We start from the raw sequence: 67,651 nt of genomic DNA on the forward strand, positions 1-67,651 counted from the left end.
CCTGCCAGCCCAGCCCTGCCGGTGCCCCTCACTCCCGACCCGCAGCCCCTGCCAGCCCAGCTCTGCCGGTGCCCCTCACTCCCGACCCGCAGCCCCTGCCCCCCCAGCCCTGCCGGTGCCCCTCACTCCCGACCCGCAGCCCCTGCCAGCCCAGCCCTGCCGGTGCCCCTCACTCCCGACCCGCAGCCCCTGCCAGCCCAGCTCTGCCGGTGCCCCTCACTCCCGACCCGCAGCCCCTGCCAGCCCAGCCCTGCCGGTGCCCCTCACTCCCGACCCGCAGCCCCTGCCCCCCACAGATCTTCCAGTGCCCCTCACTCCCGACCCGCAGCCCCTGCCAGCCCAGCCCTGCCGGTGCCCCTCACTCCCGACCCGCAGCCCCTGCCAGCCCAGCCCTGACTGAGCCCCCCCCCCGTCGCCCACCCCTGACTGAGCCCCCCCCCCATCACCCACCCCCGTCGCCCAGCCCTGACTGAGCCCCCCCACGCCTCAGGCCCCAGGTTTAACAGCCCATCCACCAATACACAATGAGCCGCTCCCAGGTCAGCTGGGCCCAGGGCTGGGCCATTGATACCTGAATAGCTGAGTGTGTCACTGGCCATCGCAGCCACAATAGCCCCGGGCCGGGGCATTCAGCCCCCAACGGCCTGCTAAGTGCTGGGGGCCAAACCCTGCCCCTCCCAGAGCCAGAGGGAACCCAGGCCTCCTGGCTCCCAGCCCCCCCTGCTGTAACCACTAGACCCCGCTCCCCTCCCAGAGCCGGGGAGGGAACCCAGGAGTCCTGGCTCCCAGCCCCCCCTGCTCTAACCACTAGCCCCCGCTCCCCTCCCAGAGCCGGGGAGAACCCAGGCGTCCTGGCTCCCAGCCCCCCCTGCTGTAACCACTAGCCCCCGCTCCCCTCCCAGAGCCGGGGAGAACCCAGGCATCCTGGCTCCCAGCCCTCCCTGCTCTAACCACTAGCCCCCGCTCCCCTCCCAGAGTCAGAGGGAACCCAGGCGTCCTGGCTCCCAGCCCCCCCTGCTGTAAGCACTAGACCCCGCTCCCCTCCCAGAGCCGGGGAGAACCCAGGCGTCCTGGCTCCCAGGTTCCCCCCCCCCCCCACGCCCATCACAGGCTGCAGAGTGATCAAAACCCGACCGAAACCAAGGGGAGATAAACCCAGCCCCTCCCCCGCCCTCCTGGTGCCCCTATCCGCCCCACACAATGTATCAAAGCCATTCTCCTGCTAAGCGTCCGGCTCTCACATCAATGGGGCAGGCCGGGCCTTGATGGCTCCCCCGGGGGGCTGGCTTCCTGGCTGCCCCCCCCCCGGGCCTGCCCCCCTCAGCCCTTGGCCGTGAACCACCCGCCCCCAAAGCCCAGTGATGGGCCGGGGAGTGGGGCCGATGGGTTCTGCCATTGACTTTCTGAGCTGTCTTTGAAGGTCGAGTCAGTGATTTCACCCTTTTGCGCCTCACTTCACTCATCCTACCTGTTACACCCCCCCCCCCCGACATCGGCCAGAGCCAGGGAGGGAACCCAGGAGTCCTGGCTCCCAGCCCCCCCTGCTCTAACCACTAGCCCCCGCTCCCCTCCCAGAGCCGGGGAGGGAACCCAGGAGTCCTGGCTCCCAGCTCCCCCTGCTCTAACCACTAGCCCCCGCTCCCCTCCCAGAGCCAGGGAGGGAACCCAGGAGTCCTGGCTCCCAGCTCCCCCTGCTCTAACCACTAGCCCCCGCTCCCCTCCCAGAGCCGGGGAGGGAACCCAGGAGTCCTGGCTCCCAGCCCCCCCCTGCTCTAACCACTAGCCCCCGCTCCCCTCCCAGAGCTGGGGAGGGAACCCAGGAGTCCTGGCTCCCAGCCCCCCTGCTCTAACCACTAGCCCCCGCTCCCCTCCCAGAGCCGGGGAGGGAACCCAGGAGTCCTGGCTCCCAGCCCCCCCCTGCTCTAACCACTAGCCCCCGCTCCCCTCCCAGAGCTGGGGAGGGAACCCAGGAGTCCTGGCTCCCAGCCCCCTCCCCTCCCGGAGACCCCAGGAGTCCTGCTCCCCCACTCTCAGCGCCCCCCGGCAGGCCCCGAGGCCATTGTCTGGAGCTAAGTGGGACCCATTGAGCGGCGATGGGGCACTTAGCGGCGGGGGGGCGGCCTTGGCAGAGCCCCTGGCTTTGATCCGGGTGGGAGGGGCCGGCTCCTTGGAGCTGAAGCGGGGGAGGGAGGGATGGGGGCGGCCAATGCCTGGGGTGTGGCCCGGCCAGGGAGGGGTTAACGGGGCAGCGGGGGGGGGGGGGGGGCCGCCCTGGCGCAGAGGCAGGAGCTCCTGCTCGTTGGGGTCCAGCTTCTGCCGGACGCCTGGGTTCCCTCCAGCCCCCCTTGGGCCCACCGGACAACTAGGAGGTCAGAGGAGTGGGGGCTACGTCCTCCCGGACGCCTGGGTTCCCTCCACCCCTCCTTGGGTTTCACTGCTTGCCCGGGGGTCCGAGGAGAGGCAGCCCCGTTGTCCCGGACGCCTGGGCCCTCTGAGCTTCCACCCCCGAACTTTCCCCGGACGCCTGGGTTCCTCTTGGACTTCGCCTTGGCAGGGATTTAGGGGCCAGAAGCTCCCGGTCGCCTGGGTTCTTACCAGCTCCTCCGACTTAACCTTGGCCAGGACAGCACAGGAGGTACCGGTAGGTGCCCAATTCTCCCGGACATCTGGGTCCCTCACCAGCTGAGATTCACCTCGGACGCCTGGGTCCCTCACCAGCTGAGCTTCACCCCCGGACACCTGGGTCCCACTGCTGGTTTAGCTGCACCTCCCGGACGCCTGGGTCCCACCACCGGCTTAGCTGCACCCCAGATGCCTGGGTCCCTCACTGGCTGAGCTTTACCCCGGACGCCTGGGTCCCACTGCTGGCTTAGCTGCATCCCCCAGACACCTGGGTCCCTCACTGGCTGAGCTTTACCCCGGACGCCTGGGTCCCACTGCTGGCTTAGCTGCATCCCCCGGACACCTGGGTCCATCGCTGGCTTAGCTGCACCCACCGGACACCTGGGTCCCACTGCTGGCTTAGCTGCACCCCCTAGACGCCTGGGTCCCACCACCGGCTTAGCTGCACCCCTGGACGCCTGGGTCCCACCGCTGGCTTAGCTGCACCCCCGGACGCCTGGGTCCCACCGCTGGCTTAGCTGCACCCCCGGACACCTGGGTCCCACCGCTGGCTTAGCTGCACCCCTGGATGCCTGGGTCCCACCGCTGGCTTAGCGGCATCCCCCGGACGCCTGGGTCCCACCGCCGGCTTAGCTGCATCCCCCGGACGCCTGGGTCCATCGCTGGCTTAGCTGCATCCCCCGGACGCCTGGGTCCATCGCTGGCTTAGCTGCACCCACCGGACACCTGGGTCCCACCGCCGGCTTAGCTGCACCCCCGGACGCCTGGGTCCCACCGCCGGCTTAGCTGCACCCCCGGACGCCTGGGTCCCTTGCTGGCTGAGATTCATCCCGGACGCCTGGGTCCCACCACTGGCAGATCTTCACCCCAGACACCTGGGTTCCACTGCCCCCTCGGCCCGGTGCCCGTGCCCTCGAGGTGGCCGTCTCCCGGCGTCCCCTGGCCCGTCGCCATGGCTGGCCACGTGGGGCAGGAACTGGGGCGCCCGTACCCCTTGGCGGGGCAGGGCCTGCATCTGGACGCCGTCCCGCCGGGCCCGGCCAACGGGGCGTCCCACGAGGGGCCCGGCAGCTTCCTGCCTGAGGCCTACAATGGGGCGGCCCCCGGGCAGGGCTACGGCTACCGGCTGGACTACGGGCCGCAGGGGGGGCTCCTGGAGACGCAGCCGGGGGACCCCGCCGGGCACCAGGCCCTGCTCCGCGCCTGGTGCCCCTTCCCCATGGGCGGGGAGGGCTGGGCGCCCCCCTACGGCCCTGCCCAGCCCGCTGCGGCCTACGAAGGCCTGAAGCCTGATGTCAAGCCGGAGCGGGAGTGCGGCCAACAGGGCCCCATGTATGGGCACCCGGCCCAGGCCTGGGGGGGCTGCTTCCTGCCCCAGGCCGCTGCTCGCCCCCCGGCCGCCCTGCCCCCACCGCCCCCCGGCCCCACGGGCGAGGGGGGCGAGGGCAGCGGGGCCAGCAGCCCCCAGAGTGACGGCAGCGGGGGCAGCCCCGGTGCGCCGGCGGCCCCCGGCGAGGTCAAGGCGGAGGAGGCCGAGAGCGGGGACGAGGTACGGACGGACTCGGGGGCTGGGTGAGATCCCAGCAGATCCCCCAAGCTACGGACCGGGTCCCTCAGGATCTCTGCTGGATCCACCCTGTGGTGCTAGAGAGATCCCAGCAGATCCCACCACATCTCAGCTGGGCAGAGTTTGGGACAGGAAGTGGAGTAGAGTCCTGGCTCCCAGGCCCCCCCTCCTCTAACCACTAGCCCCACTCCCCTTCCAGAGCTGGGAAGAGAACCCAGGAGTCCTGTCTCCCAGCCCCCTCCCCCTTCAGGCTGGGCCCTGTGTCCAGCTGCCCCAAAGGAAGATATGTTCCTGTGCTCTAATTGGGACTCCTCCCTGATTTACGATCAGCTGTGAATTCCCCCTTGAGCACACTGGCCTGGCCCCACTCCCCAGCCCAAGGGGGCTGGGAGCCAGGATTCCAGGGTTCTCTCCCGGCTCTGGGAGGGGAGTGGGGGCTGGTGGTTAGAGCTGGGGGGGACTGGGAGCCAGGACTCCTGGGTTCTCTCCCGGCTCTGGGAGGGGAGTGGGGGCTGGTGGTTAGAGCTGGGGGGGACTGGGAGCCAGGACTCCTGGGTTCTCTCCCGGCTCTGGGAGGGGAGTGGGGGCTGGTGGTTAGAGCTGGGGGGGACTGGGAGCCAGGACTCCTGGGTTCTCTCCCCGGCTCTGGGAGGGAAGTGGGGGCTGGTGATTAGAGCAGGAGGAGCTGGGAGCCAGGACTCCTGGGTTCTCTCCCGGCTCTGGGAGGGGAGTGGGGGCTGGTGGTTAGAGCAGGAGGAGCTGGGAGCCAGGACTCCTGGGGTCTCTCCCCAGCTCTGGGAGGGGAGTGGGGGCTGGTGGTTAGAGCGGGGGGTTGGGAGCCAGGACACAACTTCCCTTCTTGTCGCAAAGGCGGGCGGGTGTCACCCAGCCGCTGTTCCCCAGAGGTGGCTGCAGCGCAGGCGGAGCTGGTCAGACAGGTGCGGGGTCGTTGTCATTCCTGAGCGATGGGAACAGATCCTCCATGCAGCGCCCCAGGTCTCCAAACACAGGGGCAGGAGCCAGGACTCCTGGGTTCACTTCCCAGCTTTGGGAGCAGAGTGAGGGCTAGTGGTTAGAGCTGGGGGGGGTGGCTGGGAGCCAGGACTCCTGGGTTCTCTCCCCGGCTCTGGGAGGGGAGTGGGGTCTGGTGGGTTAGAGAGGGGGGGCTGGGAGCCAGGACGCCTGGGTTCTCTCCCCGGCTAGGTGGGGAGGGGCTCTGGGTGTGTCAGGAATGGACAATCTCCTCACAAAGATTCAATCCGCTCAGCCGGGGCGGTTGTTACCTGGGCTCCATCTGTGTCCTCAGCCCCGGGACTGGGGCGGCCAGATTCCTGCCAGACGATGGGCCAGGCCAGAGCCCTGGCTCCAGGCTGGAAACCCCCCCACCCCAGCTCTGCTGGTGCCCCTCAGTCCAGACCTGCAGCCCCCTGCTAGCCCAGCCCTGCGGTCTGCCCCTAGCTCTGGGAGGGGAGTGGGGCCTAGTGGTTAGAGCAGGGGTAGGGCTGGGAGCCAGGACTCCTGGGTTCTCTCCCTGCCCCTCCCCACTGACAGGCCCTGTCCCCTCCTCCAGGAGACCCCGAGCACGGAGGAGATGGAGCAGTTTGCCAAGGAGCTGAAGCACAAGCGGATCACGCTGGGGTTCACGCAGGCCGACGTGGGGCTGGCCCTGGGCGTGCTGTACGGTGGGTGTCATTGAGGGGGCACCCGGACACCGGGGTCCATTCCTGGACGGGCTGGGGGGATGCCAGGGTGCTGTGCCTCCCGAGGTGGGGGTGGGGAGGGCTCACCGGGACTCCAGGGTTCCTTCTGAGACCTGAGGGGGTCCCAGGACACCTGGGTTCATTTCCAAAGGGGTGTGGGGGAGGGGTCCGGACGCCGGGGTCCCTTCACAGGGTGGGGAACGTCCCTGGACACCTGGGCCCATTTTCAAAGGGGGCCCGGATGCCGGGGTCCGTTCTGAGGGCAGGGGCTCCCCCTCGCAGTGAGACGGCTAGGGGGGGCTGCCCCCTGGGTCCGGGCAGGGCTGCCCCCCACCCTGGGCCCTGACCCCCCCCTCGCGCCCTGCAGGGAAGATGTTCAGCCAGACGACCATCTGCCGCTTCGAGGCTCTGCAGCTCAGCTTCAAGAACATGTGCAAACTGAAACCGCTGCTGCAGCGCTGGCTGGACGAGGCCGACGGCAACGCCAACCTGCAGGAGGTGGGTGGGAGAGATCGGGGGGGCTGGGCCCAAAGGGTGGTTGGGATGTTGGGGAGCGGGGCAGGCGACAGTGTGCTGTGTGCTGGGGGCGGTTGGGGGGGCTGTGGGGCGCTGATGGCCTGCTCTGGGGTGAGTGAGTGATTTGGTGTGGCGGGGCTGCTGGTGTGACTTGGGAGGGAAATGGGGGGCACTGGGTTCACTCTGGGAGGGACTAGGGCCGGGTGGGATGCTGAGGTGACTGGGGGGGAATGGGGGAACCGGGGGCAGGGGCAGGCGGGGGGCTGGGGTGAGTGTGGGGGTTGACATGTCAAGGGGGCAATGGCCTTCTGGGGTGACTCTGTGGGGGGATAGGGTGAGTCGGGACACTGGGGTGACTGCGGGGGGACGGGGTGAGTCAGGGTGCTGCAGTGACTGCGGGGGGAAAGGGCGATTTGGGGGCACTGCAGGGGGATGGGGTGAGTCGGGGCAGTGCAGTGACTGTGCGAGGGGACAGGGTGATTTGGGGGCACTGGGGGGAGAGGGTGAGTTGAGGTGCTGTGATGACTGCGGGGGGACGGGGTGAGTCAGGGTGCTGCAGTGACTCTGTGGGGGGACAGGGTGATTTGGGGGCACTGCGGGGCGACAGGGTGAGTTGGGGTGGTGCAGTGACTCTGCAGGGGGACGGGGTGAGATGGGGCGGAGCAGTGACTCTGTGGGGGGACAGGGTGATTTGGGGGTACTGCGGGGGGACGGGGTGAGTTGGGGTGGTGCAGTGACTCTGCAGGGGGACGGGGTGAGCTGGGGGCACTGCGGGGGGACGGGGTGAGTTGGGGCGGTGCAGTGACTCTGCAGGGGGACGGGGTGAGCTGGGGGCACTGCGGGGGGATGGGGTGAGTCAGGGCGGTGCAGTGACTCTGTGGGGGGACAGGGTGATTTGGGGGCACTGCAGGGGGACGGGGTGAGTTGGGGCGGTGCAGTGACTCTGCAGGGGGACGGGGTGAGCTGGGGGCACTGCGGGGGGATGGGGTGAGTAGGGGCGGTGCAGTGACTCTGCGGGGGGACGGGGTGAGCTGGGGGCACTGCGGGGGGACGGGGTGAGTCAGGGCGGTGCAGTGACTCTGCAGGGGGACGGGGTGAGTTGGGGGCACTGCGGGGGGATGGGGTGAGTCAGGGCGGTGCAGTAACTCTGCGGGGGGACGGGGTCAGTTGGGGCGGTGCAGTGACTCTGCGGGGCGGCCCCCGCCTGTCCCCCAGATGTGCAGCATGGAGAGCGCCCTGCTCCAGGCCCGCAAGCGGAAGCGAACCAGCATCGAGACGGCGGCGCGGGGCTCCCTGGAGAGCTACTTCCTGCGCTGCCCGAAGCCCAGCCTGCAGGAGATCGCCCACATCGCCCACGACCTGCGCCTCGACAAGGACGTGAGTCCGGGGCCCGTGGGTGGGAGGGGCGCAGGGGGCGTGTGTGCGTGGAGGGGGGCTATGTGGGGGAGGGGCGTGGGGGGCTGTGTGCATGGAGGGCTGTGGGTTAGGGGGCTGGGGAGGGGAGGGTGTGGAACATGGGGGGGCTATGGGGGGGCGGGGGGTGGGGGGCTGTGTGCATGGAGGGCTGGGGGTTAGGGGGCTGGGGAGGGGAGGGTGCGGAACATGGGGGAGCTGTGGGGGGAGGGGTGTGGGGGGCTATGTGCATGGAGGGCTGCGGGTTAGGGGGCTGGGGAGGGGAGGGTGCAGAACATGGGGGAGCTGTGGGGGGCTGCGGGTTAGGGGGCTGGGGAGGGGAGGGTGCAGAACATGGGGGAGCTGTGGGGGCACAGGAGGTCTGGGGGGGAGGGGCACAGGGGCAGTCCGTCCCATGGCGCTGACCTCCGTCCGTCTGCCCCCCCCCCCCCCAGGTGGTCCGTGTCTGGTTCTGCAACCGCCGGCAGAAGGGGAAGCGCAGTGGGGGCTGCTCCGTCCGCGACGACTGCGAGGGGGGGGCCCTGCCCTTCGCTCCCCCTGCTCAGCTGCCAGGGCCCCCCATGGGGCACCACCCCCCACCCCCCCAGGGCTACAACGCCGCCACCTTCGCCACCCTCTACGTGCCCCAGTTCCACCACGGGGGGGAGGCCTTCGACCCCACTCCCCCAGGCCCCCCCCTCATGGGCCACCCCATGCACTCCACCTGAATGACTGGGGGGGTGAGGGTGGGGGTGGGGCAGACACTGACAGGCCTGTGGGAGGGTGGAGAATTGTAACTGGAAACACTCCCCCTTAACTTTATGGCAAAGGATTATGGGTAAATTTCCCAGGAGGGGGATGATTTGCACCACCCCTCCCCCTATTTTTAATTTTAAGGCAAGGGATTGTGGGTACATTTTTATTTACAGGCAAATCTCCCCCCTTCCCCCCAGTCTGAAAGGCCTCTGCATGAAATGACCCAATGCAGGGGGAAGGAATGGTTCTAGATCAGCCTTGTCTAGACAGCAAGTGTCCTGGAGCCTGCGCCCCATCTTGGCTCTAGAGGCTCTGGACCACAAGCACCCTGGCTCTAGAAGTGGGATGTTCTTGATGTGATCTAGAACCCACCCTGTCCCAGCCACCGGAGGTCTAGAACAGCTACCACCTCTCAGTGGACAACCTGGGGCTGATGGTGTTCTAGGTATCTCAACAGTCCCGTAATATCTTTATAGGTCTAGAAATAGCTACGGAATCGAGCCACTAGAGCTTTCTGTCAGCTCCCTTCAGGTATCTTGGGGTGCAGGTCAGGGATCTAGAACCTTGTGGGATCCAGAACATCAGCCCTTCAATGTGGGAGGGTTCCAGTACAACCATGAATGCTTTAGAATCAGGCCACCCATGTTGTGGGTGTTGATCTAGAACCTCCAGTGTAGCCCTTCAGCGTGGTGGGGCTCTAGAACATCCTGGTGAAACTAGGACTCCATCACGGTGATCTTCTGGGAGCCTGTGTGTACGTGAGCTAGACCAGGGCTTCTCAAACTTCATTGCACCGTGACCCCCTTCTGACAGTAAAAATTACTACATGACCCCAAGAGGGGGGAACCGAAGCCTGAGTCCACCTGGTTCCCAGTGCCCCGGGTGGGGGAGCCAAAGCCTGAGCCCAATACTCAGTTTGAGAACCGCTGATCTAGACGAAGCACTCTGGCTCCAGAGCCCAGCCACCCACTTCGGAGGCCTCCACCCATGGAGGGTCTAGAGCAGGGGTGTCCAAACCTTATCTCCCCTTCAGGAACCTCGGGTTGCAGAGGGGATGGTCCAGAGCCACAGCAGCTCTTTGACTCTAGAACAAGTATGGTAAGTCTAGAACCTTGCTCCCTTTGCCAAAGACATCACGATACCGAACCATGGTGACTCCAGAACCAACACGTGCCACATCTAGACCCACAGTGACTCCAGACCCAGGACAGGAGGAGTTTAGAACCACTGTGACTCCAGAACCACACAACCCCCTCCAGGATCCTCAGGGTCCAGCTGCTCCACAACCCCCCGGGACCCCACAGCCCCCCATCTCCCACCCCAGGAACCTCGGGGGTGGATTCTAGATCAGCCACGTTCCTCTAGACTTTGTAGCTCTTTTTTAGGGAATGGTGTAAATAGTGTAAGACTCTTTCTCCAGCAGGAGGCGAGAGGGTCCTGACCCCTCTGGCTGCATCCTTGCCCCCTGCTTCCCCTCCAAGCTTTTCTCTCTCTCTTTTTGCTGCTGAATCCGATGTGGGGAAAGTGATTCGGGTTTCACCGGGCGGGAGCGAGAATCCCGGGCCGTGTCTTGCCGGGAAGCTGCTGCGCGCTCGCGCCTGCCTCTTTGTGCCTTATTAAACGACTTGTTACCCAAACGACTTGTGGTGTCCATGCCTGGCTTTGTAACATGGGGAAGAGCACCCCCTCCCGCCCTTCCTGCAGCACAGCACCCCCTACTGGGCCCCCACCCCACTCCCTGCAGCCCAGCACCCCCTGCTGGGCCTTCACCCCACTCCCTGCAGCCCACTGCCCCCTGCTGAGCCCACCACCCCACAGCCCAGCACCCCCTCCTGCCCCATTCCCTGCAGCCCAGCACCCCCTCCTGGGCCCCCACCCTGCTCCCTGCAGCCCAGATGCACACAGGTCCAGCACGCAGAGCCAGGGACAGCGCCCCCTCTAGTTTCAGAGGCAGAGCTCACAGTGTGACTGCACCACACCCTGCTGCATGAAGTGAGAGGCGGCGTGCGGCTCCAAGCTCCGGCAGGGAAGCTAAGACGTGACCCAGGACCCCGGCTGCTGGCTCAGGGAGGGGCCTGGCTGGGGCAGGATTTAACCCCCCCCCCCCCAGGCCATGGCTACCTCCCCATCCCTTCCCTGCCAGGAAACCCCCCGCCCTGGCCTAGCGCTGCAGCCCTGACACTGCCTCTTCTCACTGGGGCAGGTGTAACAGGAAAAGACTGAAACTCAGGTCATGGGGGCAGCAAGAGAGAGAACCCAGGAGTCCTGGCTCCCAGGCCCCCCCATCTCTAACCACTAGACCCCACTCCCCTCCCACAGCTGGGGACAGAACCCAGAAGTCCTGGCTCCCAGCCCCCCTGCTCTAGACCCCACCTCCCTGAGCTAGGGAGAGAACCCAGGAGTCCTGGCTCCCAGCCCCCCTGCTCTAACCACTAGGCCCCACTCCCCTCCCTGAGCTGGGGAGAGAACCTAGGAGTCCTGGCTCCTCCCCCCTCAACCACTAGGCCCCACTCCCCTCCCAGAGCCAGGGAGAGAACCCAGGAGTCTTGGCTCCCAGCCCCCCTGCTCTAACCACTAGGCCCCACACCGCTCCCCACCTGAACCCAGGCCGGGCTGTGTAGAACCCGATCTGGGGAAGTGAGCGCTGTGGCCAGCAGGGAATGGGACCGAACTACAGATGACAGAATAAATCCTGTGAGGGGGTCTTGGTCTCCCAGCTCCCTGCCCCCTGAGCCACAGTTCCCCCCTGGGGGTGCCCCTCGGCTTCTCCTGCCCCCGGGGAGTCAATTCCCAGGCTTGCAATACCAGCCTCCCGCCAGCAGGTGCGCAGTAGCTGAGGGGGGAGCTAGGCACACCCTGTGCTGCAGCGATTTCAGAGTGGGTGGGAGTTACACACAAACCATTCGCCGGGGGTTGGTCCAGCGGTGCAGGTTAGACTGCAATGGGCGCAAGTGGAGTGGAAGGGTGGAGAAAAACGAACAGGTGATTGGTTAGAAACCCCCTTTTTTTTTTTTTTTGGTGCCAGAGCGAAAGAAGGAAAAAAGAACCCGGGGAGAGGTGGATCCGTGTCTCCGCACGGGGCGGGGCGGGGGGGCATTCACCAGCGTCGTGGGCAGGAAAGGTCCGGTTTAGGTGTAGGAAGAAGAACCCCGTTTTAGGAACAGGCTGAAAACTCCAGTGCTTCTGGCCTTTCTGGTGCATTTTCACTCCCTTCTTTTCCGTCTCCCCTCCCCTGGAAGGAAGAAGGGAGCGGGGAAGCGGCTCCACGGGAGGCCATGATGATTGGGATTATTCGCACGGGGAAATCCAGGTGCACGGAGAAGCGGCTGCTACGGAAAGAAGGAAGGGAATGGGGTGTAAAGGCTGGCGGACGATACAATCGCACGGGGGGTGTGTGTGTGTGTGTGTGTCCTGGATGCCCTCCTGGAGTCCCCGTGGGTGTGAAAACGGCCAGGTCATATCCTCGTGCGAGGCTGCACAGCTGTCTTGTTTTGTGTAATCTCTGCGAGTCGTCTGCTTCAATGCTCGTGCTGCGCACGACTGCCGAATGCTCTGATGAGGCACCGGGCAAACGCCCAGCCCGATTGGGAGTGATAGCCCGGCACGGTCAGCGTGAGGCGCTGCTCATGCATTGGTGCTCCACTGGCTCCCGCCCGCCGGGCACATTTTCACAAGCCACGGCTCACGTGCGGGGCTGGATTGTGGAGCCAGTGCCCCATAGAGGGGAAAAGGCCCCGTGTTCCATTCCCTGCTCGGGGACAAAAATCCCAGCCCAGGGGGACGTGCTCGGCTCCCAGGTTTGCACAATCGTCTTTGCACAAGTCACAAGCCGGCCATCTCTTGTTTTCATTGCCAGCCACGTGTCCGGCTTACGTTTCTTGCTTCCCGCTCCTCGGTTGTTTTCACCCAGTCTCCACTTGGCTGGCATGGTGTCACTAGTCACTGTGAGGGTGTGCATGTTTTCACCCGCCACTGCCTGTGCATGCACAATCGCCTGGCACAATGTCACCAGTCACTGCTTGTCTCCCATGATTTCACCAGTCCCTTCTAAGGTGTCATGTTTCACCTGTCGCTGCTTGTCTCCCACGATTTCACCAGTCCCTTCTAAGGTGTCATGTTTCACCTGTCACTGCCTGTGTGCGCACAATCGCCTGGCATGGTTTCACCAGTCACTGCCTGTGTGCGCACAATCGCCTGGCATGGTTTCACCAGTCACTGCCTGTGTGTGCACAATCGGCAGGCCCAGTTTCACCTGTCACTGTCTGTGTGCTCACAATCGCCTGGCACGGTTTCACCAGTCACTGTCTGCACGCACAATCGCCTGGCATGGTTTCACCAGTCGCTGCCTGTGTGCGCACAATCGCCTGGCACAGTTTCACCAGTCACTGTCTGCACCCACAATTGCCTGGCACGGTTTCACCACTCCCTGCCCATCTTGCACAGTCTCCGGTCTCCTGGCCGCCCCGTGCTCCGTCCCCCACTGCCCCGTGGCTACGTGCGACAGCCCCCGCAGCGGAAGTCGGCCTCCTGGACGGCGCTGTAGCTGCAGCCCACGCAGGCCACGTGGAACCAGGCGTCGCAGCCGTCGCACTGCACCCACTGCACCGTCTCGTCCTGGGGCAGGCGGCAGCGCGGGGCCGCGCAAGGCTCCGCCGCCAGCAGCGTCTGCGAGAACACCTGGCAGGTGTCACGCAGCGGGTGCTTCCGCGGCCGCCCCCGCCGCTTCCTGCAACGGGACGGGAGAGGTGAGCGATGCCGGGCCTCCTGCTTTAGGGGCATCGGCTCCCATCTGGCCCCAGGGCGGGGATTGGCTGGCTCAGGGGGGCGGGGAATGGGGCAGGGGCCTGTCCCCTCTAGGGGGCGCTGGCTCCCATCTGGCCCCAGGGCAGGGACTGGCTGGCTCAGGGGGGCGGGGAATGGGGCCCGGGGCCTGTCCCCCCTCTAGGGGGCGCTGGCTCCCATCTGGCCGCAGGGCGGGGACTGGCTGGCTCAGGGTGGCAGGGAATGGGGCCCGGGGCCTGTCCCCTCTAGGGGGCGCTGGCTGGCTTCACTAGCCCCTAATGTCATCACAGGATCCTACAAGCCAACTGCTGCCTCAATGTAAACCCGACGGCTCCCCCTTCACCCATGCTGGCCTCTGAGAGGTCCCGATGCCAGGCTGGAGCCCCCACACCGTACTATAAGTTTGGGGCCTCTCGTGCGCCCAGCTCTGGGGCAGAGCGCTGCAGGCAGTGCCAACTATAACACTGGCCGGACGATGATGGCTGAGGGCAGCAGGGCGATCTCCGGCCCTTTCGGGGGAGATGTAGGTGCTATGATCCTGCCCCCTCCGCAGAGCATGCTGGGAAACCGGCTCTACTCACCCGCTTGGCGTGACTTGGACCTTCAGTCGCGCGTCCGGCTGCGCCCTGCCGCTCCCCGCCCCCTCCGGCGCCCTCCGCAGCGGGCTTTGGCAGCTGTATCCGTCCGGCTCGCAAGGCCACTGCTCCTCCTCCAGCCGGGTCACCTCGTCCTCCAGCTCGGGGAGCAGCGTGTGGGCCGACTTCCGACGGTTCCTGGAGGCCCCGGGCCGGGCGGGCGGCTCCGACCTCGGGCCCCGGCTCAGGGTGAACGTCAGCGGCTGCGGCTTGAGCTTGCTGATGCTGCCGATGGAGCTGAGGATCAGGGTGGCCTTGGGGCGGGAGGGGCGGGAGGGCCCCACGGGCCGGGCTAGCGGCCGGATGCGATGGTTGCCGCCGGGCAGCACGGGTTTGAAGCCGCAGGGGAGCGGCCAGGGGGCCTTGGGGGCCGTGATGGCGGCGAAATCCTGGGGCTGCACCCGCACCTTCTGGAAGAGGAAGCAGAACTCCGAGTCGCCAGGCGGGGGCGCCAGGGCACAGCCCTCGGGCACAGGGTCCGGGTGGCCGAAGGTGACCAGGTCTCCGTCGCTCAGCTCCAGGCGCTGGCCCCGGGGCACCCGCACAGCGTTGACGTAGGTGCCTGGCAGAGATGGGAAGGAGAGAGCGGGGTGAAGGGGGAGGCCAGGGGCACACGTGGGGGTGGGCTAATGGCCACAGGGGAGCGAGTCCTGCTCATGGGAACCACCGAGTTCGGGGGGGGGGGGGGACACACGGAGCTTTGGGTCAGGGAATTCCCAGGGGGGGTTATTTTAACTAAATAAATAGAGGTAGAAATGGATGGAGAGATGATAGATATTGGGGGAGAGAGATTAGAGAGATGGGGGTATATGGGGATGGATAGACAGACAGACAGACGTGTATGGGGCCAGACGGACAGATAGGTGTGTGTGGGGATAGACAGACGGACGGACGTGTACGGGGACAGACGGACGGACAGCTGTGTGTGGGGATGGACAGACAGACGGACGTGTATGGGGCCAGACAGACGGATAGGTGTGTGTGGGGATAGACAGACGGACGGACGTGTATGGGGACAGACGGACGGACAGGTGTGTGTGGGGATGGACAGACAGACAGACGTGTATGGGGCCAAACGGACAGATAGCTGTGTTTGGGGATGGACAGACAGACAGACGGACGTGTATGGGGCCAGACGGACGGATAGGTGTGTGTGGGGATGGAGACAGACAGACAGACGGACGTGTACGGGGACAGACGGACGGACAGGTGTGTGTGGGGATAGACAGACGGACGGATGTGTACGGGGACAGACGCACGGATACGTGTGTATGGGGATGGATAGACAGACGGACGTGTATGGGGACAGACGGACGGACAGGTGTGTGTGGGGATGGACAGACAGACAGATGGACGTGTACGGGGACAGACGGACGGACAGGTGTGTGTGGGGATGGACAGACAGATGGACGTGTACGGGGACAGACGGACGGACAGGTGTGTGTGGGGATGGACAGACAGACAGACGGACGTGTATAGGGATGGCGAGAGACAGGCAGATGTGTATGGGATGGACGTACTGATAGACAGACAGACAGAGGAGTCTGGGGGGTGAGGGATAGACAGACGGTTACCTCACACCAGTGGTTCTCAACCTATTCATCATTGTGGTCCACATATGCAGCCCACAATGTTACCTGGGCCACAGGCTGAGAACCACAACACCCCCCCCCCACCCCCGACCCTATGCCCAGTGCCTCCCGCCCAGAGACTGCTCCACAGCGTGGGGCCAGGAGTGGAGCCCGGGGCGGGGGGCCGGGTGGCAGGGACCCCAGATGCTGCTGTGTGGGGCTGGGCGGCAGCCCCAACACTGACCCCAGACTCTGTAGGGCCCCACGGAGCCAGCTGGTGACCCCAATGCACCGCGCCGGACAGCCAGGACCCAGCACGGCCCGGCAGCCATTAGCACACAGCTGTATTGCAGCCCGCGAGCCCAGAACCGCTGCCTTGGACAGCGGGGTGTGTACAGGAGAACGCAGAGAGGGAGGGCGGATTGGTTGTGTGTGTGGTAACTTATCCTCTGGGATCTTGTCAGTCGCCACTGACATGCAGCCACCTCTGGGGTGGGGCGTGTTTAGTGGCCACCCAGGGACCCTGCACTGGGATGACTGGCCTGGGGCTGAAATGCAGCTGCCTCTGGGGTGAGGACCCGGGAGAGTCTTTAAACAGGAAGTGAAAAGGGAATCGTCTCCGATGCGAAGTGCAAAGGAAGGAATTAACTGAGCGGGGATCCAGAACCATGGTGTTGAGACATTGGAGCCAGCGCTGACTGCCAGGGCAGAGCACCCCCTGCTGAGCTCCCGCCCCGCCCCCCCCAGCACAGCGCCCCCCAGCCCTCACCGTGGGTGCTGCAGTCCACCAGGCAGACCCGCCACTCCCCGGCGGTGCTGTGTGGGTCCCTCTCGGCGTGGATCTCGGCGTGGATGCGGGACACCAGCCCCGGGTTGCGCTCCGACAACAGGGGGACGTCGCAGACCTCGGCCCGGCGCCCCAGCCGGTAGGTGCAGTGCGGCCCGGCTGGCCGGAAGGTGTGCAGGTCCCGGTTCGGGTCATCCCCCGGGCAGGCTGGGCCCATGCGCAGCAGCTGGAAGCAGGGCAGGGCCTCAGACGGCATGGCCGGCTCCCCCTCCCCAGCATTGGGGAGGGGGTGCTGGGAGTCAGGACTCCTGGGTTCTATCCCAGCGCTGGGAGGGGAGTGGAGTCTAGTGGGTTAGAGCGGGGGGGCTGAGAGCCAGGACGCCTGGGTTCTATTCTTCTCTGAACAGTTTACTGGCTGAGACCGGAGCAACTCATGGTAGCAGTGGCTGGAAATTTATCCAGCTCCTGCCCCAGCCTCTCCTGCCCTGTGCGTGTGTTGGGGGGGGGGGAATTAATTCCCTCCCATTCCCTCCCTCGTTAAGTAGCTGACGACACAGCAGCTCACGGCATCGTCTCCTCCCCCTGGCTGCTGCTAAAGTGCACTGGCTCCCTGCAGGGGGTGGGGGGACCCTGCTACCGCCCCCCCGGGGGCTCAGGGGAACCAAAGCATGGGGGCCATGGAGGCTGAGATAGAGGGAGAGGGACGGGTTGGACCCCTCCCCCTTCCCCAGCTCTGGATCCCCTTTGCCTTCCTGTGCAAAGCAGTTCTGGAGCCTGGCAGGGCCCTTTCCCAGCTCTAGACCCCCTGCTCTATGGCTCTAGAACCCCCCTTCCTGACAGAGCTCCAGAAACACCCCCGTCCCGCGCTTGTCTCTAGCTGTTCCCTCTGCCCTCAGGACCGAGAACCTCTCACGAACGCCAGTCTAGAAAACCTGCCCCCCCACCCACAGGAAAGTGGCTCCCGAACATCGTGTCTCTTGGCAACGCTGCTCTAGAACTCACACCCGGTCAGCATGGCAACCAGGCTCCTGCGCAGCCGGAGCCCTTGCCTGACCCCTCCTCTCGGTGCTGGCACTCTAGAACCCTGGTCTCCTAGCAACGCAGCGCTAGAGCCCCCCGGCCTCCAGGGCAGCCAGGCTGGTGGGCATGATCCCGGGTTGCCTTGGCAACAAGGATCTAGAACTTCAGCCTCCTTGGCAACACAGCTCTAGAACCCAGGCCTTGCTGGTAACCGGGTCCCCCGGTGACGTAGCTCCGGGACCCCGGTCTCCTTGGTAACGGGGTCCCTCTGGTGACGTAGCTGCGGGACCCCGGTCTCCTTGGTAACGGGGTACCACCAGTGACGTAGCTCCGGGACCCCGAGCTCCTTAGTAACGGGGTCCCTCTGGTGACGTAGCAGTGGCACCCAGGTCTCCTTGGTAACGGGGTCCCCGCGGTGACGTTGCTCCAGGACCCCGGTCTCCTTGGCAACGGAGTACCACCAGTGACGTAGCTCCGGGACCCCGGTTTCCCCCTCCCCTTGTCTCGGCCCGGCGCTGAGCGTCCGCCGGCCACAGCCGCTGCCCGGGCTCCCGTGCGGCGCGCGCTGCCTGGGGAGTCGCCCGCTGATTGGCCGAGCCGGGACGGGTGGGCGCGGTCGCTGCTCCCCATTGGCTCTGGCCTGGGCGTCCGCTCCCTGATTGGCCGGGACCGCGGAGTCACGTGAGGAGCGGGCCGGCGGGCGACTGCTGATTGGCCGAAGTTGACAGGAGAGGGGCGGGGCCGGAGCGCGAGCGCCATAAACTGTAGCCAGAAGGGAGGTGCGCGCGCGCATGCGCAACGGGGCAGGAGCCAGGTGGGGAAGGAGCCGCGAGAGAAGGGGCGGGGCTCAGGGAAGGGAGGGGTCCAGGGTAGGGGCGGGGCTCAGGTGAGGGGCGGGGCTCAGGGAAGGGTGGGGTCTCAGGCCCTTTTTTTTTTTTTAGCGGGGGGGAGGGTGTTACAGGAACCTGCCCCTCAGCAAAGGAAACGGGGGGGGGGTCATTGGGGAGCAGCTGGGCTGGGGGAGCAGCGGGGGCCCCACAGCACCGATCCAGCGCCCAGGCCCGGCCTGCAGGGAGCCCTTAGCTCAGGCGTCTCCCCCACCCCCAGCGGCCCCAGTGGCTAACTTGGGGGGTGGGGCAGCCCCACCTTCCTTCATGGCGAGACCAGCCGGGGGACGCTCAGCCCGTGACATGGGGGGGCCTGGCCTAACATGGGCCCTGCCCCTGCTGGGCAGCATGGGTGGGGGCGGGAGATGGGGTGTGGCCCAACCGCTGGGGGGCACAAGGGGTCAAGGCAACAGCAGGGGGCCAATCATTAAGAAACGGGAGTAATTAACAGCACCTGCTAATGGGGGTGGGGGTGCGTGTGTGTGTGTGTGTGTGTGTGTGTGTGTGTGTGCCCGCGCGCAAAATCCACAAGATTTCCCCCCCACACACAAACAAGGTATGTGGGAGCCAGGACTCCTGGGTTCTCTCCCTGGATCTAGGAGGGAAGTGGGGTCTGGTGGTTAGAGCGGGGGAGGGCAGGAGCCAGGACTCCCCTGGGTTCTCTCCCCAGCTCTGGCTGGTGGTTAGAGCAGGGGGCCTAGGAGGCAGGACACCTGGGTTCTCTCTCTGGCTCTGGCAGGGGAGTGGGGTCTAGTGGTTAGAGCTGGGGAGGGAAGGAACCAGCTAGAGGAACGTGTTCGTGTTTAATTCAAATGATCTTTATTCCACATCCATGAAAAGCAGCTGCCAGACGGGGAGCAGCTCCCCCAGCCCCCCATCAGGGCGGCTCCTCCTCATCCTCGGCGCTGCCTTCCTCCCCTGGCGGCGTCTCCTCCTCCTCCTCCTCCCGCAGCAGGGCCGTGCTGAGGCTCTGCAGGTCGTCCAGCACCGCAGCCAGGGTCTCTGGGGGGAGATCGTAGCAGGTGAGGGGGTGGGGGGCGTAGCCCCGCCTGGGTGGGGATCCTGGCAGGGGGGAGGGGAAGGCAGGGGGGCCACAGCCCAGGTGGGGCAGGGGGATCCTAGCAGGGAAACTCTAGGGGGGCCACAGCCCAGGCTGGAGGGACTCGGGTGGAGGCCCCTGGGTGGGCCATGGCCCAGGTGGTTGGGGGGGGGGAGCGCTCTGGGTGGGCCACAGCCCAGGCTGGAGGGACTCGGGTGGGGGCCTCTGGGTGGGCCATGGCCCGGGTGGGGGTGGGGGGAGGGAGCGCTCTGGGGGGGATCCCGGTGGGGGGCTGGAGGCAGGTCGGTACCTTTGGAGGGAGGCCGGGCTCCCCCTTTCCCCGGCGGTGGCTGCTGGCCGGGCCCTACCGGCTCCCCTGGGTCCCGCCGGGCCGCCAGCCGGTTCCGCTTGTACTGGGCCAGGAGCCCCTCCTGCCGCAGCGTGGCCTGGGGGAGAGGCGGGGTCAGGAAGGGGGGCGCACGCGGCTCCCAGGGGAGCCCAGGCCTGGGACACAGGGGCTGCAGACAGGCACTGGGGGGCTCCGGCAGCGGCACCCCCCAAGCCAGCACCTACCAGCAGCAGGTTCTTGTCTCTCTCCAGCGCCTGGAGCCGCGCGCCCAGCCGGCCCGTCTCCTCCCGCTTGGCTTCCTCCTGCAGCCGCGCCAGCTCCTGGCTCCTGGCTCTGTCCCGGGCCGCCTGGCGCTCGGCCTGGCGCAGGGCCACCACTGCGGGGAGAGGGCGGGTGAGGGGGCTGCGGGGGAGCCGGGGGCTCGGCTAGCTGGGGGTGATGGGGGCCGGGGGGGCGTCTCTCACCAGCCTTCGTGTGCTCCCTTCGGGCCTCGCCGAGCCGCTGCTCCAGCTCCGAGAGATCCCGCCGCAGCCGCGTCTCCACCTCCGTCACCTTCTCCTGGAGGGCTGGGGGGCAATGGGGGGGGAGGGCTGACTGCCAGGGGAGAGCGCCCCCTGCTGCTCCCCGCCAGGTCCCCCCCACTGACCCTCACCGCCCCCCTGCTGCTGCCCGCTCGGTCCCTGGTGCCCCCCTCTGACTCTCGCCGCCCCCAGCCCTGCTCCCCACAGCCCAGCACCCACCCCTGCTCCCCAATACCCCCTGCCACTCACCCCCCCAGCCGGCTCCCCACAGCCCAGTGCCCCCCGCCGAGCCCCCACCCCGCTCTGCATGGCATTCCCTGCTGCTCCCTGCAGCCTGGCACCCCTGCCAAGCCCCCATCCCGCTCCCTGGCCCCCCCCGCAGAGCCCCCACTCCAATCTCCAAAGCCCCCACTGAGCCCTCGCATTGCAGTCCCCCACCGAGCCCCTGCTCTGCTCCCTGCAGCCTGGTGCCCTCCCCCCGCAGCATGGCCCCCCACGCTGACCCCTGCCCCACTCTCCGCAGCATGGTGCCCCCACCCTGCAGTATGGCACCCCCCGACCTCTGCCCCGCTTCCCGCAGCATGGCAGCCCCCGCTGATCCTCTCCCCTCAGCATGGCACCTCGAGCTGACCCCCGTCCCGCTGCCTGAAGCACCCCCCCAGCCCTCCCCACCCTGTACCTCTCTCATATTCATGCTGCAGCCCGGCCAGTTCCCGTCTCAGCCCCTCGGCCTCCTCCAGGCTCTCCCGCAGCTCCCGCTGCGCCCCCTCCAGCTGCCCCTGCTGCTGCCGCCGCTCCCGCTCCGCCTCCTCCTTCTGCTCCAGCGCCCCCTGCAGGCTCCGCGTCGCCTCCCGCAGCTCCCGCTCCGCTGCGACAGGACGGGTTTGTTACTGACCTGCCGGGACCTTGGGCCTCCTCCCTGCACTTCCAGCTGTGGCCAGTAGGGGCCGCACCCCAGCCAGCAGTGGGGAAAGACTGTCAGGTGCGGTTCCACCTGTGCCACCGGGGGCACCGTCGAGCTCGACCCGGCCCACGTACCTTTCTCCCGGGCTTCGGCCACCTGCTGCTCGAGGATCTGGGCCCCCTTCTTCAGCTCGGCCACCAGACGGTCCCGCTCCTGGTGCAGCAGGGCCAGCTCGGCCCGGAGAGCCTCGTGGGACAGGCTGGGAGGGAAGGGGGGAGCGAGGGAGTCAGATGGCCCCCGCAGGAGTCCTGGCTCCAGCCCCCCCTGCTCTAACCACTGGACCCCACTCCCCTCCCAGAGCAGGGGATGGAACCCAGAACTTCTGGCTCCCAGCCCCCTGCTGCTCTAACCACTAGACCCCACTCCCTCATGGTGCCCCTACAAGCGCTGTGCCATCGGCTGGTTCCCGTCCCCAGGGTGGGGTGGGGCTGGACAGGACTCACCCGTCGTTCTCTGACCCAGCGGCCTTGGGCTGCTCCTCTCTCTGCAGTCGAGCCAGGGCCACTTTACGAGACACCAGCCCTGCAATGGCACAGATGTAGAGCTATGGCCCAGAGATGCAGCCACCTCTGGGGTGGGGCAGCTGGGAACAGCCCCACAGGGATGCTGCAGGGGATGGCCCATCTGGCGCTGAAATGCAGCCAGCTCTGGGGCAGGGTGGCTGGCAACAGCCGCACAGTAACTCCGCTCAAAAGTTTGGGACAGGAAGTGAAGGGGGATCATGTACTCCATTGAGACCCACAGAAGATATGATCCGGGACACTGGGCTGGATGGGCCCGCAGGTCTGCCCTGGGGCAGGCAGGACACCAGGGTAGATGGGACCTGTCGGTCGGATTCAGTGCTGCGGTTCGTCCCTCTCACCTTGGATGGTGTCGACTCTCTTGGCGGCGAAGGTGACTCGGTTTCCCAGCCCTGCCAGGTTCAGTGCAGCTGCCTTCAACTCCGCCTCCTGCCCCCCAACCTGCTGGTGGAGCCTGTGGTCAGGATGAGACTGAGGGTCAGAGGGCATGACCTCCACATCCCAACCAATCACACACCTCACGTCCCCACCCTCCGGGCCTGTGACCCCAGAACTGGAGGATGAGGGGACAGACAGGGCCGTGACCTCAATCACGCCAGCCCCAGGGGCTGATGGTCCACAGATGCCAAAACACTGCAGCAAAGGATTCTGGGTAGCGGGGGTGTGGCGGGAGCAGCTGATTATAAGTTCATGCTAATGGAGGGACAAGATCAGAGCCAGAGATCCTGGGTGGGGCCAGATCGGAGCCGGCGCCCCCTAGAGAGGAAAGGGCTCTAGTCCCCAGGGCCCCCCTGTTTGTCTGTAGAGCGCCCCCGAGAGGTACCTGCTCACGCTCTCCACAAGACCCCGCAAGACGCCCTCGGCTGCTTCCGCCCGGCGCTGGAGACGCTGCCCTGAGTCCTCCTGGTGAGACAGCTCGGCCCGGAGCCTCTGTAAGGGAGCAGAGTGCCCGTGCCAGCCAGTGCCTGCCCCGGGTGCCATCCCCTGCCCCCCTGAGCCAGTCAGTGCCCCACCCCCCAGGTGCCATCCCCTGTCCCCCTGAGCCAGCCAGTGCCTGCCCCGGGTGCCATCCCCTGGCCCCCTGAGCCAGCCAGTGCCCGCCCCGGGTGCCATCCCCTGCCCCCCTGAGCCAGTCAGTGCCCCACCCCCCAGGTGCCATCCCCTGCCCCCCTGAGCCAGTCAGTGCCCCACCCCCCAGGTGCCATCCCCTGCCCCCCTGAGCCAGTCAGTGCCCCACCCCCCAGGTGCCATCCCCTGCCCCCCTGAGCCAGTCAGTGCCCCACCCCCCAGGTGCCATCCCCTGCCCCCCTGAGCCAGTCAGTGCCTGCCCCGGGGCTGGATGGGAGGTGGTGCCCCCTAGATGGGACAAGCCCCATTCCCCGCCCTCCTGAGCCAGTCAGTGCCTGCCCTGGGGCTGGATGGGAGCCGGCGCCCCCTAGAGGGGAAAGGCCCCTGCCCCATTCCCGCCCCCTTGAGCCAGGATCAAACCTTGCTGTTCACTCGTTCCATATCGGCCTCAGCTGTCTTGTCCTGAAGACTGTGAAGCAGCAGCGCCATCTTCTGGTCCCTTGACTCCACTTCGCCCTGCAGCTCTGAGACCTAGACAGAGAGTGGGGGATAGAGCTACACCGGGGCGGATTCTGCGCATCCGCGGACGTGCCCAATCCCTCGGTCTCGCACAATTTCGTAGTTTCCCGCATAACAAACGTTTTGCCTAAGAAGTGCTGCGGTTCCGTCTGTTGCCCACCAGAGGGCGCTGTGCACTGGAACAGCCGGCGGCTTTCCTGGGACTTTGGAAGTGGAAGGCAGCTGGGCGAAAGTACCCATGAAATGGAAGAGTTCATGATTGTAAAAGGAACGGTAGGAGGGAGAACAGCACAATACAGACAATGGATTTCAAGAAGGCGACTTCAGCAAATTCAGGGAGCTTGTAGGTAAGATCCCACGGGAAGCAAGTCTAAGGGGAAAAACAATTGAAATCAGTTGGCAGTTTTTCAAAGACGGGAGGTCCGGCAAGAGACCCCCCTGGCTTACCCAGGAGACCTTCAATGATCTCAAACTCTGAAAAGAGTCCTACAAAAAGTGGAAACTCGGTCAAATTACAAAGTCTGAATATAAACAAATAACACAAGTCTGTGGGGACAAAATTAGAAAGGCCGAGGCACGAAACGAGATCAAACTAGCTGGAGACATCAAGGGTAACAAGAAAACATTCTACAAATACATTAGAAGCAAGAGGAGACCAAGGACAGGGCAGGCCCGTTACTCAAGGGGGAAAGACGACAACAGAAAATGTGGAAATGGCCGAGGTGCCCTATGATGTCTTTGTTTTGGTTTTCACCGAGAAGGTTGGTGGTGATTGGACACTAACATAGTGAATATCAGTGAAAACAGGGTAGGATCAGGGGCTAAAATAGGGAAAGAACAAGTTAAAAATTACTTAGAGATATTAGATGCCTTCAAGTCACCAGGGCCTGATGAAATGCCTCCTACTCCAGGAGCCGACTGAGGAGGTATCTGAGCCATTAGCGATTATCATCGACAAGTCATGGAAGACAAGAGAGATTCCAGAAGACTGGAAAAGGGCAAATCTAGTGCCCATCTATGAAAAGAGAAGTAAGGACAACCCGGGAATTACAGCTTAACTCTGTACCCGGAAAGATAATGGAGCAACTAACTAAGCAACCAATTTGCAAACACCTAGAAGATAGTAAGGTGATAAGTAACAGTCAGCCTGGGTTTGTCAAGAACAAATCGTGTCAAACCAACCTGATGGCTTGTTACCCTCTCAAAGAAAGTTTGTGGCTGGGGGGAAGTGGTAGACAGGGAATATCATTAGTAAGGCTTTTGATAGTGTCTCACAGGACCTTCTCATACACAAACTACAGAAATGCAACCTAGATGGAGCTACTAATAATGTGGGTGCAGAACTGGTTGGAAAACTGCTCCCAGAGAGGAGTTCGCAGTGGTCCAGTCAGGCTGGAAGGGCATCACGAGTGGAGTCCTGCAGGGATCAGCTCTGGGTCCAGTTCTGTTCAATGTCTTCATCAATGATTTAGATCATGGCACACAGAGCACACTTATCAAGTTTGCAGTTGATACCAAGCTGGGAGGGGTTGCAAGTACTTTGGAGGACAGGATAAGAATTCAAAATGGTCTGGACAAACTGGAAAAATAGTCTGAGGAAAATAGGATGAAGTTTAATAAGGACAAATGCAAAGTGCTCCACATAGGAAGGAACAACCAGTTGCACACATACACAATGGGCAATGACTGCCTAGGAAGGGGCACTGCGGAAAGGGATCTGGGGTCAGAGTGGATCACATGCTAAATATGAGTCAACAGTGTAACACTGCTGCAAAAAAAGCAAACATCCTTCTGGGATGTATTAGCAGGAGTGTTGTGAGCAAGACACAAGAAGTAATTCTCCCGCTCTGCTCCGCAGTGATTAGGCCTCAGCTGGAGGATTGTGCCCAATTCCGGGCGCCACACTTCAGGAAGGACGTGGACAAATTGCAGAACGTCCAGAGAAGAGCAACAAAAATGATGAAAGGTCTAGAAAACATGAGCTACGAGGGAAGATTGAAAACACTGGGTGTGTTTAGTCTGGAGAAGAGAAGCCTGAGAAGGGACATGAGAACAGTTTACAAGTATGTAAAGGGTTACAAGGAGGAGGGAGAAGAATTGTTCTTCTTAACCTCTGATGACAGGACAAGAAGCAATGGGCTCAAATTGCAGCAAGGGAGGTTTAGGTTGGACGTTAGGAAAAACTGTCAGGGTGGTTAAGCACTGGACTAAATTGCCAAGGGAGGTTGTGGAATCTCCATCACTGGGGATTGTTAAGAGCAGGTTGGACAAACACCTGTCAGGGATGGTCTATAATACTTGGTCCTGCCCTGAGGGCAGGGACGGGACTAGGTGAGACCTCGAGGTCCCTTCCAGCCCTATGATTCTATGTTGCGTCCTAGCGCCACTGCGCCCTCTGGTGGGCAAAGGCGGAACTGCATCGCTTCTTAGGCAAAATGTATTTTATGTGGGAAAATACAAAATTCGATGCCCAGTTCTGCAGAACCCCCCGGGGAGAGTTCACCACAGCACCCTGCCCGCAGAGCCAGGTCAGGACAGAACGGGGCACACGGGGCTACTGGGGGGGTGTCACACACTGGGGTTCAGAATGGCTAGTGGGGGGAACAGACTGGGGCATGGGGTGACAGTGTTGAGCCTGGGGGCTGCAGAGACCCATGGGGCTGCGGGGTGCAGGGACATAAGGCAGATGATCATGTGCCTGATTGAACGGGGGAGGCTTGGGGTCAGCCAGGGTCTGCATGGGGGAGGCTTCCCAACTCCCTAACAATCCTGCCCCCCGCCCAAAGATAAACCTTCCACCCACACCCAACACCCTCCAGGCTCCTTCCCTCTCCCTCAGCTCCTCCGTTACCCCTGACTCCCCCAGGCCCTTGCCCTGCTTCCAACGGGTGCAGGACATACAGCTCTGTAGCGTCATTTAGATGAATTACACAAAGTTGCGTATTAATACGCCTCGTAAGGAATCCATTTGTCAAAAAAAATGACCAGCATCGTTTTTTGTTGGGTCTGTATTGTTACCGACATACTCGCTGACAGTTTGAAATAAATCACCAAAATAACTGTAACTGGCATGAGTCTATTGTGTTATTTTGACAAATCAAATATGCAGAACTTTGGCGAGTTTTCAAATATTGTGTGCAGAATTTTCATTTTTTTGGCACAGAATTCCCCCAGCATAGAACCCAGGAGTCCGGGCTCCCAGCACTAGACCCCGCTCCCCTCCAGCGGGCCCTCACCTTCCTCTGGAGCAGGTTGGTGGCGTCCGCGTGGCCGAGCTCCTGGGATCTGAGCTGCACCATGAGGGCAAAGACCTTCTCCCGCCAGCGGCTCAGCAGGGACTGGCTCTTCTGGGCCAGCTCGGGCTGCAGGGGGTCACAGGGCTGGAGGGAGACACTGGGTCAACACCAGGCTACAGCGCAGCCCCCTGCAGCGCAGCGCCCCCTAGAGCCGCCCTGGGGAACTGGGCCAGCCCTGGGTGCCAGGGGAGAGCGACCCCTGCTGGGCTCCCTGCAGCACAGCGCCCCCTAGAGCCGCCCTGGGGAACTGGGCCAGCCCTGGGTGCCAGGGGAGAGCGACCCAGTGGTGCCAGGGGGCCGTTACCTTCCTGGTCAGCTCCAGCTCCTGCAGGGCCAGGATGTCGCTGAGCGAGGCCAGTCTGAGCTGCAGCAGCTCCGCCGTCGTCCTCAGGGCGTCGCGCTCCCCTTCTAGGCACTGGGGGAAGGGGAGGGTGTGAGCGCCCCCGGCTGGGGATCCGTCTTGTCCCTGTGTGTGCCAGCACCCCCTGCTGGGGGGGGGGTCAGTCCTGTCCCCACCATGTGTGCCAGCACCCCCTGCTGAGAGGGGATCAGTCCTGTCTCCCCCCCATGAGTGTCAGCGTCCCCTGCTGGGGGGATCAGTCCTGTCCCCCCCATGTGTGTCAGCACCCCCTGCTGAGAGGGGATCAGTCCTGCCTCCTGCAGGATGCAACAGGAACTGCCCGTGTGTAGCTCATCCCTCCAGAGCCCCCCCTCCTCACCTGCACCTGGCCGAGCAGCTGCTGCCTCTCGGGGCCCAGCCCGCTCCCCTGCTCCCCCACGTAGGTCCGCAGCTGCTGCAGCAGGGCCTGCTGGGAGGCCAGCTCCGCCTGGGACGTGCTGCGGGGGGAGAAAGCAGGGGGTTGACGCATGAGGATGGGGGCTTCCTGCCTCCAGGGGGCGCCATCCCGCGGCCGTTCCTACCTGAGCTGCTCCAGCAGGCTCTGGTGCTCCCGTCCCCTCGCCTCCAGCTCCTGCTCCAGCTGCAGGGCCCGCTGCTGCAGGGAGCCGACTTCAGCCCCATGGGCCTGGCAGAGACGGGAGAGCTGGGGGGAGAGAGGGGACCTGGGTGGGAAGAGAACCCAGGAGTCCTGGCTCCTTGCCCCGCCTGCTCTAACCCACCAAACCCCACTCCCCGCCCAGAGCCAGGGATAGAATCCAGGAGTCCTGGCTCCCAGCCCCCCCTGCTCTAACCCACCAGACCCCACTCCCCTCCCAGAGCTGGGATAGAACCCAGGAGTCCTGGCTCCCAGCCCCCCACTCACCTCAGCCTGGTGCTCCGCCAGCGCCCCCTGCAGATGCTCTGTCGCCCTCTGGGTCTGCGCCTTCCCTTCCTCCAGCGCCGCCTGCAGCTCCCCCCGTGCCACCACCAGCTCCTGCTGGTGCTGCTCAGCGGCCACCTCCAGCTCCGCCCTCAGGGCGTCGGCTTCTGCTTGGCCACGCCTCCTCTGCTCCTCTAGCTCCGCCCTCAGGGCATTAGTTTCTGCTTGGCCACACCTCCTCAGCTCTTCCAACTCCGCCTTCAGGGTAGTAACTTCTGCCTGGCCACGCCTCTTCTGCTCCTCTAGCTCCGCCCTCAGGGCCTCACCCTCAGCCTGGCTCCTCCCCCTCAGCTGCTCCAGCTCCCCCTGCAGGCAGGCCACGGTGCTCTCCCTGGCGGCCACCGTGGGCTCCTGCTGGAGGGCGGCAGCTCGGAGCCCAGCTAGCTCCGCCTCCAGCCGCTGGATCTCGTGGAGCTGGTGGGAAATGAGCTCGGCCTGCTGGGCTATGACCAGGGCGTGACGGGCAGCTGGGGGCTCCGCCTCCCTGTCCAGGGACCTGCAGGGGAGGGAGAGATGGACGTGGGGCCTTTCACCTCTAGGGGACTGGCTCTGATCCTGCTGCCGGAGGGCAGGGGAGAGACTGGCTGGCTCGGGAGGCAGGGAATGGGACATGGCCTTTTACCTGGTCCTGGCTCCAGGCTCCTCCATCTCTGCTCCTGCCCTCCCCCTGGGTGCCCTGGCGCCCCCTGCTGCCCATCTGTGCAGCTCATCTCTGAGGCGCTGGTTCTCCTGCCTCAGCTCCTTGAGCTCCTGGGGCTGCCAACAGGGCGGCCCGGCCCTCCAGGACACCGCTCCAGAAGCAGCCAGGGGCGGCGCCGACCGGCTCTGGAAATGGGAGGGAGGGATCAGCCCCCTAGGACCTATGGGAGAAATGACATGGAATGGGACCCAGGCATCTGGGATAGCAATGCATGGGACTCATCCTCAGGGTGCTGGAGATGGGGAATGGTACCCAGGCGTCCGGGATGGCAATGCATGGGACTCATCCTCAGGGTGCTGGAGATGGGGAATGGGACCCAGGCGTCCGGGATGGCAATGCATGGGACTCATCCTCAGGGTGCTGGAGATGGGGAATGGGACCCAGGCGTCCGGGATGGCAATGCATGGGGCTCGCCCCTATGGGGAGGAAGACCAGGATGGGGAATGGGACCCAGGTGTCCGGGATGGCAATGCATGGGGCTTGTCCCTAAGGTGTTGGAGATGGGGAATGGGACCCAGGCGTCCGGGACGGCAGCGCGTGGTGCTGAGCTGAGGGGACTCTCAGAGCTGTGGATGTTACCGGGGGGTCTGGGGGCTCTGAAGGCGGCCGGTGGGTCCAGGTGACCTCTGGACTCTTCCCTCTTGTCCATTGTCCCGGGGGCGGCCGGACGACTCCCCGTCCCTAGAGGGGAACAGACCGGCTCGTCTCTCTACCCCGGCCACGTGCCCACCGGGCGGCTGCCGCAGCCTGGGAATTTATGATCAACCCGCCGATAACATCCCGAGCTGCTCCTTCCCCCATTCCCGTCCCACACTCGGCCCCCACAGCCCCCCCCGCGCGGGGCACGCCGGGAGTCCGGTTCCCCCCACACGCGCGGGGCACGCCGGGAGTCTGGTCCCCACGCGGGGCACGCCGGGAGCCTGGTCCCCCCCCCGCGCGGGGCACGCCGGGAGTCTGGTTCCCCCCTCCGCGCGGGGCACGCCGGGAGTCTGGTTCCCCCCTCCGCGCGGGGCACGCCGGGAGTCTGGTTCCCCCCCCCCCCACGCGCGCGGGGCACGCCGGGAGTCTGGTCCCGGGTCCCCACCTGTCCGCACCCGGCTCACTCCAGCTCCCCACTCCGGGCTGCGGGGAAACCTCGCGAGACCAACAGCCTCCCCTCGCGCCACGGGCCCGCGGGAACCCGAACGAGCCAATCAGCGGGCAGAGGGGCGGGGTTATAGCGAGGCAGTCCCGTTCCCCTAACTAACCAATCCGCGTCGAGGGGAGGAGTCATCGGGGGGACATACGCCCTCAGGCAGCAGTGACCAATCAGCGGGGAGAACGGGAGCCAGCGTCTCCGCCCCCAGGCAGTGCTGACCAATCACAGCTGTAGGAGCCCAGGGCGGGGAGGATTGAGGGGCGCTGGAGGCCGGGCTGCCCGCGGTGCTGGGCTCAGGGATCTTTCCCGCGAGCCTGGGACTGGGGGCGCCTGTGTGTGCTGATAGTGCTTAGCTGCATTGACCCATTGGGTTTGTCTACATGGAGACCCGCTCCGGATTCATTAAACCAGATTAACCCTCTGCGTGGCTGCCCTTAATGCAGAGGGAATGGTTTATTCCAGTTTAGTTTAATTCTATGTTCATTTCCGCTCAGAGTTAAACTAAAATGGAATCGGGTAAGGATGTCCACATGGGTGGCTGGGTGGAGGTTTAATCTGGTTTAACTAATCCAGTTTCAGCGGAGAATCCGACATGCAACGCAGTCCCTGGCTCCCTGGAGGTGCTGAGCTGTATCCAAAGCAGATGAACACCACATGGAGGAGCCCTTCGACCAGTACAAGGACGAGTGGATTTCTAGCTGCGCTGCATTTCTGCTGCGATTCTTCCCTGCTGTTCTCTCTGTGGGGCCGACTCAGTAAAGCTCTGCTTGCAGTGAACCCAGGCGTCCGGTGATTCTTCCCCCCGCACCTCAGCTGGGTCAAAACTGTCACAGCCCCTCTGCAGCCCCACCAGCCGGCCGGGCTCGGGGCGAGGCCAGTAGCCAGCGCCTGGATTCACTCCTGTTAGCTTGTGACGCCCTCTGGTGTCTAAACCATCCCCTCTGGTTGCTCCTCCCTTAAACCTCATCCCCCAGGGGGCTCATGGCCCACGGAGACCCAGCTTCAAACCCTCCCCTGGCCCAGATCCAGACCCCTGAGGGGTTCGTCCTTGTAGGCGGGAGGCCTGTGTGTCTCCCCGCCAGAGCAGAGGCAGCCTGGATGGGGCACAGTGTCCCCCTCCTGTTGCACACCCAGCCCCCTTGTCCCGGGGGGGGCTCACTTTCCACAGCCCACTCAATCCTTGGCTGCTCTGGGGGGGGCTGCTGGCCAAGGGGCCCGGTTCTGGTCAGTGCCCTCGGCTGGTAGAGTTTGAGTCGTACGGGTGCTGCCTTCCATGGAGCCAGCCCAGCACCACTTCACATGGGAGACAACCAGTGACCACACCCAGCAGCACCAACCTGGGCTGGATGGGAGCCGGCGCCCCGAGGGGACAGGCCCCATTCCCCGCCCCCCTGAGCCAGCCAGTCTCTGCCCTGGGGCCGGGTGGGAGCCGGCGCCTCGAGGGGACAGGCCCCTGCCCCATTCTCTAAAACCAGTAAAAGCCCAGACGCACAACAGAACTCTCTACCCACGTAACACAAAGCCAGACGGTCTAGATGGTGCTTGGTCCTGTCATGATTCTGTGCTTCTGATTTGTTTTCTCCTGCCTGTTACCCCGGCCTCTGGCCCTGCAGCCGGCAGGAAGCTCAGACACGCCTGAGCATCTTGCCTAGCTGCAGCCGACCTCTCTTCTGGGCAGATCCCGCTCTGCGGGGCCACCTCTGCCTCGGGCTCCTAGCTCATCGTGGCAGGAGAGATCCCAGCTCCCGCTCACGGGAATAAGAGAAATTAAAGTTCCCACTGTATAGACAGAACTGCCCGAAGGTCAGGGGGCTCCGTTATTGTCATTAAAGCAGCTTTTATTTTGCAGTAAAAAGAGTTTAACTCATTAACAGCCGTGCACTGGTGCATGGGACACAAACCTGTACCACACCAGGAAAATGGGGGAGGGGGCGGCAGGAGAGGAGCAGGATGTTTATTATCAAGGGAAGGAAACAGCCTTAGGAAAAGCCCCCCCCCCCCCCGAACTTGAACATTCCAACTTCCTCGCATAGCAGGCCCGAGTTCCCAGGCTTAGCACTGTGCTGAGTGCCAGTTCCTTTGGGCATTAGCAGGACACCCCCCCAGGTGCAGCTCTACACAGGGACGGGGCTCGTTCATCCAGCCGGGCTACAGAGATGGAGGGCGCCAGAGTGTGGCTGGGCTCCGGACAGCTGCTGTCAAACTGCCCCCTGGGGCTCTGGCCCCACAACAACGCCAGGGCAAGAGTGCCCGGCCTACGAGTTAAATCTGGCAGGCAATGGGTGTAAACTGCTGCCCCCACCAACTGCCCCGGGATCAGAGAGCCAAGCTTGGTTGTTTCCGTCTTGGGCATCATGACTAATAAGAACGGTTCTGCAGAGCAAATCCTGTCCTCACTGATCCCCATGCAGCACCCCCACCCCATGCAGCCCACATCCCCTCCCTATCCCACCTCCAGTAACCTCTGCCCCACCCCCCGACGGCCCCCCATGTAGCCCCCATCCTGGAAACTCTTGCCCCTGCTCCCAGTGACCCTCTCACTCTAACCCACTGGACCCCACTCCTACAGCTGGGGATGGAACCCAGGGGTCCTGGCTCCCAGTCTCCCCTGCTCTAACCCACTAGACTCCACTCTCCTCCCAGAGCCGAGGAGAGAACCCAGGAGTCCTGGCTCCCAGCTCCCTTCTTCTAACCACTAGATCAGAAAAATAAAACACCCAAGACTGAATCAAGGGCTATGTCAAAATACTTCTCAGCAAATTGCTAAAACAATATTTCAGATATTAGACTCAGATATTTCTTCACAGCTTTGAGGCAAGAAAATTAATGAAGTCTTGCTTTTTCCAGACTGAAATACCAAGGGTAAGTAAGGGACAAATGTTCCGAAAAAGAGACCGTAAATCTGCAGGGAAAATCATACAATTTGCATTCATAATTTCTGCAATTGTGAGTAGTTTGCCATTTGATTGGCCATAAATACACATCATTTGCCAATTTTAGGGCTGCCTGAACTCAAACAAATTCTGGAGGTTTAATTCTGTTGGGTTTGAAAACAAACCGACCTTAAAAAAAATGTATTTTCTACTGAATTTGTTGGCTTTTTTGGTTTGTTTTTTTCAAAAACTAACACATTTTTAGCAAAAATGTTGGGATTTTTCTCCAAAACTTTCCTTTTTTCCCCTCAGAAAGTGGCCAGATGTTTCCAAACCAAAACTGGTTCCCAGACTTACACTTTGCATCTAATTGTCTTAAACTAAATTGCAGAGACAGTCAGTGTAGCAAGCCCAGCAGGGTTCCCTCGTGTAGACGCAGCTCACGCCAACACCAGGAGCTTTTCGGATGGTACAACAAACACCACCTCCCGAAAAGATGTTAGTGAACCCGCCGGAAGCACTCCTCTGTCGACACAGTTGTGTCTGCATTGGGGGTTTTACCAGCACAGCCATGGGGTGTGGGGGTGTTGTTTTTACACCCTGCCCAACACAGCAATGCCCGTAGAAGTTTTAAGCATAGATCAAGCTTCACACCAGTTACTCCTAAGCCAGAACAAAGCGCATCCACACAGGGGTTGCAACGGTTTTACTCCACCCCATAAAAAACAGTTTAGGTCTTGTCTACACTAGGAAGTTGAACTGCTTTAGCACATCCCGTCTAGCTATCCCCCTGCAGTGTGGAGGCAGCTGTACTGGCATGTCAGTGCCTGTTCCCACAGGGGAAGGGGACTAAGTTAAACCAGTAAAGGCCCCTTCAGACCAGTATAACTGTTTGCACACAGGGGGCTGTGCAGGTTTCTCCGTGTCAGTTAACATGGCACAGCCCTGGCTGGGGTTGGCACCTGGCTGGTTTTTCTCCTGCTGGTTGCCATGCGCCAGGGGTGTTTTCACTCATAATCCCAGTGGCCACGCAGGGATCTTGGGAGGAGTGAGCCGGATCACGTGGTGGAGGAGGGAGGGCGGGATGCAGGCTCACCAGCAGGGAGAGTCAGGAGTGGGTACGGGGGTGCGGAGATGGGGGGTTGAGCCCCAGGGGTTGCCTGAGAGGAAGCAGAGGGTCAGGATGGTGGAGGTGAGGGGCAAAGGCTATTTTGGGGGAGGGGGTGTTGGATCTTGGAGGTGGGAGTGGGGGTGGTGGCAGCCCAACTAACCAGCCTTGTAGCCCGGTACGATTCTCAAGCGTAGAGGGAAACCCATGCGCTCACCGCAGCCCAGCCTGGGCCTTCGGCTTTTGAAATCGTGGCCTTAAAACTCAATTGCTGCTGCCTCGGCGTCTGCCAGGGCTCTGAGCCTGCAACTGCCCGACTCTAACTTCTCAATGAGGCCCTGGAGTTCCCATGCAGCCAGTCCTCAGTGCAGCCCTTTCTGCCTACTGCATTCAGCACATTAATTCCTCACTATTATTGTTTGTATTACGGGAGTGCCTATGGGCCCCAACGGGGATCAGGGCCCCATTGTGCCAGGTGCTGCACAGACGCACAACGATAGACAGGCCCTGCCCCAGCTGAGATCAGGGCCCCATGGTGAATATGGGGTGCAGAGTGTCTCTTTGGGGCACAGAGTGTCACACTAGGGTCTCCCACCCCCCCAGCCATAGGTTCTGTGTGACCTCTCATCTCTCCCCTTCCCTGCTGTGGCAGGGGATCTGTGTGTCCCACATTCCCTCCCACCCCAAACCATTGTCCCTCGTGATTACTGCGCGGGGAATTCTGCACCACTGCGCAATTCAGAATTTTGCAGAATTATTGTTCTGCTCAGAATTTCATTGTTCTCCGCAGAATTGGTGCTGCAGAGCTGCTGGCCGCCACTGAGGGCCCCTGGACCCGGCAGAGCCCAGCTCCCCAGCTCACAAGCAGAGGACACTGCAGGGAGGAGGGGGAGTGGAGGGGGAGCTGGAGGCTTCCTGGCAGCTGTGGTTCCTGGCACGCCCTGAAAGAAGGAGCGGCGTATCCCGCAGTGAGTGGAGCACCTGGCCTGGCGGGGATGGAGCCCTGTGCGGTGTCAGCCCTGCAAAGCCCAGCACTGAAATCACCACAGGAAACTCTGTCCAAGCCTGGTCTGACCAGCATCAGGCTGTGTCTGCCTCTGGATCCCTGGGCCCTGCATCCCCTCCAGCACCCCCCAAACACCCCTTCCGAGTACACGAACCCGCCCTCCACCATCCCCCAACTGTACCCCCCCAACTACCTCCCTCCCAGACGTGTCATCTATTTGGGAACCTCTATATGGCAACCCTACAGGGTCAAGGCAAACAAAGGATAGTCGACTAATAGACCAGAGGGGCAGCGTTTTCCCCCCAGATGTGCCCAGCTGGCACGTGTGACGCACCCAGACTGAGGTGCCCAACAAAAGCCTAACAGAGAAACAGGCACTGGGTTGTCGCAGGGGTTTCCTGGACTCTCTACTCTGGGGGGAATCTTTTTTGTTGTCTGGATTGTTACAGACGGACTTGCTGACTGGTGCGTTTGTAATGAATTATCAAAGTTATTTGAACGGGCAGGTTATACTGTGTTACGCTGAGAGAGAAAATATGCAGAATTGTAAAATATTGTGCGCAGAATGTTTATTCTTTTGGCACAGAATTCCCCTAGGAGTACCCATGCCAGGGGCTCGGTGTGCCTTCCCAGAGTCCCCCATTCCCCCCTCGGTATGGCATCTGTATGCCCCCTGTGCCGTCCACGCCAGGGGCTCTGTGTGCCCACCCTGTTTACCCTCTTCCCCCCACCGTTCCTATTTTATTCCTTTCTTGCTGGGATGTAAGACCCGTCAGTAGAGTGTCAGCACATTCCCTCCCCCTGGGGCGATGGGCAGAGCTGAGCTGGGCTGCGGTGACGCTGGAAGATGCCAGTGGCTCCATCAGCCGGTTCACTGGCCTCTGGGTAACTGCAGAGTTTGTTAAGCTGCCACATCAGTTCATTGCTGGCACCTAGGGTGACCAGACAGCAAATGTGAAAAATCGGGACGGGAGTGGGGGGTAATAGGTGCCTATGGAAGAAAAAGCCCCAAATATCGGGACTGTCCCTATAAAATAGGGACATCTGGTCACCCTACTGGCACCAGCCCTTGCATCTGACCCTGCCCTACGTCAGTTCAGCCCCACACCCATTTCCATCCCCACCTCAGGCACGGAGCTGCTCCCTGCCCCACCTGTACCCCAAACCCCTGTGGAGCGGGGAAGGCAGTCGAAGGCAGGGAGGGATGGGTCTAAAAAAAAAAATCACATTCTCCAGCGGTCAAGGCTAAAATCTCCCACGAGAGCTGGTGACACGGAGAGTCACCTTCCTGTTAAATTAGCAACACGGCGGGGAACCAGGGCCCTCATTTGTCCTGTGGTTACATGAGGACTTTCCTATTGAAAACGTTTACATTACAGACCTGACGCTGCTTCCTCGAGCTGATGCGCCTTGGATTTCAGAACAGCAGGGGGAAGGTTAGACCCGTACTTGCAATGCAGGGAAGGAATCAGTCTGTCTAGTAGAAGATCCTTCAGACCTGAAGGGGCCACAGAACTTTTCCGTTTGTGAGGAATAACATAAAGGGCCAGATTCTGATCTCAGTAACCTGGGTGTGAATCTGGAGTGACCCCACTGACATCAATGGAGTCAGGGCTGGATTCTGGTCTCAGTGATCCTGGTGTGAATCCAGGGCGATGCTACTGCACCAGTGGAGTTATTCTGTACTTGCCCAGGTGTAACAGTGCACAGATTGGATAACAGCTGGCCTCTGCTAACAGCTGGACCCAACATCTCAGACTTATTTTGTTCTTGCAGGCAGGACATCATCTCGTGGCAGCTCCCCATGGCTCTTTCCACTTGCTTTGGACGAGATGAGGCCATCTGGCTGGTCCCCTCCCAGAGCCAGGGATAGAACCCAGGAGTCCTGGCTCCCAGCCCCTCTCACCCTCCCAGATAACAGGGAGGGCAGCCCCTTGAAGGCCTGCCCACCTGCCCGCCCTGTTCACATGTATTTTATCATCCTTTCTAACAACTCAAGCTAGTAAACACACCAAAATGTGGCCTACTGAAAACTGCTACGTAATTAAAACAAAGTCATGGCCATTAAGTAAAAGCATAAAAATGATGCACCAGATGTCCAGTTTAATAACCTACTCCTACCAGAGACCACTACAGCTTTAAGAAAAGCGGCTCTGAAAAAATGAAGCAACTGCCAAAACACGAGCATGCTCTGGGCTTTTGCAGTTCACAAAACTATCCCTCTTGCAGGCGTATTATCTGCGCACACGCTCAGCTTTAAGATGCTAAACAGAGCTACGAGTCCACTAGAAATAGTCAAAGTGGCAAAGAGTTCTGTGGCACCTTATAGACTAACAGACGTATTGGAGCATGAGCTTTCGTGGGTGAATACCCACTTCGTCGGATGCAAGTAGTGGAAATTTCCAGGGGCAGGTATATATATGCAAGCAAGAAGCAAGCTAGAGATAATGAGGTTAGTTCAATCAGGGAGGATGAGGCCCTCTTCTAGCAGTTGAGGTGTGAAAACCAAGGGAGGAGAAACTGCTTTTGTAGTTGGCAAGCCATTCACAGTCTTTGTTTAATCCTGAGCTGATGGTGTCAAATTTGCAGATGAACTGAAGCTCAGCAGTTTGTCTTTGAAGTCTGGTCCTGAAGTTTTTTTGCTGCAGGATGGCCACCTTTAAATCTGCTATTGTGTGTCCAGGGAGGTTGAAGTGTTCTCCTACAGGTTTTTGTATATTGCCATTCCTAATATCTGATTTGTGTCCATTTATCCTTTTACGTAATGACTCTCCAGTTTGGCCGATGCACATAGCAGAGGGGCCTTGCTGGCATATGATGGTGTATATTAAATTGGTGGACATGCAGGTGAATGAACCGGTGATGTTGTGGCTGATCTGGTTAGGTCCTGTGATGGTGTCGCTGGTGTAGATATGAGGGCAGAGTTGGCATCGAGGTTTGTTGCATGGATTGGTTCCTGAGGGAGAGTTAATATGGTGCGGTGTGCGGTTGCTGGTGAGAATATGCTTCAGGTTGGCAGGTTGTCTGTGGGCGAGGACTGGCCTGCCACCCAAGGCCTGTGAAAGTGTGGGATCATTGTCCAGGATGGGTTGTACATCCCTGATGATGCGTTGGAGGGGCTTTAGCTGGGGACTGTATGTGATGGCCAGTGGGGTTCTGTTGGTTTTTTTCTTGGGTTTGTCTTGCAGCAGGAGGCTTCCGGGTACACGTCTGGCTCTGTTAATCTGTTTCCTTATTTCCGTGTGTGGGTATCGTAGTTTTGAGAATGCTTGGTGGAGATTTTGTAGGTGTTGGTCTCTGTCTGAAGGGTTGGAGCAGATGTGGTTGTACCTCAGTGCTTGGCTGTAGACAATGGATTGTGTGGTGTGCCCGGGATGGAAGCTGGAGGCATGAAGGTAGGCATAGCGGTCGGTGGGTTTTTGGTATAGGGTGGTGTTAACGTTACCGTCACTTACCGGTATTTGCACCATGGTGTCTAGGAAGTGGACCTCCAGTGTAGATTGGTCCAGGCTGAGGTAGATGGAGGGGTGGAAGCTGTTGAAATCGTGGTGGAATTCTTCCAGGGTTTCCTTCCCATGGGTCCAGATGATGAAGATGTCATTGATGTAGCGTAGGTAGAGAAGGGGAGTGAGTGGACAAGAGCTGAGGAAGCGTTGTTCCAGGTCAGCCATAAAAATATTGGCGTATTGTGGGGCCATGTGGGTGCCCATAGCGGTGCCACTGATCTAGAGGTTTATATTGTCATCAAATTTGAAATAATTGTGTGTGAGGATAAAGTCAGAGCTCAGCAACCAGACGCGCTGTGGCATCATCAGGGATCCAGACTAACACGGCTACCCCTCTGAGACTAGAAATAGTCACGTTCTCATCACAAATATCATGAATATTGTCTGATACTGGAAAGGAGAGTAAAAGGCATTCGCTCGGGCTTACACAATTTCTCTGGGTTGTCAGCTCTTACTTTGATGAATACTGCACATGGAGAACAGTAAAAATAAGGAATCAAGTGGCACAGACAGCAAACCAACCCACAAACAAACATGTGACAACACTGAAAATACGAAGGGAAGTAGAACATCAAGTGGTTGGTGATGGGTATTTTAAATGAGGGTCTAGGACCCAGGCTGTGCAATGCAACAGAGCCCTAGAGACCGACCAACTGACCCAAAAACTCAGAGTAGAAGCCCTGGAGCACATTGACACTGGGCTTCAGAGTTTGCAGACAGATCCCTGCTTCAAAGCACTTGCAGATAAGGTCTTCCTGCTCCCAAACACCTAAGCACCACACCTAGTGCTTGCTACGTACGAGTCAATGGGAGCCCTCGGAAGAGCCGGAACTACACCAGATCGCAAAGATGTGGCCTTAATGGTTTCCAATACCTCTCCCCAAACAAATTCTAAAACTTCGTGGCCATCACCTGTCTGGAACCCAACTCTAATTGAAAGGCCGAACAAATAAACAGCACCCGCGGTAAAGTTCCTCCAGTTTTAACAATTTCCCATGTATTTATTAGTAACATGGGAATTTTTTTTTAAAATCACGAGGATCACAGTTTTCAGCTGTCTACAAACCTCTACAAGATTTCTGTTGTTCAAAGACTCCTTTTCTCTCTTACTTTAAGACAGGAACACGTCCTGTGGAAACCGGGTTTGAGATGTAACCGTGCCAGTGTCAGGAGCGAGGCCTCGCCACGGGCTTCTGCTCCAGGATTCATTCACCAAAGCCCCGATCCCGCAAAGGCCAATGCACGGGAGCCCTCCACAGGCAGAGCTCTTGGCGGGATCAGGATCTAGCACAGAGTCAATAGCGTGAAAGCAGCTTCTTAAAGTGACACCAAGCAAAATACGATCACAGATTTCTGTTAACCGTGGCTTGCTGAGCTTTATCCATCAGATCACTCCCACGTAGCCACATCCCCCCCGCCCCAAAACGCCAGCAACTCGCCAGAAGTCTTGGCACCCCCTGCAAAGCCAGCTCCCCCCCACCCCCACCCCCGCTCTCGTCCAGCCTAGCCTGGGCCTGGGACACCCCGAACTCCCCAAGACCCCTCACCCCACTGACCCCCACCTTCTCCCTATTTCTCCCATCATTTCTTCCACCTCTGCTCCAGGTCACCTCTTTTTCCCGTTCCCTCCCGCCCAGTATCATGTTCTACTGAAGGGGTCTCAAGTTCCCGGCCCGCGAGCCTCCCCAATGTGGCTTGTGGGGCGCCAGCAGTTTTGGGGCCGGGTCTCTCGCTTGGCCCCACTTGCTGCCCCCGGGCGCTGCCCCGCACAGGGTCTGCCGGCTCCGGGGCGGAGCTGAGCCTCCGTGTGCTGCCCCCACCCCGAGCGACCCTGTGGCCAATGGGAAGCTGCAGGGCTGGGCCCGGGGGCAGCAGCGCGTGGAGGCCCCCAGACCCGCTCCGCCTTGGAGCCTCCGCCGCACCCCCCGGCCCCCTCCCAGAGCCTGCACCCCCACCCCCTCCCGCCCCCAACCCCCCTCCTATAGCCTGCACTCCCACCCCCTCCCGCCCCCACCCCCCCTCCCAGAGCCTGCACCCCCACCCCCTCCCGCCCCCAAACTCCCTCCCAGAGCCTGCACCCCACCCCATATACCCCCTTCAACTCCCCCACCCTCTCCCCGAGCCTGCACCCCCACCCCCTCCCGCCCCCAAACTCCCTCCCAGAGCCTGCACCCCCACCCCCTCCTGCCCCCAAACTCCCTCCCAGAGCCTGCACCCCCCAACCCCCTCCCAGAGCCTGCACCCCCACCCCAGAGACCCCCTTCCACCTCCCAACCCCCTCCTAGAGCCTGCACCCCCACCCTCTCCTGCCCCCCAACCCCCTTCCAGAGCCTGCATCCCCACCCCCTGGCCCACAGATCAGTGTCTGATCCTCCCTTGCGTCTGTGTCAGGAACCAGAGATCTCAGAGGGTTTCAGAGCGGTCGCCGTGTTAGTCTGTGTCAGCAAAAACAGCGCGGAGTCCTTGTGGCACCTTAGAGACCAACACGTTTATTGGGCAGAAGCTTTCGTGGGCTAAACCCCCTTCATCGGCTGCAGGGAGTGGAACATACAGGGGGGAGGTATAAACACACGGCACGTGAACAGAGGGGAGCTGCCGGATCGAGTGGGGGCTCAGTGCTAACGAGCCAATTCAATTAAGGTGGAAGTGGCCTGTTCTCAACAGTTGGCGAGACTCAAACGCTGCCCCCCGGGCGCTTAGGAGCTCGTCAGTCCGAACCCGCCACCCAGTGTCCTGCTAACGCAGCTGGAAGAGCCGCTGAAGGGGAGCAGAGGACTCCAGTCCTGGGCTCTGATTGGGGGAACCCTGGGGGGCCCGACGGGTCCCCAGCCTCTGTGCGCCCCAAGCCAAGGGGCAGGACGTTGTCTGTGCAGCTGGGTCCTCCCTGCCCAGCTCTGCTTCCCCTGCGACACCTGCCCCTGGTCTCCTGGGAACCTCCCCCGCCTGGCGCCTGGTTTGCCCTCTGGGCTGTCCCCTCCAGCCCCCTCTTCAGTCAGGCTCCCCCCCTGCTCTCCCCTCCTCCCAGCCAGGCCTCCCCCCCTCAGTTGAGGGGTCTCTCCATGGCGCTCGGCTGGGTCCCTCCCACAGGGGGCTCCCTCCTTCCTTGGTGGGACCCCCCCGGCACTGCACATAGAGTTGGCCTCCCAGGACCAGAGACCCAGCCTAGACCTCCACAGCCATAAAGCTACGGGTAGAGCGTCACCCCCCTTCAGCCCTGCAGGGGTGGGGGTGGGGGGCGGCTGAGTCCTCCAGGCCATACAGATCAGGGGGTGGGGGCTAGAGGAGCCGCAAACCAACGCTAACCTCAAAGAACGGGCGGATTCTCTCCCCGGCGAAAGAGGCCGGCGGGACAGTATCCATCGGGTTCCCCCAACCAGCATCGAAAAACGCCACCAGCCCCCCTTCATAGTCCAGATACACCCGGATCCTGCGGGGCGCCCGGCTCGGGGACAAGGTGAGGAGCTCCTCAGGGGATGTGTCATCCCAGTACTGATCCTCCCACCACTCCACAGCCCAGATCCCCTGCTCAGGGGTAAAGTCGATCTCTCCCTTCCTGCTCACAGACTCTCTGGCCACCCCTACAACACAGCCTCCCCCCTCCTCCTCCATCTCCACCTCCCAGTAGTGTCGGCCCGAGGTGAATCCCTCACAGCCCAGCACACAGAGCTCAAGGTCAAATCTCTCAGGTTTCTTGGGCAGGTCCTGCCGTGTGTCTCCCTCTCTCACACTTCTCCGATCCGCAGACAGGATGAGGTTGGGATGGGCCGTGTCTGGATCCAGAGTCACGTTCGCTGCAGAGAGAGAATCAGAGCGTGAGGGGCAGAGCTCAGCCCTGGGGGAGGGTCTGATCGTGTCGGTGACAGAACCTGCCCCAGCTGGGGAGTGAACCAGGCAACCTCCCCTGTCCCGGATTTACCCAGCTCTGCACGGGGAGCAGCGCTGAGATCTCAGCCCTGGGCCGGGGGGATTCACACCCTGACAGAGCCAGTTCAGGGACAGAGCGAAAGGATCAGCTCGGCTGAGCCAGGCCCCAGACCCCGAGTCTGAGTCTCAGTGATTCCATCCTTGTGCTGGGGGGGAGACGAGGGGGGTCACAGGGAGCTGGTTTTAAGCCACCTTTGTCCTTCCTTCAGTCTGCCTGGCCCCTCGCTCCAGGGGCCTCAGGGCTGCGAAGCAGAGAGCAGCCAGAGTGTGATGCCTCCTGTCTGTGCCCCCAGCAGAGCCGCCCCTGGGGAGGGTGAATCGGGGCGACCGCGCCGGGCCCTGCGCTTTGGGGGGCCCCGCGGGCCGGTGCTATTGGCTGGTGCGGTTGGTCCCAGAAGAGACGAATCCGTCACTTCCGCCCCGGACCCCCCTAGGGCCGGCCCTGGCCCCCAGCATGGCCCCAGCCCACTGCTACAATAACGGCTGGGGGCAGAGTTGCTGTGGAGCCCCTGTGCCAACTTCACACGGACGGGGGGGGGGGGGCTCCCTGGCACCGGAGCTATTTTCTGGGGTCTGTTTCCAGGCACATCAAGGCCCCTTTGCTCTGACAGAGCAGCACGAATGGGCCTGACAGTCAGGCCCTGGAACCTTCCCCACCTGCCCCCACCTCTCCCCACAGACGGGATCAGAGACCCTGGCAGCACAGGAGGCTCCCAGCAGATCACAGGGAATCCAGCGTCCCCCGTCCAATGATGCAACTCGTCACAGCCCGTCTCCTTGCAGAGCCCCCTCCCGCCTAGCGATCAGCCAGCTGAGCACTAGAAACCTGCTTTCATAGAGACCCCACCGGCCCCCCATGACTGTGTGTAGCTGCGGGTGGGTGAGGACACCGCACACTCACTGAACGGCTGCTCGGCTTGTGCTGCTCTATCGGGGACTTTCCAAACCCCGCACTGCTGGCCCCACGGCTACGCAATGGCTAGTACAGTATTGCCAACTTCAAGGGATCAAATCTCATGAGACTGGCCCAACAATCAGGACATTTTAAAGGATTCTGTTGTGGGTTTTAGCTCAGTCTCCTGATGTTTGAACCCCCCTGGCCCCTCCCCAGGGCTGCGCATGTGACAGTCAGTGCTGCCCACTCTCCCACATGTCCTGGAGAAGGGGATTTTGGCTCCTGCTGCCGGAACTCTCACCCCACATCTGCCCATCTCCTGCCCAGCAATTAATCCTGTCCCCCACCCCCATCAGCTCTGTCCCCATCCAACCCCCTCAATTCAGTCCCCCAGCCCCATCATCACCCCCATCAGTTCAGTGCCCCTACCCCACCGCCCTCAGTTCACCCTCCCAGCACTCACCCTCTCTGCTCAGACCCCACCAGCAATACAGCCCCCCTCAGCCCATCAGCCCCCCAATCACTTCAGCCCCCCAGGCCATAATAAAGCCTCATGGCCCCACCTCTGCTCCTCCTGGGGCTCATCACCCTGCCTAGGCCTGGGGGCTACAGTGGAGGCCCCTCTCTCACTTCCCAGGCTGGCAGGGGAGCAGCCGCACTGGGGTGGTGACAGCGGGAGCCCCAGCCGCGCCCAGGGCAGCTGACAGGATTTCTAAGTAAACTTAAGTCTCATTTTTAGAACTCGCAAATATCGGGATTTTTTATGAGCTACAGCTGAGAGTTCTATCGCGAGATCGTGAGTGAGGCTTAATTCTAAATTCTAATAGAGAAAAGAATCGACTTTTCTGTTTGTAGGAAAGATCTGGGCAGCCACCAGTGATATGTTGCTCAGAAACAAAACCTGAACTATGGTGCTGCCAAGGAGCCACCATAATTCATAGGAAAGTTTTCACTCCCCCTTTGATCCCAAAAATTTACCTTTGTCCAACTGCTGTCTAGACAAGAGTGAGTCTAGAGGAAGAAATGGGTGAAAGAGACGAAATGTCAGGTTGTCGTCTTTAGGGATATAGTCACATTGTTAATGTTCTAACACAAAAGCAAAATGAAAAGAAAACAAACTTTATGAAGTTCTAGTGAAGGAGGTTAAGTGCAATTCAGACCAGTACAAACCATTCCACACCTCACTAAAAATAACCCCAAACATTAAAAACTAAGGACATGACCTAAGCTTACATGACAGACCCAGAGATGTTTTACCAGCAATTACACAGCTGTGTCTGGCCCATGGCAGCTGACTTGGGCTCGCAGGGCTGGGGCACTGGGGCTGTTTCATTGTGGGGTAGATACTGGGGCTTGGGCAGAGGCCTGGGCTCTGGGACCCTGTGACGGGAGAGGGTCGCAGAGCCCAGGCTCCAGCCCGAGCCCGAACCTCGTGAGCCGGAGTCAGTGGACACGGGCCAGTCACAGGTGTTTAATTCCTCTGAAACCAACACATAATTCACAGACAGACCAATACACAGAAACTTTGTCACTGATTAGCATTTAATCAACTTTAAATCTGCCCCTGAACCATTAGTACCTAGTAAAACTGGGGGTCTCATTCTCTCCAGCTCAGGAGGATAAAAGGTGGAGAATCTCTAAAGCAGGGGTGGGGAACCTACGGCTCGTGGGCCAGATCCGGCCTGTTGCTAAATTTCATCCGGCCCGCAGCCTCCCCCACACCGCAGAGTTGGAGCCACGAGTACTGAAGCCCCGAGCCTCTGCGCAGAGCCGTGGGAACTAGGAGTGCGGCGGGTTCTGCAGCACCCCCCAGGTTTTGTGTGGGGTCCCAGCCGTGGCTCCATGCCCAGGGTCCCAGCTGGCTGCTGGACCCCCGTCCAGGGCTCTGCCCCTGGCACCGCACGGAGGGTCCCGTCAGCTGGCCCTGCACCAGGGACTCTGCTCCCGCCCCCAGCTGTGGTCCCAGCCTCAGCCCCCTTACCCCTGTCGACATCTCGCCCCCCCCTCCCCCCGGAGCCACGGCCCAGTCTTGGCCCCAGCTCTGGGGAGAGGGGGCATAGACAGGGGTAAGGGGGGTGCCAGTAAAAAGTTTGGGGCCCACTGGCTTTCAGCGCCTCTACTGTCAAAATTGTTCCAGTGCCACAACCTGCAGGGCTGGAGCCGTGAGCGCCGGCTCGGCCTGCTGCGAGGGGAAGCACAGAGCCTCCATGCCCCCCGCCTCCCCGTGGGTGAGTGGCCTGTGATTGATTTTTGTTCTGTGGGTCAATGGCCCGTGACAGAAAACAGGTTCCCCAGCCCTGCTCTGAAGCAAGAGGGGGACTGTGGTGACACCGGAGGCCTTGCAGACAAACATTCCAAACAAACATACTCCAGAAACAGTGAATTCAGCAGGAAGCTCACGCTCAGGTTAATGTTCACAGCTACTAAGAAAGGAAACCCCCAGGGAGTCCGAATGCAGCCCCCTAACCCAGTGTGTGTGGGCCGTACTGAGAGCTGGGTAGGGAATTCATAGCTTCCAAATGATTAGCTGACTATCTCCATCCACAATCATTGTCCCTAAGAGATTTCCCCAGTTCTGTAACATAGGTGAGAAAATTCCCCAGGTGACTAGTTATTACCTTTGAATTTCTTCACTATGGTCTCCAGAGATGCATTTTTTTGAGAAGATTCCCAGAGTCTCCATTTCAGGTCAGAAGAAAAGGCTCCTGGGTTCTGAAACTTCTCCCTCTTGTATCTGAAGAACAACCCAGAGTTACTCGCTGTGGAGTTCGTTCATGTTTGTGTTTTACTAACATGTATTTTACTCTAGTGAATGGCTGTAGCTCAGCAGACCCTGGAGGTTAAATTCTCTGTTGCCCCAGGAACAGGTCCAATACCAGCTTGGACACTACAAGTTTCCCCTTCATTCTGGTGAGACCGATATGGGAAAACTGCATCCAGTTCTGGGGTCCCAATTTTAAAATGACAAGGAGTCCGGTAGCACCTTAAAGACTAAGGCCTGGACCACACTAGGACTTTAATTCGAATTTAGCAGCGTTAATTCGAATTAACCGTGCACCCGTCCACACCACGAAGCTATTTAATTCGACATAGAGGGTTCTTTAGTTCGACTTCTGTACTCCTCCCCGACAAGGGGAGTAGCGCTAAATTTGACATGGCTATGTCGAATTAGACTAGGTGTGGATGCAAATTGACCTTAGTAGCTCCGGGAGCTATCCCACAGTGCACCACTCTGTTGACGCTCTGGATAGCAGTCCAAGCTTGGATGTTCTGATCAGGCACACAGGAAAAGCCCCGGGAAAATTTGAATTCCTTTTCCTGTCTGGCCAGTTTGAATCTCATTTCCTGGTTGGACATCGGGGCGAGCTCAGCAGCACCAGCAACGATGCAGAGCTCTCCAGCAGAGGAGTTCATGCAATCTCTGAATAGAAAGAGGGACCGGGAAGTCTTGGATCTGATCAGTGTGTGGGGCGAGGAGTCTGTGCTTTCGGAGCTGCGCTCCAAAAAACGGAATGCAAAGACCTACAAGAAGGTCTCCAAAGCCATGAGAGACAGAGGATACAGCCGGGATGCAACACAGTGCCGCGTGAAAATGAAGGACCTGAGACAAGGCTACCAGAAGACCAAAGCAGCAAACGGACACTCCGGAGCCTGCCACCACTGCCCCACCAGTGACCGTGGACTCTGACGATGGGATAGTGTCGATGGCCAGTTCCTCAGCGATGTTCGCGGACGGGGAAGATGAGGAAGGGTTTGTGGAGGACGAGGCAGGCGACAGCGCTTACAACGCTGGTTTCACCCTCACGGAGATCCCCTACCAATCCTCCCTGGCCGTTAACCCGGACCCTGAATCAGGGGAAGGATCAGTTGGTAAGTGCTTTAAACATGTAAACTTTTATTGTTAATGGAACAGGAATCTGAACTATGTGAAAAGGAGGTCTATATATATGGGGATAGAACAGAAATCCTCCTGGGAGATCTCCACGAAGCTCTCCAGGAGGTAATCGAAAAGCCTCCGCAGGAGGTTCCTGGGGAGAGCTGCCTTATTGGGTGCTCCGTGGTAGCACACTTTTCCATGCCAGGCTTTCATGAGGTATTCTGGGAGCATTGCCTCCAGGAGCATGGCAGCATAGGCCCCTGGTTTGTGCTGGCTTTCACGCAGCATGCGCTCTCTATCTCCTTCAGTGACCCTCCTCAGGGCGATCTCGCTCGGCGACTCCTGCATCTAATTAGGGGAATTACTGTAATGTTACGCCTGGTCCAAAGTATTTTTTAAAAATCTCCAGACAGACGGCGTAGCAGAGACTCAGCACGCTGCTGCGTGACAAGTGTAACGGAAAGCCAAAGAATCAAATGGACGCTCATGGAGGGAGGGAGGGGGGACTGAGGACGCAAGCTATCCCACAGTTCCTGCAGTCTCCAAAAAGCATTTGCATTCTTGGCTGAGCTCCCAATACCTGTACGGTCAAACACATTGTCCGCGGCAGTTCAGGGCAAAGCTCGTCAATGTACCCCCCTCCCCCACCCCCAGAAGGAAAAGGAAAAAAAATCGTCTCTTGACTCTTTTAAATGTCACCCTATGTGTACTGAATGCTGCTGGTAAATGCGATGCTGCGGCACTGTACTGTAGCATCCTCCCCCGCCCACCCGCCTCATGGGTGGCTGACGGTGCAATACGACTGGTACCCGTCCTCATCATCAGCCTTGTGGCAGATGGTGTAGTGCAATACGACTGGTACCCATCCTCGTCATCAGCCCATAAGTAGACGGCCTGCTAACTGTCTTCATCATAGCAACAGGGGGCTGAGCTCCATCAGCCCCTGCCCTTCATGTGTAAAGAAAAGATTCTGTACTGCCTGGACTATCATAGCAGCAGGATGCTGGGCTCCTCTCCCCCACACTGCTTAATGTCCTGTCTGGACTAGCATAGCAGCTGGAGGCTGCCTTCCACTCATTTCATTTCACTAACAAGTCACTGTTTCTTATTCCTGCATTCTTTATTACTTCAGCACACAAATGGGGGGACACTACAACGGTAGCCCAGGAAGGCTGGGGGAGGAGGGAAGCAACAGGTGGGGTTGTTGCAGGGGCACCCCCTGTGAATGGCACGCAGCTCATCATTCCTGCGGGATCTGACACAGAGCGGCTGTGCTCTCTAGTTCTCTGATACACTAAAACCCTAGTACAGTTGCCCCATATTCTAGGCAGGACTGATTTTATTTTTAGATACCATAAAGGAGGGATTGACTCGGGGAGTCATTCCCAGTTTTGTCTTTTGCGCCCCCGGCTGATCTCGGCCAGGGGCACCTATGACAGCAGCAGAAGGTATAGTGCAGTAGGACTGTTAACCGTCATCACCTTGCCAATTTACAGTGGCATGGTAGATGGTACAGTATGGCTGATAATCATCTCTGCTGTCATGCAAAAGCAAATGAATGCTGCTGTGTAGCGCTGCTGAATCGCCTCTGTCCGCGGCATCTAGTACACATACGGTGACAGTGACAAAAGGCAAAACAGGCTCCAGGGTTGCCACGGTATGGCGTATGCCAGGGTAATCCAGGGAAAACGGGCTCGAAATGATTGTCTGCTGTTGCTTTCCCGGAGGAAGGAGTGACTGACTACATTTACCCAGAACCACCGCGACAATGAAATTTGCCCCATCAGGCACTGGGATCTCAACCCGGAAGTCCAAGGGTCGGGGGACACTGCGATGGGGTGGAACAGGGGCAGAGTTTATGCTTTCCGGATTGCCTGCAGCAGGAGTGCGGACGAGATAGGTGCTGTGCATGGTCTTGTTCACAGACACACTCTAGACTGTGTTCATTGTTCGCAAAAATGTATCTTTGCAAGGAATTCACTCCCTGTTTCCCATCACACAGCTTCGACTGTCTCCAGACCTGCCACAGCATCCCCCTCACAGAGGCTGGCAAAGATTAGGCGGCGAAAGAAAAAGACATGGGACGAGATGTTCGCTGAACTTATGGGCTGCTCCCGAGCCGAGGCGGACCAGCAGAGCCAGTGGAGGGAGACCCTCTCTCTGTACCAGCGCTCACACAGCGAACGGGAGAAGAGGTGGCGTGAGGAAGACAAGCAGGCGACTCAAACGCTGCTTGGACTAATGAGGGAGCAAAAGGACACTCTCCGGCGCCTTGTGGATGTTCTGCAGGACCGCAGGCAGGAGGACAGAGCCCCCCTGCAGTGTATCTGCAACCGCCCTCCCCCGCCACAAAGTCCCATACCTCCCGTCACCCAAAGTAACCAGAAGGAGGGGCGCCAGGGGCCGTGAAAACTGTCACTGCACCCCAGCAGAGTGCTCAAGTACCCAAAAGCTCTCATACCCTAAATTTTGAGAAGTCCTTTCCTTCCTGACTCACCCAAGCCCCAAGCCCAGTTTCATCCCGTCTAGTTAATTATTAAAAATACTTTTCTGTTAATTACTGTTTCCGTCATGTTCTTTTAGAGGAGACTGTGTTTGAAGGGGGGCAAGGGGGTTGGTAACTGGACAGGACAATCACCTTTACCAGGGTACAGACACGGGCGCAGGATCAGCAGCAGGTCACACACACAGTGCAGTCAGTAGGCACCCTGGTCGGTATGGGAGGTGGTTTGCAGGTTCTGTGTGGGTGGGGGGGTACGTGACTTTGTAGCGGGGGAGGGGGGTTACAGATCTCATGCAACGGTCCCTGTCCTGGACCACAGAGCCACGCAGCAGAGGAATCTGTATCCGTCCTCCTCCGCCACAAGGTCACAAAGCCCCTGCACACAGAGTCCTAAAAAGGAGGGATGGCAGGCTCCGTTGAAACAACCAGTCCAGCACTGCAGACCGCTCTAGGAGCAGGAGCCTGTCATTCCTTGAGTTTAGAGGCGGTCTTTACATCACTGCACACCCTACGCAGCACAGTCTGCATCCCAGTTTCAACCCTTTAACGCAAAGTCATTAATAAAGAAACCTTTGTTAAGTAACAATGGAACATGTATTTTATTTTTACACGTGTGCTGGAAGTGGGGGTAACGGGGTGAACGGGGTATGTAACTGCAGAGGATAGTCAACAGTAACTTGGTAAAGAAACAGGGGCAGGTTCAGCTTCTCTGTAAAGAAACTGAACAGTCACAGGTCACGCTGCTCGCTGCTCGCTGGTATTTGAAGAGTTCCTTGTCACTGTCCCAGGCGCCTGTACAGGGCTTCATGAGCCAGGGCATTAGCGGGTAGGCTGGGTCCCCGAGGATCACTATAGGCATCTGCACATCCCCAACAGTTATTTTGTGGTCTGGGAAGAAACTACCTTCCTGCAGGCGTCTAAACAGACCACAGTTCCTGAAAACACGCGCGTCATGGAACGTTGCCCGGCCACCCGACGTTGATGTTGGTAAAACGTCCCCTATGGTCCACCAGTGCTTGCAGCACCATTGAAAAGTAGCCCGATTTCTCAGCAGCTGACTGTGGAAGAGGTGGATGATAAGGTGCGAGGAGGTGAAAACGGCCATAACTGCAGCGGGCTCCATGCTCGCAGTGCTGTGGCGTCCACGCTGTCACTGACCAGAAAAGTGCACGAACAGATTGCCCGCAAGCGCTTTCAGGGAGGGAGGGCGGGATTGACGGTTCAATTATGACAGTTACCCAAAACCACCCTTGACACATTTTTTCCCCCAGCAGGCATTGGGGGCTCTATCCAGCATTCCAATGGGCAGCGGGAACTGTGGGATAGCTTCCCACAGTGCACCACTTCCAAAGTCAACGCTTGCCCCGTTACTGTGGACTCACAAAGTCGAATTAGTGTCCTTAGTGTGGATACACAAATTCGACTTCATAAGGTCGATTCCACAAATTCGACTTAAGCTGAATCGAACTACTCTTGTAGTGTAGACATACCCTAACAGATTTATTTGAGCATAAGCTTTCATGGGTAAAAACCCCACTTCTTCAGATGCATGGAGTGAAAGTTACAGCTGCTGGGGGCATAAATACACTGGCACATGAAGAGAAGGGAGTTACCTCACAAGTGGAGAAACAGTGTTGACAGGGCCAATTCGATCAGGGGGGATGTGCTCCACTCCCAATCATAGATGAGGAGGTGTCAATTCCAGGAGAGGAAATTTTAAAATGGACATTGAAAAGGTGGAGCCGGTGCAGAGAAGACCCACAAAACTGATGTGAGGGCTGGTGAAAATGCCTTCTCCTGAGAGCTCCCTGGCACTTGAGTGTGGGGTACAAACACCGTCCTGGGGAGAACAGACTTGGCACTAAAGGGCTCCTCAGTTTAGTAAACAAAGGCAGAACAAGGGCCAATGGCTGGAAGCTGAAGCCAGAGAAATGCCCATGGGAATCAGACAGACATTGTTAGCAGTGCGGGTGGATTAACCATTGGCAGAAACTGCCCAGGGAAGTGGTGGATTCTCCATCTCCTGACAGGGCACCAGAACAGGGGGGCCGTGGCCCCATCACTTTTAAAGGTGGGCGAGCTCTGCTCTCTGCCTTGGTACCTGCCTGAAAGGTGAGTGATGGGGGAGGGGGCAGAGAGGAGTGAGGAGGGGGCGGAGTCTCAGGGGAAGAGGCAGGGCAGGTGTGGGGCCGTGGTTTGGGCACCGCCCCCCCCCCCCACTTCCAGGGAGCTTCAGGTGTTACTGTCTGTTGATTTCTTTAAATCTAGGCTGACCGGCTTTCTGGAAGGTGCTTTAGTCGCACAGTAGGATTTAGTCAAATTCACACAGGAATAACTGGGTGAAACTTAAGGACCTGTGATACAGAGGCACCGACTCCAGAAAAAAAAAAAAGTGGGTGCTCAGCACTCACCAGCAGCCACAAAGATCAGCTCTTCCCTCAACCCCCCAGTGCCTCCCGCCCACCGGGGATCAGCTGGTCAGCAACGGGCAGGAGGTGCTGGGGGGGGAGGGTGACGTAAGGGCGGGAAGAGGCTGGGCAGGACAGGATGAGGAAGGGTGGGGTCTTGGGGGAAGGGGCGGAGCGGGGGCAGGGCCCGGGGCCAAGCAGGGGTCGAACACCCCCAGGGGAATGAGAAAGTCAGTGCCTGTGCGGTGATATACAGGAGGTCAAATGAGATGCTCTTATGGTCCTTTCTGGCCTTCAACTTTATGCATTTATGAAACTCAGTAACACCATGTGGCAATGAGTTCCATGGGGTTAATAATTGTGTTTTTAAAAAAAAAGGCGTTTCCTTTTGTCAGCTTTACACTAGTTGCCTTTCAGCTGCACTGAACGTCCCCTCGGTCTTGTACTGTGAGTGTGGGAAGCAGGATCCCCTGGCTTATATCCTGTACACCACTGCAGGGAGATAATTAGTGACAATCCTTGTGGTGATGTAGATGCCCATCGTACCAGGAGCTGGCATGAGACCCGCTATCCCATTTCAAAGAGAATTTATGTTCTTATTTAGCTCTCTGGATACATACGATGGTCAGTCCACTAGCTCCGGGGTTCTCAGCTTACAAGGCCAGTGTGTGTCCACCCCGCACTGGGGGACGGCAAACGACTGAATGAACCGGCACTGCCCAGGGAGCTGGGAGCAGTGGGAGTCGGTGCAGTTCTGGGGGGCAGGGCTGGAGCTGGGGGGAACTGGCTGTCGCCTTCTATTGCTGGTTCGTCAATGGCTGGGGGATGAGCCATGTAACACGGCTGGGCGGGTCCCTGCCCGCAGGTGTCTGGGTCGGCGCAGGGCCTGTCAGGCTTGTAGCTCGACATCAGCATCACGGGGCGAGAGGCAGCCCAGGCTGGGGATCTGGAGGGCTCAGCAGTGCCACAGGCCAGGCTGCACCCCGGGACCCCGTCGCACTGATGTAAATCTCCCTTGTGGCAAATTAAACCGATTCCTTCTTGTTCTGCCCTCAGGGGGGGTGAAGAACAACTGGTCACCGCTCTCTGCAGAACAGCCTCAGGCAGATCTGGAGACTGTTATCAGGCCCTGCCTCAGTCTTCTCTTCTCTAGACTGAACACACCCATTTATTGCAACCTTCCTCACAGCTCGTCCAGTCTAAACCTCGGGTCACTTCTGTTGCTCTGCTCTCAACTCTCTCCAGTTTGTCCACATCCTTCTCACAGTGCGGTGCCCAGAACTGGACACAGTTTCCCAGCTGAGGCCTCCCCGTGGCGAGAAGGGGGGAACAACGTCCTCCTGTGTCTGACCCTGACACTCCTGTTAACACACCTGTGCTGGGTGCTCACCCCACGTCAGCCCCCGGAAAGGGTGAAGGAAGCAGAGAACGAGGAGACTGGGGAGACAGGCCACACACGGGGGGTTCAGGCCAGAGCAGTGACCCCTGGCTGGACGATGAAGCTCAGCTGAGCAGGTGGGGGCTGGGCTCGTGCAAAGCCAGGCAGGTGGCAGCAGAAATGGCTGCAGTGAGGAGTCTGCAGCCCCCCTGTGCACTCGACAGTGCAGGAGGGACCCAGGCAGAGAACAGGCTGCTGGGAGCCGGGCCTGGGGGAGGGAGTGTTAGACTCACAGGGCCAGAGGGGGCTGCCAGGGTCACCTGGTCTAACCCCCGTCAGAGAGCAGGGGGGAGACGAAGGCCTGTGGGAGGGGAGTGGGGAGCAGCCCAGGGAGGGAGCAGACGGTGCCTGCATGTGGCAGGGTCCCTGGGCTGGAGCCTGGAGCAGTGGGCGGCTCGAGCTCCCCACCCAGCCCCGGCTGGAGCGGCATTGCCTGGGCAGTGGGGCCAGCAAGACTCTGCCCCCCAGCAGGGGAACCATTCAGTGACCTGGCTGGGGGCTGAGTCACGCAGAGGAAGCTGCAGCTCCTGGGGGGAGAGATGAGGCTGCAGAGTGAGAGAGAGACAACGGGGGGGGGGGAGACGCCAGGGGAGGGGTTGGCCCTGGAAGAGCTAATCCCCAGAGCAGCCAGGAGGGGGCAGCACCTGCGGTGAATACAGCAACCTGGGACAGCCTCCCACAGTGACATCTGCCTTTTTCACAAGAGCATCACCCTGCCGCCTCCTTCACTGTGTGACCCACTGCCACCCCCAGAGCTTTTCCCGCAGTCCTGCTGCCTCCCCAGTGACTCCCCATTTCCTAGTTGTACGTTTGATTTTTCCTCCCAACGTGCAGCACTTTGTCTCCATTGAATGTTCCCTTCAATTGATTTTAATCCTTCCTCCCTCCGCCCTGTGTCTCTTGTGTCTGTTTAGACTGTAACCTCCCTGGGGCAGGGACTGTCTCTGTCTGTGTCTGTGCAGCACCCGGCACGTTGGACCCTGGTTTTGCCTTGAGCCTCCAGGCACTGCCATAGCGCTACTGATAACAGCACGTTATAAACTCCTCAGAGCAGGGAACGTCTCTTCCATCGTATCTCCTGCCACGCCCAGCACACGGCTAGAGCTCACTGCACAATTAGAAACAATTAACAGCTCATTGACCAGTCATCAGATGCAGGGCCGGCTCTAGGTTTTTTGCCGCCCCAAGCAAACCCCCTCCCCCCTTTTGTGGCTTTTACATGTTTGCACTGTGCAGTGTTTTTTGTTTTGTTTTTTTGACTGTTTAAAATAAAAAAAAAAATGAAAACAGAATTTGACCAGCAAAATGATGCAGAACATAACCAGAGACCTAGCCGAGGGGGGGGTGGGAGGGGCCTGAAGGGAGAATGAGGCAATGTAGGGAAATGAGGGGAAATTTATGGGGTGGATGGGAACAGGGAAACTGAGTCGGGGGCACCATGAAGGAAAGGGGGGATGAGGGGAGGCTGAAAGCAAGAGCAGACTGGCTGGGGAAGGCAAAGAGTAGGAATTGAGGAGAATGAGAGGGAGGGATACAAGGGCAGCTCCCCCCACCCATGGGGCAGGAGGGGGCGAGGGGCTGCCCCACCCAGCAGCCAGAGGGGAATTCTTTAACCACAAACAGGCAATGAAGCTTTGGGGGTAGCTGGAGGCTTCCACCTAAGGGCTTAGAAACTACAAGACAAATATCATGCAAACATGCACACGTGCACACACACAGAGCTCCCAATTTATTATTTTCAGACACACTCATGATTTGGGGGTCTGTCTCCTGCGTGTTTGGGGCTGCACGGCCCAGGCTGGCTCCACCCGCCCCACACACACCTGGAGCTGGCGGCAGCTTTCCTGGGCCCAGGGCAGGGAATCGCAGCCTGGGGCCAAACCTCCCCCCTGCAGCCCGGGGGTGCCGGGGGGGAGGAGGGGGTCTCTCACCTTCCCTCCGAGCAGGGCCCCCCCGGGGCAGGGCTGGGGCTGGCCGGGAAGGGGCCCTGGCCAGGCTGGGGGCTCTGCCCTGGGAGAGGCTCCTGGGGAGCAGCGGGATGGGCCCTGCTGGAGATTCCCCTCTCCCGGCTGCAGCCAGGGCTCCGGGCTCCCAGCACCAGCCGCCCCCCGGGGCTCGGGGATCTCGCCAGGAGCCTGGGAGCCAGAGTCACCGCAGTGGCTGCGAGTCACTTCCTGCTGCCAGGACTGAGCCCAGCTCCTCCTGGGTCCTAGTGATACAGCGGTACAATGCCGCCCCTGGAAACGTGCCACCCCAAGCAGGTGCTTGCTTTGCTGGTGCCTAGAGCCGGTCCTGATCAGATGGCACCAACTTTCCATTCCTACCAACCTAGGTGGAATTTGGAGTCTATCACCTAGAAATGAAAAACTCGTTCTCCATCCCCGATCTCCTGAGGTCTCTGTTCCACCAGCTACACTATAAATAACACCCCTGTCTGTGAGTCAATCACTCTATTCTCAGGCTGCTCTATTCTGGAGTCTAGACACAATGACAATAGCCCCGAGATTAGATGTAATGGGGGGAGATTGGGAACCAGCCCCACACTCTGCACTGCTGGGCCGTGGGGAGCCAGGTCTCATGTCCAAAATCCCTTCCCTGCCCTGGGAAGTGAAAGGGAGAGTGAGAAGGAGCCACCTACCTGCTCAAGGTGCCTTTGATGTCCTAGAGGGGAGAGAGAAAAGGAAATTCAGTCCCAGCTCTCACACTAAGGATCCCTCCTGCTCTGGAGGGGACTCACTTGGTCTTCACAGTTTGAGGTTCAAAGTGAAATTATTTGTTATTTATTTTATTTAACACAAACAAAAACTTTGAATGTGCTGCTTTTGCTCCTTTGGAAAAGTGCTGTAAGTTCAGGATCTGGGCCCAGGAAGTTTATACATGGAGGCACACTAGCTCATTGTGTAACAGCATCTGAATAACCACCCGGCACATGGAATCAGAGGGCTCAGTCTTGTGACGAATGAGGTTTAATATCACTCTGGATACTGTGTTATCCATATCAATGTCTGATCACTTTGAGTTTTGCTAAATGCTTGGTCTCAATGACATCCAGTGGCAATGAGTTCCACAGTCTAACTATGTGATGTGTGAAAAAGTGTTAGTTGGATCAGTTTTGAATTTGTCACCTTCTAATTTTATTGAGTATCAGAGAGGAGCCGTGTTAGTCCGGATCTGTAAAAGCAGCAAAAAGTCAATAATTGGGTTTGTTTAGTTTGGAAAAGAAGAATGAAAGGGGTCTTGATAGCAGTTTTCAGGTATCTAAAAGGGTGTCATCAGGAGGAGAGAGAAAACTTGTTCACCTCCTCCTCTAAGGATAGAACAAGAAGCAATGGGCTTAAACTGCAGCAAGGGAGGTTTAGGTTGGACATTAGGAAAAAGTTCCTAACTGTCAGGGGGTTAAAACACTGGAATAAATTGTCTAGGGAGGTTGTGGAATCTCCATCTCTGGAGATATTTAAGAGCAGGTTAGAGAAATGTCTCTGCGGGATGGGCTAGACAGTGTTTGGTCCTGCCATGAGGGCAGGGGACTGGACTCAATGACCTCTCGAGGTCCCTTCCAGTCCTAGAATCTATGAGTCCTGTGGCACCTTATAGATTAACAGACGTATTGGAGCATGAGCGTGTTAGTCTATGAGGTGCCACAGGACTCTCTGCTGCTAATTTTATTGAATGTCCCTTTGTTCTTGCATTATGAGACAGGGAGAACAGAGTTTGGAGTTGGCCATTTTTGGAGGAGTCTTCTCCCAGTAGAATTCAAAAGAAGAATTTCTTTTTATTTAGGCTCGATCCAATCCCCACTGTACTCAAGAAGTACATTTCCATTGACTTTACTGGACATTTTATTAAGCCCTTAAGGAAAATTGTATTTTAGCAATACTGTATGTTCTGACCTTTCACTCCTACACTCCAAAAGTGAAGGTTTAGGAGACTTTCTTGCCCTGTGAAAGGTTCCAGGGTGTTTCTAACACCGTCTCACCTGCAGGAATTCACTCGCTGGCTGCTGGCACTTCTGCTCCATCTCACTGATCAGGGAACTGAAAGAGGAGAGTTCCTCAGATAGTTTGGCAACATACTCAGCCCTCCCCTTTTCAATTTCCTTATTCAGCTCTTCCAGCTGGGCCAGCAGGAGTCGCTCTTGTTCCTCCAGAAACTGGCGCAGTTGCTGAAATTCAGCCACAATCTTCTGCTTCTCAGTTTCCAGCTGTTTCTGAAATGACGAGATAACAACAAAAAAAGCACAGGTCAAGGACAGGAACACGGAGTGAGTTATGGGACATTTTATAAAGGTCTTATGTATGCACATGGGAGCATATCATTGCAACCCCGTAGAATGTAACTCCAGATATTTTATGAAGACCATGCTCTATGCTCCGACAGAAGATTTTCCAATAGATTTTCAAGAATCTTAATTGGTGTTTAGAATATGAATAAAGAACAGGCGTACTTGTGGCACCATAGAGTAATAAATTTATTTGAGCCTAACAAATGTAGTTAGTCTTTAAGGTGCCACAGGGACTCCTGTTCTTTTTGCGGATACAGACTAACACGTCTGCTACTCTGAAACCTAGAATATGAATGTATCCTGCATTATTAGAATATTCTGTTATCGGTGGCGCCTAGAAAACAAGAACCTTCAAACAGGAAGGACAGCAGGTGCAGGATCCAGAACTGGACAGGACAGAATTACTTCTGGGGAGCAAACAGTAGAACTCAAACTCAGAAGTGCTAGACTTGAACTGGGGAACAGAGGCTCTCCACAAAATACACCTAGATGAATAGAGCCGTGTTTCTAAAACAGGCTTTAAAATTAGAGCACCACCAATTGCTCTGATGAGTTTTGAATGCACAGTTTAGGATACAAACATTTTGTCATATCATAAATCTCCAATTTTATCCACACAGGGATTCTGAGCACAAACTGGGTGGCTGGCAAGACACCTGTTTACAGGTTCAGATCTGAGTTTGCAAGGCACTTAGAAATGTGCGCATGTGAACTGGACAGAAGCTCACCAAGTCATGTTCTTTCTGGAGCTCTCTAGCGCCTGGTACCCTAGGAGCAAGAAACTTACATCATCTTTAGAGCCCAGATCTTCTTCATGGCAACGTCCAGCAGCGATATCGCTAGGGCCTGTTCCAAAGCTCACCACAATCAACAGGAGTCTTTCCAATGACTTCAGTGGGGTTTGGTCAGGTGTTAAGTGACCAGCCTTCTCCGCGGCAGCAGATTTCTATAGCGGCTGCCCTCACTATTCTGTTGTGGTTATTGTTCGAGGGTTTTCCCTTAGCCCCGCCCCTGGTTCTTGTCACGCAGCCAGAAAGCAGGAGACCAAAAGTCCAAAGTGCAGGAAATGCGACGCTTACGGGGGTTAGTTCCAAGCAAGGATATCCAGAGCTCTACACGCCACAGAGCCTTTACCCTGCGTCCCCCTGCCCAGCTCCTACACCACAGAGCCTTGCCTGTGTCCTCGTTCCCCATTTCCTCCTTCTTAGCAGGTCCAACTATACCTGCAGTGCGCACCCCTAGTCACACCCCTTACAACTTATGGTCATGTTCCGTTCTGGAGGGTCGGGAATCTGGGGTCTTTATCCCACCCCATGGCAGGGTGAGGAGTAAGGTTGTGTACTGGACAAGGCCAGACTTTTCTTTGGCTTTCAGTGTTTCTTATGCCTCCCACCATTCCCCTTTGCCCCTCCTAACTGGTTGCTTGACCTTGGCTTGAGAGAGGAGCCAGGCAGCCGTCCAGTGTGTGCTCATATTTAAACATTTTATTAAAGCTAATGTTAAAAGAAATTATATAATACATAGGTTGGGAAAAGAGTGTCTCTACATGTGGGTATAGTGCTTAGATTATCCACAAATACAAAGTTAGTTTTTAAAAAGTAACCCTGTAACACTTTCTCTGTTCTTATCTGTTCCCGTTATACTAACAAACCCATCTGGCCAGGCAGAAGCCACACACCGTGTCTTTGTCCTTCACACATATTAGTAAGGATGTCAGAGAATTTTGAGTTTGACTTTTGGTACTATCTCAGGTTAACAAACAGGCTTATGTGCTAACAGTTGTGTCTGTTGGAAGTAAAGCCAAAAAACAGGGGAGGAATTTGCAAAAAAATTTGAAATTTCAAAGTTGTTTCCATTTTTCAGTGTTCAAAATGGGACAACTTTTAATTTGTTAGAAAAATATCATGAAATAACTTGAAATACATTCACATTTCTGTTTCCCCTTTTTTCTAAAATGTAATAAAATAATGTCCATTTCCACCACCATCCCATTTGTTCCTTTTATTCCATTCTCTCTGGAACACTTCAAAAGTTCTCCCATTTTAGAAAAATTGGCAAAAAGAAAAATGAAAATCTAGGAGAAAAAAACTGGAAAATATTCATGTTATTGTATCAGTGGCAAAAGGGAGGAAATGGAGAAACAAGGGGATAAAAACATTTGAAATTTTAAATACATTCAGTTTTTTAAAACCAAAATGAAAACTTCAATTTGAAATGAAAATAAACATTTTCGTTCATTCTGAATTTTCCTGTTTAAAAAAAAAAAAACAACAAAACTATTTATTTGCAAAAGACATTTTCCAATAGAAAAAAAAACTGTTTTCTACTAAATCCCATTTTCCTACAGGATATTTTTGTGGTTGAATTTCGACCAGCTCTAGTTGAAAGACTAAAGGAGAAACTACCATTAGCTAAACAAATTACACTCGCATTATCAATGGAAATATCTGGATTATTAAAACTCTTTCCTTAATGATCCATTTTCCTGTTTATACTAATTTAGAACAGAACAGTTTTTCTTTACAATAAGAATGACTCTCTAAGTATTTATCCCCAGTGGAACAGCTTCAACAGAAAAGATGGAGGGAGCCCCACCTCAGAACATCCCATAGAGAGGTGGCAGATCCCTATTCAAATCCCAGCTCCTCATCAGGTGGAAGAGGGACTTGAACTTGTGGTCTCTCATATCCCAGGTGAGTGCTCTAAACATTGGGCTAAAAATCATGAGGGAGAGCTTTCTCTGTGTGAACTCACCTGAGAGGCCTCAGGCCACCTACCAGATTAGGCCCCACACAGGAGTTAGGTGGCCTAAGGCTGATCTTCCCTGGGGCTTAGGTGGGATATGGTCATCGAGATGCCTTGAGTGAGCCAGCAGTGCGCATGACCAGAGGCAGAAACACAGGTGCTGAGGGAACTAGTTACTGAAAACACAGACGCCGAGGGAGTTTAGGCACCGACAGGGCTCAGCAGGAGTTTTGTGAATTGCAGTGGAGGCTCCAACTGGGGTTTAGGCACATAAGTAAATACTGTGAATCTAGGCCCTGGTCTACACTACAGGGTTAGGTCGAATTCAGCCACGTTAGGTCAATTTTATAAGCAATGCGTCTACACAAGCAACCCCATTCCGTCGACTTAAAGGGCTCTTGAAATCGACTGCCGTACTCCTCCCTGACGAGGGGAGTAGCGCTAAAATCGACCTTGCTGGGTCGAATTCGGGGGGTAATGCAGACGCAAATCGACGTTATTGGCCTCCGGGAGCTATCCCAGAGTGCTCCAATGTGACCACTCCGGACAGCACTTTGAACTTCGATGCACTAGCCAGGTACACAGGAAAAGCCTCGGGAACATTTGAATTTAATGTCCTGTTTGGTCAGCGTGGCGAACTCTGCAGCACAGGTGACCATGCAATCCCAGAATCGCAAACGAGCTCCAGCATGGAGCGAACGGGAGACACTGGATCTGATTGCTATATGGGAGAAGAATCTGTGCAGGCAGAACTCCGATCAAAAAGAAGTAACGCTAATATACAGTAACTCTTCACTTAGTCATCCCGGTTAATGTTGTTTTGTTGTTGTTGCTGATCAGTTAGGGAAGAGACGGTTACTCACCGTAGTAACTGTTGTTCTTCGAGATGTGTTGCTCCTATCCATTCCAGTCAGGTGTGCGCGCCGCGCGTGCACGGCTCTTCGGAACATTTTTACCCTAACAACTCTGGCGGGCCGGCTGGCGCCCTCTGGAGTGGCGCCGTTATGGCGCCTGTTATATACCCCAGCCGGCCCGTCCGCTCCTCAGTTCCTTCTTGCCGGCTACTCCGACAGTGGGGAAGGAGGGCGGGTCTGGAATGGATAGGAGCAACACATCTCGAAGAACAACAGTTACTACGGTGAGTAACCGTCTTTTCTTCTTCGAGTGATTGCTCCTATGCATTCCAGTCAGGTGATTCCCAAGCCTTACCTAGGCAGTGGGGTCGGAGTGAGAGGTGGCGGAGTGTAAAACCGCAGGGCCGAAGGCTGCGTCGTCTCTTGACTGCTGCACCAACGCGTAATGGGAGGCGAAGGTGTGGACAGAAGACCAGGTGGCCGCTCTACAGATGTCCTGGATGGGGACATGGGCCAGGAAGGCGGCCGACGAGGCTTGCGCTCTCGTGGAGTGAGCGGTGAGGCGGCATGGTGGCACGCGAGCAAGCTCGTAGCAAGTCCGGATACATGCCGTGACCCAGGAGGAAATCTTTTGTGAGGAGACCGGCTCGCCCTTCATGTGATCAGCAACCGCTACGAACAGCTGGGGCGAACGCCGGAAGGGCTTCGTCCGCTCGATATAAAAAGCGAGGGCCCTGCGGACATCGAGGGTGTGAAGCTGTTGCTCACGAGGTGAGGCATGCGGCTTCGGAAAGAAGACCGGGAGGAAGATCTCCTGGTTGAGGTGGAAGGCCGACACCACCTTAGGGAGGAAGGCCGGGTGTGGTCGAAGCTGCACCTTGTCTCCGTGGAAGACGGTGTACGGTGGACCAACCGTTAGAGCGCGAAGCTCAGAGACTCGTCTCGCTGATGTAATTGCGACGAGGAAGGCTGTCTTCCAGGAGAGGTAGAGCAAAGAGCACGTGGCAAGAGGCTCGAAGGGCGGACCCATAAGCTTGGCCAGGACAAGGTGCAAATCCCAGGCTGGGGGAGGACGCCGCACCGGTGGATACAAGCGGTCCAGGCCTTTAAGGAAGCGGGAAACCATCTGGTTGAAGAAGATGGACCGACCTTCCACAGATGGACGAAAGGCGGACACTGCTGCCAGGTGTACCCTCAAGGAGGAGACCGCAAGACCTTGCTCCTTAAAGGGACCAGAGGTAGTCCAGGATGGTAGGGACAGGGACTACGAAAGGATTGAGTCCTCGTTGATCACACCAGAGTGCGAACCGCTTCCATTTCGCCAGATAAGCAGAAAGCCTTCTACTCGCTCCACCTTCTAGCAGGACTTGCTGTACTGCCGCCGAACAGTCCCTTTCCGCGTGGGTCAACCACGCAGGTACCAAGCTGTAAGATGGAGGGACTGCAGGTTCGGATGGCGGAGTCTGCCGAAGTCCTGAGTGATGAGGTCCGGCCATAATGGAAGGGGGATGGGATCCCGAACGGAGAGCTCGAGCAGCAGGGAGTACCAATGCTGCCTCGGCCAGGCCGGAGCTACGAGTATGACGTGGGCTCTGTCCCTCCGAAGCTTTAGGAGCACGCGGTGCATGAGGGGGAACGGAGGGAAGGCGTAGAGCAGGCGATCCTTCCAGGAGTAAAGGAAGGCGTCTGACAGGGAGCCCGGCGAGCGACCCTGGAACGAGCAAAACAGGTGGCACTTCCTGTTCGCCTTGGAGGCAAATAGGTCTACTTGGGGAAAGCCCCACCTCCGGAAGATTGTGTGCACGACATCTGGACGGAGAGACCACTCGTGGGAGAGGAACGACCTGCTGAGATGGTCGGCCAGTGTGTTCTGCACTCCCGGAAGAAAGGACGCTTCCAGGTGAATTGAGTGGGTCATGCAGAAGTCCCACAGGAGCAGTGCTTCCTTGCAGAGGAGGGAGGAGTGAGCTCCGCCCTGCTTGTTCACGTAGAACATCGCTGTCGTGTTGTCCGTGAACACTGTCACGCAGCGGCCCTGCAGGTGGGCGCGGAAGGTGTGACACGCCAAACGGATCGCTCGCAGCTCGCGGATGTTGATGTGCAGAGCGAGCTCTTGGGTTGACCAAAGACCTTGGGTGTGAAGGTCGTCCAGATGAGCTCCCCAGCCGAGCGCTGAGGCATCCGTGGTTAGAGTGGCGGACGGTCGAGGAGGGTGAAATGGGACTCCCGCACAGACGACGTCTGGGTCTAGCCACCAGCTGAGGAACTCTAGGGTTGGCTTGGTGACCGTGACCACCATGTCGATAGGGTCTCGATGCGGGCGGTACACCGACGCTAACCAAGACTGGAACGGGCGGAGGTGGAGTCGCGCGTACGCGGTGACATACGTACAGGATGCCATGTGGCCCAGGAGGTGGACGCAGGATCGGACCCTCGTGGTAGGAAAGGTGACGAGGTCTCGGATGAGGGAGACCATCGTCTGGTGCCGAGATTGCGGTAGGCAGGCCCTGGCCAACGTGGAGTCGAGAACCGCTCCAATGAACTCCACCCGCTGCAACGGAATCAATGAGGACTTCTCGGCATTGATGAGAAGACCGAGTCGTTCAAATAGGGAGAGGATTTCTGTCATCTGGTCCATTACCAGCCGCCGAGACTTTCCGCGAACCAGCCAGTCGTCGAGATACGGGTAGACGTGTATCTGACGATGGCGGAGGGCTGCGGCAACCACCGCCATGCATTTGGTAAACACCCTCGGTGCGGTGGAGAGCCCGAAAGGTAACACTGCGAACTGGTAGTGGGCGGTGTTGACCACAAAACGGAGGTAGCGTCGATGGGGAGGGTAGATCGCGACATGGAAGTAGGCGTCCTTCATGTCGAGGGCGGCAAACCAGTCTCCCGGATCCAGAGAGGGAATGATGGTCCCCAGAGTGACCATGCGGAACTTGGGCTTGAGCAGATACTTGTTTAGCTCTCGAAGGTCCAAGATAGGACGTAGCCCTCCTTTCGCTTTGGGGATGAGAAAATATCGGGAATAGAATCCCCTGCCCCGCCTGTCTGGAGGCACTGCCTCTATGGCACCCACGCTCAACAGAGTCTGGACCTCTTGTAAGAGGAATTGCTTGTGAGAGGGGTCCCTGAAGAGGGACAGGGAGGGTGGGTGGGAAGGGGGGGGGCGAAACAAATTGAAGGCGGTATCCCGACTGGATTGTTTGAAGCACCCAGTTGTCCGTTGTTATTTGGGACCATGCCGAAAAGAAATGGGAGAGGCGGTTGTAAAACAAAAGGGTAGGATCCGGTAGGGAGAGTGATGGGCCGTCCTCGGGCGTCCCATCAAAAGGCCTGCTTGGACCCTTGAGGGGCCTTGGAAGGGGCCTGGGCCTGGTTGCGCCTGTTGCCGGATGGTTGACGGCGATTTAGGCCCGGTCGCCTGCTGTTGTAAGGGCGGTACCGATGCTGAGGGAACGGCCGTGAGGGTTGCTGCCTGAAGGATCGGCGCTGTGGTGCCGGTGTGTGCATCCCGAGGGTGCGAATGGCAACGCGACCGTCCTTCAGGGTCTGGATTCTGGCATCGGTTTTGTCCGAAAACAGACCCTGGGTATCGAACGGCAGGTCCTGCAATGTGTACTGCACCTCCGGTGGCAGGGTGGAGGACTGCAGCCAGGAGATGCGCCGCATCGTCACCCCTGAGGCTAGGGTCCGGGCTCCCGAGTCCGGAGTCAAGAGCGGCCTTGATGGAGGACCTGGAAGATTTCTTCCCCTCATCCAACAGCGCCGAGAACTCTTGGCGGGAGGCTGTTGGTAGGAGCTCTGAAAATTTCGCCAGGGACGCCATGATGTCATACACGTACCTGGCGAGGAGGGCCATCTGGTTGGCGATGCGAAGTTGTAGGCCGCCGGCAGAGTAGACCTTGCGGCCTAACAGGTCCATTCGCCGCGCCTCTTTAGACTTCGGCGCAGGGGCGGGTTGACCATGCCTCTCCCTGTCGTTGACCGACTGCACGACCAACGAGTCTGGGGTCGGGTGAGTATACAAATACTCATAGCCCGTGGGGGGGACTGAGTACTTGCGCTCGACCCCACGGGCCGTAGGAAGGATGGACGCCGGCGACTGCCAGAGTGTGGTGGCGTTCTTCTGGATTGTCCGAATGAACGGTAAGGCCACCCGTACTGGAGCCTCCGCTCCAATGACGTTTGTTACTGGGTCCTCGTCCTCCTGGACCTCTGCCACGGGGAGATCTATGGCCTTCGCCATGCGGCGAAGCAGGTCTTGGTGGGCCCTCAGGTCTATCGGTGGAGGATCTTTGGCAGAGGCTCCGGCCACCGCCTCGTCGGGTGACGACGACGAGGACAAGCCCTGGACAACAGCCTCCGTGGACGGGTCTACCAGCGGTTGATCGGCTGGCTCGGGCTGAGGATGCCTCTGGGGGTCAGGCGGTATCGAAACCGAACCCGATGGAGAAGGGGGCGGTCGGCTGACGGTGGCCTCCGGTACCCTGCGCTCGGAGGCAGGGGCTCTTGGAGGAAAAGGCACCCCTTGAGTTTCGTATTGGGCCCAGGGGACCCAGAAGCCCCACCGTTGTGCACCCTGAGGTTGGCCCTGCGGAGTAGGTGGCAGGTGCCCGTTGCTGTCTGCCCCGGAAGCAACCGACGCGGGGCGGGATGGCCATGGAGGTGCAGAGGCACTGACGGAGTGCGCCGTCGAAAGAGGCAGTGTGGCCCCGGACGGTGCAGAGGATCGGTGCCGGTTATCACGGTACCGGGATGGTGACCGAGACCAACGTCCGCCGCGGTGCCGGGAGCTCGACCGGTGCCGGGAGCTCGACCGGGATCCGGACCTGCGGTGCCGGTAGCGGCTGCGCGAGTCACGGTGCCGGGAACGGTGCCGGGAAGCAGACCTCCGGTGGTGCCGACGCGAAGGCGATTGGGACCTGGAGCGACGCCGGGAGTGCGACCGGTACCGCGATGTTGAACGGTACCGGGATGGCGACCGGTACCGCGATGGTGAGCGGTGCTGGGATCTTGAGCGTCGGGACCGGGAACGAGACCGGGACCGGGACCGCCGTCTGTGTCGTCCGTCCGGAGAGGGGGGCCGGATCATCATCGCCGGCTTTCCCGCCGATACAACAGCCCGCACCGGCGGTGCCGGGGGCCGGAGGCTCGGTGCCTCTGTGAGCTCTATGAGCTCGCGCGACGTAGAGAAAGTCTCAGGCGTGGATGGTAGCCGGAGCTCAACCGCGGTCGGTGCCGGGGAACCTGGCGGTGCCGGAGTCAACGGCCCTTGCAGCGCCGGAGTCAACGGCCCGGTGCACGTCCTGTGCACGGACACAGCGGGTACCGCAGGTGGCGGGATTGGCTTGGCTGCTGGACCCTCAGTGTGGGACTTGGCAGCTGCCTTCGCCGGCTTGCGCTTCCTAGATGGCGACAGGGAGCGGTGCCGGGCCTTTGGTGCCGGTGGCTGAGGTCGCGGAGCCTCGGTGCCGGAGCGGCTCGGGGCCGCCGGTGCGCTCCGCACCGATGAAGTCTTCGGTGCCGGCGCGGATGGTGCCGGGGGCTGGAGCGACGCCTCCATTAGGAGCTGCTTTAACCTAATGTCCCGCTCCTTACGCGTCCGGGGTTTAAACGCGGAACAGATAGGGCACTTATCTGTCCTGTGACTCTCTCCGAGGCAACAGAGGCAGGAGTCGTGCGGGTCCCCGACCGGCATAGGCCGCTGGCAAGATGCGCAGGGCTTAAAGCCCGGTGCCTTGGGCATGAGCCCGCACCGGTAGAGGAAAGGGAGGAGAACCCCCCTTATCCTTATCCTAAAACTAAACTAACTAACTATATACAGGAAAAAGTAGCGAGAGCTAGGGTTGTGGAGGACAGAGAGCACTCCACAGTTCCAACTGGCCGTCACGGGCGGGAAGAAGGAACTGAGGAGCAGACGGGCCGGCTGGGGTATATAACAGGCGCCATAGCGGCGCCACTCCAGGGGGCGCCAGCCGGCCCGCCGGAGTTGCTAGGGTAAAAATGTTCCAAAGAGCCGTGCACGCGCGGCGCGCACAGCTGACTGAAATACATAGGAGCAATCACTCGAAGTAGAACATGCTCGTTTAAAGTTGCACAATGCTCCCTTCTAACATTGTTTGGCAGCCACCTGCTTTGTCCGCCGCTTCCAGGAAGAGCAGCCCGTTGCAGCTAGCTGGTGGGGGCTTGTAACTAGGGTGGACTGGCAGCCCCTCCTATCCCATAGGTGGCAGGTTTGTATAATTTTTTGGTGGTGCTCGAAATGGTGGTGCCCTCCTGCCCCCTCCCTGTAAGCTGATATACAATGAAGTTACAACGCGTCGGCACCACAAGATTACAAGTGTCAATTAAAAAGAAGCGGCACTTGCCTGCTTCAATATACGGTATTATATTTTGTTGCACCTGTTGTGACAAAGTGGAAAGGCTCTTAACGTTTTCTCTGAATACTGTGTGGGTGCCTCAGTTTCCCCTGCAAGGTGCCAGCTGAAGGTGTTGGGGACAAAGAGATCAGGTGGCCTCCTTGTCCAGAAGAGACACAAAGGCCAGATGAGGGAGTG

At 59.1% G+C, this 67,651-nt stretch overlaps 4 protein-coding genes across 7 annotated transcripts; 1 reads left to right on the forward strand and 3 right to left on the reverse strand.

Moving 5' to 3' along the window:
* The first annotated feature begins 3,574 nt into the window (after nt 1–3,574).
* Nucleotides 3,575–8,525, forward strand: LOC123345831 (POU domain, class 5, transcription factor 1-like). The gene is made up of 5 exons (XM_044982889.1): nt 3,575–4,171; nt 5,760–5,871; nt 6,257–6,387; nt 7,621–7,782; nt 8,253–8,525. Exons 1-5 carry the CDS (start codon nt 3,575–3,577, stop codon nt 8,523–8,525), a joined length of 1,275 nt encoding a protein of 424 aa, XP_044838824.1.
* Nucleotides 8,526–11,256: 2,731 nt separating this feature from the next.
* Nucleotides 11,257–17,896, reverse strand: LOC123345587 (transcription factor 19-like). 2 transcript variants are annotated; one of them, XR_006572818.1, is made up of 4 exons: nt 16,311–17,896; nt 13,917–14,532; nt 12,677–13,279; nt 11,257–12,619 (listed from the first exon to the last, which is right to left on the reverse strand). XR_006572818.1 is itself a non-coding variant. In XM_044982569.1 (3 exons), the coding sequence occupies exons 1-3, from the start codon at nt 16,582–16,584 to the stop codon at nt 13,045–13,047; spliced, it is 1,125 nt and encodes a 374-aa protein (XP_044838504.1). In that variant the 5' UTR covers nt 16,585–17,896; the 3' UTR covers nt 11,257–13,044. The 2 variants fall into 2 exon arrangements, 1 of the variants encoding a protein (XP_044838504.1); XM_044982569.1 differs by having other exon boundaries at nt 11,257–13,279.
* Nucleotides 17,897–19,081: 1,185 nt separating this feature from the next.
* LOC123345564 (coiled-coil alpha-helical rod protein 1-like) lies at nt 19,082–29,693 on the reverse strand. 3 transcript variants are annotated; one of them, XM_044982541.1, is made up of 18 exons: nt 29,626–29,693; nt 29,111–29,212; nt 28,454–28,691; nt 27,775–28,327; nt 27,434–27,555; nt 27,232–27,349; nt 26,817–26,927; nt 26,453–26,596; nt 23,118–23,228; nt 22,453–22,559; nt 21,971–22,083; nt 21,552–21,630; nt 21,183–21,307; nt 20,824–21,012; nt 20,088–20,189; nt 19,848–19,999; nt 19,585–19,720; nt 19,082–19,237 (listed from the first exon to the last, which is right to left on the reverse strand). In XM_044982541.1, the coding sequence occupies exons 2-18, from the start codon at nt 29,178–29,180 to the stop codon at nt 19,113–19,115; spliced, it is 2,595 nt and encodes an 864-aa protein (XP_044838476.1). In that variant the 5' UTR covers nt 29,181–29,212; nt 29,626–29,693; the 3' UTR covers nt 19,082–19,112. The 3 variants fall into 3 exon arrangements, with proteins under 3 accessions (XP_044838476.1, XP_044838474.1, XP_044838475.1); XM_044982539.1 differs by having other exon boundaries at nt 29,616–29,670; XM_044982540.1 differs by lacking the exon at nt 29,626–29,693 and having other exon boundaries at nt 29,111–29,269.
* A 24,053-nt stretch (nt 29,694–53,746) lies between these two features.
* LOC123345832 (tripartite motif-containing protein 15-like) lies at nt 53,747–65,340 on the reverse strand. Its single transcript, XM_044982890.1, has 5 exons — nt 65,153–65,340; nt 60,244–60,262; nt 57,184–57,414; nt 55,846–55,868; nt 53,747–54,315 (listed from the first exon to the last, which is right to left on the reverse strand). The coding sequence occupies exons 1-5, from the start codon at nt 65,338–65,340 to the stop codon at nt 54,306–54,308; spliced, it is 471 nt and encodes a 156-aa protein (XP_044838825.1). The 3' UTR covers nt 53,747–54,305.
* Nucleotides 65,341–67,651: the final 2,311 nt, after the last annotated feature.

The sequence above is a fragment of the Mauremys mutica genome, chromosome 12 (assembly GCF_020497125.1).
Source record: "Mauremys mutica isolate MM-2020 ecotype Southern chromosome 12, ASM2049712v1, whole genome shotgun sequence".
NCBI lineage: Eukaryota > Metazoa > Chordata > Testudines > Geoemydidae > Mauremys > Mauremys mutica.

Bases quoted from the DNA above. Each gene is read 5' to 3' on its own strand.
- LOC123345831 (XM_044982889.1), top strand. From the start codon at position 3,575: ATGGCTGGCCACGTGGGGCAGGAACTGGGGCGCCCGTACCCCTTGGCG. The intron at 4,172-5,759 runs GTACGGACGGAC...CCCCTCCTCCAG, and splicing joins AGGCCGAGAGCGGGGACGAG to GAGACCCCGAGCACGGAGGA. The intron at 7,783-8,252 runs GTGAGTCCGGGG...CCCCCCCCCCAG, and splicing joins ACCTGCGCCTCGACAAGGAC to GTGGTCCGTGTCTGGTTCTG.
- LOC123345587 (XM_044982569.1), bottom strand. From the start codon at position 16,584: ATGCCGTCTGAGGCCCTGCCCTGCTTCCAGCTGCTGCGCATGGGCCCA. The intron at 14,533-16,310 runs GTGAGGGCTGGG...CATCTCTGCCAG, and splicing joins GGTGGACTGCAGCACCCACG to GCACCTACGTCAACGCTGTG. The intron at 13,280-13,916 runs GTGAGTAGAGCC...GTCCCGTTGCAG, and splicing joins GTCCAAGTCACGCCAAGCGG to GAAGCGGCGGGGGCGGCCGC.
- LOC123345564 (XM_044982541.1), bottom strand. From the start codon at position 29,180: ATGGACAAGAGGGAAGAGTCCAGAGGTCACCTGGACCCACCGGCCGCC. The intron at 26,597-26,816 runs GTAACGGCCCCC...GTCTCCCTCCAG, and splicing joins AGCTGGAGCTGACCAGGAAG to CCCTGTGACCCCCTGCAGCC. The intron at 23,229-26,452 runs GTGAGGGCCCGC...CTCTCTGTCTAG, and splicing joins CCAACCTGCTCCAGAGGAAG to GTCTCAGAGCTGCAGGGCGA.
- LOC123345832 (XM_044982890.1), bottom strand. From the start codon at position 65,340: ATGGCGAAGGCCATAGATCTCCCCGTGGCAGAGGTCCAGGAGGACGAG. The intron at 55,869-57,183 runs GTGAGACGGTGT...TCTCCCCTCTAG, and splicing joins CAGCGAGTGAATTCCTGCAG to GACATCAAAGGCACCTTGAG.